At 40.5% G+C, this 72,089-nt stretch overlaps 2 long non-coding RNA genes across 2 annotated transcripts in view; both read right to left on the bottom strand.

The window, feature by feature from the left end:
* Window positions 1-28,996: 28,996 nt before the first annotated feature.
* LOC128655859 (uncharacterized) lies at window positions 28,997-58,601 on the bottom strand. Its single transcript, XR_008401927.1, has 3 exons — window positions 58,497-58,601; window positions 50,801-50,950; window positions 28,997-29,188 (listed from the first exon to the last, which is right to left on the bottom strand). It is a non-coding gene; the product is annotated as an uncharacterized LOC128655859 (long non-coding RNA).
* An 11,542-nt stretch (window positions 58,602-70,143) lies between these two features.
* Window positions 70,144-72,089, bottom strand: part of LOC128655860 (uncharacterized) — a 20,497-nt gene continuing 18,551 nt past the window's right edge. Inside the window, exon 2 of the long non-coding RNA XR_008401928.1 lies at window positions 70,144-70,351. This is a non-coding gene — a long non-coding RNA (uncharacterized LOC128655860). The remainder of the gene's footprint in view (window positions 70,352-72,089) is intronic.

The following is a 72,089-nucleotide window of genomic DNA, read 5'->3' as shown; positions in this document are numbered from 1 at the left end:
AGTTATTCCTGAAATGAATCTCCACAGCATCTGGTTTCTCTTCCACCACGTGACAGCTATGTCGGGTGTGAGATATACCAGATTTTTCATAATTGATAGGCCTTTTAACTTGTGACCAAATTACATTATTTATGCAATCAATTATGGTGCTTAATCGCTTCAGGAGATTACTACCAATAACTAACCGATCAGTTGGCAGATCCACTATAATGACAGGGTGTCTTATGACCCTGTTCCCCAATTTAAATTTTAACCAGGCCATACCGTGGACTTTTAGAGAATCACCCCCAACTCCTATTAGAGAACCGTCAAATTCTTTTATTTTAGGTTTGTGGGGTGTTAGCTCATTTAGCTGTGTGTAGTACCTGTGGGATAAAATAGTTGCCCAAGATCCAGTATCGACTAATCCCATGATAGAAACTGAATCTTGTAGTTCAGCCAATACATAATATCTTCCTGCAGTTTCTACCATTTCACACATAAAATTGGCATTCTCATACATCTGTGGGCTTTGCCACGTGTTACCTGAATTCGCCACGTTTTCCCGTGCAGAGGAAGTTTCATACCTACCGGCCTCCTCCATGACAGGGTCGGCAGGATTCTTGTGTTCTGCATCTGTGGAAATAAGGTTAAGAGAGTGCTGCAAAGGAAGAAATTTGTTAATTTTTCCCGGATGAGGTTTCTTGTCATCCCGGCTAAATCGTCCGTTTCCAGTCTGTGGGGAGAGAACATGATTAGTATCATTGATATTTATTATTACATTTTGTATATCTCTCCCCTCCCTTTCAGGTGATACCACAGTGTTTATAATTGTGCCTGTGGTCCACTGCTGACCACTGGCTGTACCCCTAAAAACGTATTGTTCGGTTGCTGAGCCGTAAGTTTTTGACTCATTAGCGACTTGTTCACTTAACCGAATTAGCTGGGTACTAAGCTGATCTACTTGATTGTACAAGTTACCCCTACTCCTGGGCCTATCTGTTGATGCCCCATAATAATGATTCTTCGACCATTGGTTCCCCTCAGAATTAGAGCTGCTATTTCTATCCTGGCGTGGTTGCCCCTGGGGTTCAATTTGTTCTGCATTATTATTTTGGGGAGCATTAATTACTTGGGGTGTCTGGTTATCCTGAGAATACCTTCGCCGTCTATTGTATCTACCTTTGTGGGGGTACCCATTATTCTGTGGGTATTCTCTTTGGGCGTAATTATTCGCCTGAGTATGTCCCCCACTTTGGCTATAGTCTCTCTGCGCCTCATCCCATGTTGGAGGAGGGGTAGAGTTAAACCTCTGTGGAGGTGGCCCGTTTTCTCTGGCCACTTCCGCGTAGGTTTTCTTTTTAGACTCCAAATTTAGGGGGTCAGGTGACACCCTAGTTTTGGCCACTATTTTAGGATTGGGCTTTTTCTCCCTTTTATCCCCCTGTTCACTGGACTGCTGAATAGAGTATAATTTTGTACTCTCTTTGATCAGCCATTCCAATGAATAGTTCTCCTCAAAATCTCTAGCTAAGTTGATTTTGATGGGTGTGGGTAGCGCTTCAAAAAATATATTCACAAACTCTGAACCTTCAAATATGGGATCATCTTCAGCCATGCTGTACTCATTCTTCAATATAGAAAGGAATTCGATTGGACTTCGATTTGCACTACATTTTAAACCATATACAGCTATTCTCGCTGCCGTTTTAGTGCGATGTTCTCCGAAATCTTTTCTGCATTGTAGTTTTGTTTCACTACAGGAACGAATATTCATATCCTTTAGTGAAGCAAAGAATTTGTGATGCTTACTTTCAAATACCCATGGTAGAAATTCAATTTTTAACTGCTCACTTGTAACACTCATTATATATAATGCGTTTTCAAAGGCCTCTAAGTGGTCAATTATGGAAGTGGCCCCCTCTTTAGAAAATGGACAAACTGTATTCTTTAGGAATTTAATTATTGTGGGGGTGTCATACACTTTATTTGGTACATCACTGGATCTTACTGGGGACTTATTGTTTGAGCTAGAGTGTCTTTCATCTGAAGCGTAATAATTTTCTGGTCCCCCAGAGTTATGTAGTTGCCTAGGGGAAAAAGTTACCTATGGGCCTGAATTAGGGCTATAGTTTGGGTATCTTTGTCTATCCTCCCGCCTGGGATCTTGAAACTCATTTCTGTCCCAGTCCTTATAGCTGCTAATTTGTCTCTGTAATTTATTTATTGCCTACTCGTATGCTTTTTCAGCCTCATGATATCTTGCTTTTAAAGTTTTATTTTCATCTTGGCACTTTTCATATTCTTCTTCGAAAGCTTTAAAATCAGCCACTAATTCCTGATTATATTTATCTAAGTCAGAAGCCTTTTGGCTAGCATGGAAAACCTCTGTCTTTGCCTGAATAAAGGCATCTTGAAATTCTCGTAATGAATCATTTTCATCCCTTAGCCGCCCTAATTGTCTGTTCTGTCCTGCCATTTGGTTAGACATCTCAGAGCTCAAATACATTAGGATTGGCCAAGTTTCGAAAATTAATTAATCACGCCCCCTATGTTCCGTGCATTTATTAAGTTGCAGTAACATTTGGTATAATTCCCCATCTTCAAACCACATATCTTTAACTAAATCTTTGACCTTATCTTTGCACTCATTAATATACCTGGAGACATCGTCCCCAATATCAAGTCTAGTCATGATGTGATTCATGGCGTTTAATTTGAGTGTTTTTTTCTGAATCACTTCATTGACGGAGGACACAATTTCATCTTGCACAGAAACGTAAGCATTACTTTTTGCTGAAGACATCATTATTTGAGTGTTGTACTTAATAAGATAAAACGCTAATATAATTTTGACCAATAAGAGAGAGGGAAAAAAATAATAATTATATCTTCAAAATATCAATATCAATTTTGAAATATGACAAAATTAATATTTTTATTAATCTTGAAATATGAAAAATTAATATTTTTTATTAATTTTGAAATATGAAAAATTAATATTTTTATGAATTTTGAAATATGAAAAATTTATATTTTTATGAATTTTGAAATATGAAAAATTAATATTTTTGATTAATTTTTTTAATATGAAAAATTAATATTTTTATTAATTTTTCAAAAAATTAATTTTTAATAATATTTCAAAATATTAATCTTGAACACGAAAATCAATATTTCAATTTTCAAAAAAAAAACTTCTATATTTTCAAAATATCAATTCGAAATATGAAATTTTTTTCTCTCTTCTATAACAATTTCTATTTACCACAAATATACTATATCAATATGATAATTATTTATAATATCTCGCGCAATGCCTCCATAAAATATGTCAGTATATTTATAAAAATCTTAGCAGTATTCTCCAAACAATGTGTGAGTATATGGCAGGGAATATATTTAACAATCTTTCTTTAGACTGAACCCACAATCAATATACTTCTACTAAGACAACAAAATTAATATAAATACCTGAATTCTTTATTATAAGTAAATATTTATGAACATATTGAAATGTGTATATTTGTGAGAATTAGAATATGGGTCGACACTATATGCATTTAAAACTATTCAAATAAAATATGCTATGCAAAGCTCATGCAAATTTACCTTTAAAACCAGCCTTTCATTCAGAACTGCATTTAAAATATTACAATGAGATCTAAAATAGCAGCTACAAACATTCAGCAATATGATTTACAGTTTAATTTTACCCTGTTAATACAATGAGGTTCCAAAATCTTTAACAGCTCAATACCCAAGCAACACAAATCTAACAGTGCTAATTTAAACAATAGGACAATCTATACTTCTATTAAAACATCAGAAATTGTATATATTATTTATGTAAAAACCCAATTCTGAGTTATAACTCTATAGTTGTATAGATAAAACAATTTAGCATCAAGGATATGTATTTAACAATATACAGACTGAATATAAACTACAATATAACTGCTCCCTTTAAGTCTCTCAACTATACTTTAAACTACAGCTATTATGCATATATCTGTGTTAAAATATTAATTGCAACCCTCTTTCTTTTTATATATATACGTTACCAAAATGACCAAAATTAATAGTTCAGTTACCAAGGATTCCTTGTTTCATCTCAGAAAATAGATAAGTAAATTTTGGAATCACTGAGAAAAGGGTAGACCAGCTTGCTCAGAATGAATGTATTTTGAACGCCCAGAAGTAGATCATTCAAGTCAGCAAAAATCTCTCCTCTTGTTCTCCCTCCTGCATTTACTTAAATAAGTTTTTTCACTCATTTATGAAACCATGGGAGTGGCCCTACGAGATCTGACCATCCCATTGGTTAGGTGGGATGTCTATTTGGATTGGCCCTCGGTCACCACGGAAACACATTCCCTTTTTTTTTTTTTTTGAACAGCTAAATCCTTTAACTGCTATACCGGTATTGGCCCTTAGGTGGCAGCAGACATACAAACATAGCAATACATTTAAACAAATCTCTGAACATTTAAAATTTTTCTTAAAAATGTGTAATAACTGCCATAATTCCCTCATTAATAAGTTCACAATATCAATCACAGATGGGTAGGATCACATTACCTCTCTGGTCATTTTGATATGAAACATGTGTCTAACATTATTTATATTAAATAATTTATATTGCTAACTATTCAATTTTTCCTATTAAACATGTTATAATTTACTGCATTAGTAAATTTCTCTTGTTAGCATTTATATTTCATTAAGCCTAACAGAAAATTTATATTTCAATATCAGATGTCAATATTTCATAATCATATCACATCAAAGTAACTTCCATATATCCATCTCACTATATTTCAAGAGATGTATTTAAAACTTTATAAACATTTATTGCACATTCATATGATATGACTTATTTCATCCCATGAATCATCCTGTATGTGTCATCTTTTAGTTCCACCTGGATTATTTGAATTATTTTAAACATACATGGAAAACTGTCATTTTTCCCTTTGCAAAATGTATTTAATTTACTTAAAATCTAAATACAGTTGCTTTGAAATCACAATGTAAGCCACGTGCTTTCTCTGTGTTATCCTAACCCAGACTCTTCGTCTTTTACTCACCACATGGGCTCTTTTTGCACCTGAGAGTAATGCTGAAATTCTCATAAAACATGTCACTTTGGAGATCCTATCACACCTTTCCAGTTTGAAAGACAAATGGTATCCTGAGATGGTTGTCAAAGTTTAACACGCCAAAAGTTTTAGAGTCATAAAACTCTGCATATATAGTCAAATGAACAGGGTTACTGAGTTATAGTTCCTTTAGGAAAAGTGCTTGTGTGCTTTACACAGCAGGAGGGTGTGCTTCAAAGCTATGCTAACTTGCAATCATAATAAATGTGCATCCAGCTAACACTATTTGGCAAAGGGGTTTTTATAGTAAATATAATTGTTGTTATCCAAAACTTATGAGACACAAAATACAGATGGTTTTAGGGTAGATATAGGGGTCAGGGATCATCTGATAGAGATTTTAAGTTCACACCTCAGTGGGACATCTCTAGGGAACAGTCTTTTGTTCTCAGATGTGGACTACATAGAGTGTAATGAATGAGCACGTTCAGATTCACTATTTGATAGATTTCATAATTATTATCTTATATTATATATATATATTTTCCACTGACATTTACAGATGCCCTGACAGTATCATGAGGGATGTTAGCTAGCTAGCTAGGATTGTGTTTGTTACTTATACCCAGTATTGTATCATGAGGGATGTTAGCTAGATAGCTAGGATGGTGTTTGTTACTTATACCCATTATTGTATCATGAGGGATGTTAGCTAGCTAGCTAGGATGGTGTTTGTTACTTATACCCAGTATTGTATCATGAGGGATGTTAGCTAGCTAGCTAGGATGGTGTTTGTTACTTATACCCAGTATTGTATCATGAGGGATGTTAGCTAGCTAGCTAGGGTGGTGTTTGTTACTTATACCCAGTATTGTATCATGAGGGATGTTAGCTAGCTAGCTAGGGTGGTGTTTGTTACTTATACCCAGTATTGTATCATGAGGGATGTTAGCTAGCTAGCTAGGATAGTGTTTGTTACTTAAACCTAGTATTGTATCATGAGGGATGTTAGCTAGCTAGCTAGGATGGTGTTTGTTACTTATACCCAGTATTATATCATGAGGGATGTTAGCTAGCTAACTAGGATGGTGTTTGTTACTTATACCCAGTATTGTATCATGAGGGATGTTAGATAGCTAGGATGGTGTTTGTTACTTAAACCCAGTATTGTATCATGAGGGATGTTAGCTAGCTAGGATGGTGTTTGTTACTTATACCCAGTATTGTATCATGAGGGATGTTTGCTAGCTAGCTAGGATGGTGTTTGTTACCTATACCCAGTATTGTATCATGAGGGATGATAGCTAGCTAGGATGGTGTTTGTTACTTATACCCAGTATTGTATCATGAGGGATGTTAGCTAGATAGCTAGGATGGTGTTTGTTACTTATACCCAGTATTGTATCATGAGGGATGTTAGCTAGCTAGCTAGGATGGTGTTTGTTACTTATACCCAGTGTTGTATCATGAGGGATGTTAGCTAGCTAGCTAGGATGGTATTTGTTACTTATACCCAGTATTGTATCATGAGGGATGTTAGCTAGCTAGCTAGGATGGTATTTGTTACTTATACCCAGTATTGTATCATGAGGGATGTTAGCTAGCTAGGATGGTGTTTGTTACTTATACCCAGTATTGTATCATGAGGGATGTTAGCTAGCTAGCTAGGATGGTGTTTGTTACTTATACCCAGTATTGTATCACGAGGGATGTTAGCTAGCTAGCTAGTATGGTGTTTGTTACTTATACCCAGTATTGTATCATGAGGGATGTTAGCTAGCTAGCTAGGATGGTGTTTGTTACTTATACCCAGTATTGTATCATGAGGGATGTTAGCTAGCTAGCTAGGATGGTGTTTGTTACTTATACCCAGTATTGTATTATAAAACTCTGCATATATAGTCAAATGAACAGGGTCACTGAGTTATAGTTCCTTTAGGAAAAGTGTTTGTGTGCTTTACACAGCAGGAGGGTGTGCTTCAAAGCTTTGCTAACTTGCAATCATAATAAATGTGCATCCAGCTAACACTCTATGGCAAAGGGGGTTTTATAGTAAATAGAATTGTTGTTATCCAAAACTTATGAGACACAAAATACAGATGGTTTTAGAGTAGAAATAGGGGTCAGAGAAAATCTGATAGAGATTTTAAGTTCACACCTCAGTGGGACATCTCTAGGGAACAGTCGTTTGTTCCCAGATGTGGAATACATAGAGTGTAATGAATGAGCACGTTCAGACTTACTATTTGAGAGATTTCATACTTATTATCTTTTATTTTATATATATGTATTTTCCACTGACATTTACAGATGCCCTGACAGTATCATGAGGGATGTTAGCTAGCTAGCTAGGATGGTGTTTGTTACTTATACCCAGTATTGTATCATGAGGGATGTTAGCTAGCTAGCTAGGATGGTGTTTGTTACTTATACCCAGTATTGTATCATGAGGGAAGTTAGCTAGCTAGCTAGGATGGTGTTTGTTACTTATTCCCAGTATTGTATCATGAGGGATGTTAGCTAGCTAGCTAGGATGGTGTTTGTTACTTATACCCAGTATTGTATCATGAGGAATGTTAGCTAGCTAGCTAGGATGGTGTTTGTTACTTGTACCCAGTATTGTATCATGAGGGATGCTAGCTAGCTAGCTAGGATGGTGTTTGTTACTTATACCCAGTATTGTATCATGAGGGATGTTAGCTAGCTAGCTAGGATGGTGTTTGTTACTTATACCCAGTATTGTATCATGAGAGATGTTAGCTAGCTAGCTAGGATGGTGTTTGTTACTTATACTCAGTGTTGTATCATGAGGGATGTTAGCTAGCTAGCTAGGATGGTGTTTGTTACTTATACCCAGTATTGTATCATGAGGGATGTTAGCTAGCTAGCTAGGATGGTGTTTGTTACTTATACCCAGTATTGTATCATGAGGGATGTTAGCTAGCTAGCTAGTTAGGATGGTGTTTGTTACTTATACCCAGTATTGTATCATGAGGGATGTTAGCTAGCTAGCTAGGATGGTGTTTGTTACTTATACCCAGTATTGTATCATGACGGATGTTAGCTAGCTAGGATGGTGTTTGTTACTTATACCCAGTATTGTATCATGAGGGATGTTAGCTAGCTAGGATGATGTTTGTTACTTATACCCAGTATTGTATCATGAGGGATGTTAGCTAGCTAGGATTGTGTTTGTTACTTATACCCAGTATTGTATCATGAAGGATGTTTGCTAGCTAGCTAGGATGGTGTTTGTTACTTATACCAAGTATTGTATCATGAGGGATGTTAGCTAGCTAGCTAGGATGGTGTTTGTTACTTATACCCAGTATTGTATCATGAGGGATGTTAGCTAGCTAGCTAGGATGGTGTTTGTTACTTATACCCAGTATTGTATCATGAGGGGTGTTAGCTAGCTAGCTAGGATGGTGTTTGTTACTTATACCCAATATTGTATCATGAGTTATGTTAGCTAGCTAGATAGGATGGTGTTTGTTACTTATACCCAGTATTGTATCATGAGGGATGTTAGCTAGCTAGCTAGGATGGTGTTTGTTACTTATACCCAGTATTGTATCATGAGGGATGTTAGCTAGCTAGCTAGGATGGTGTTTGTTACTTATACACTGTATTGTATCATGAGGGATGTTAGTTAGCTAGCTAGGATGGTGTTTGTTACTTATACCCAGTATTGTATCATGAGGGATGTTAGCTAGCTAGGATGGTGTTTGTTACTTATACCCAGTATTGTATCATGAGGGATGTTAGCTAGCTAGCTAGGATGGTGTTTGTTACTCATACCTAGTATTGTATCATGAGGGATGTTAGCTAGCTAGCTAGGATGGTGTTTGTTACTTATACCCAGTATTGTATCATGAGGGATGTTAGCTAGCTAGCTAGGATGGTGTTTGTTACTTATACCCAGTATTGTATCATGAGGGATGTTAGCTAGCTAGCTAGGATGGTGTTTGTTACTGATACCCAATATTGTATCATGAGGGATGTTAGCTAGCTAGCTAGGATGGTGTTTGTTACTTATACCCAATATTGTATCATGAGGGATGTTAGCTAGCTAGCTAGGATGGTGTTTGTTACTTATACCCAGTATTGTATCATGAGGGATGTTAGCTAGCTAGCTAGGATGGTGTTTGTTACTTATACCCAGTATTGTATCATGAGGGATGTTAGCTAGCTAGCTAGGATGGTGTTTGTTACTTATACCCAGTATTGTATCATGAGGGATGTTAGCTAGCTAGCTAGGATGATGTTTGTAACTTATACCCAGTATTGTATCATGAGGGATGTTAGCTAGCTAGCTAGGATGGTGTTTGTTACTTATACCCAGTATTGTATCATGAGGGATGTTAGCTAGCTAGGATGATGTTTGTTACTTATACCCAGTATTGTATCATGAGGGATGTTAGCTAGCTAGGATGGTGTTTGTTACTTACACCCAGTATTGTATCATAAGGGATGTTAGCTAGCTAGGATGGTGTTTGTTACTTATACCCAGTATTGTATCATGAGGGATGTTAGCTAGCTAGGATTGTGTGTGTTACTTATACCCAGTATTGTATCATGAGGGATGTTACCTAGCTAGGTAGGATGGTGTTTGTTACTTATACCCAGTATTGTATCATGAGGGATGGTAGCTAGCTAGCTAGGATGGTGTTTGTTACTTATACCCAGTATTGTATCATGAGGGATGTTAGCTAGCTAGCTAAGATGGTGTTTGTTACTTATACCCAGTATTGTATCATGAGGGATGTTAGTTAGCTAGCTAGGATGGTGTTTGTTACTTATACCCAGTATTGTTTCATGAGGGATGTTAGCTAGCTAGCTAGGATGGTGTTTGTTACTTATACCCATTATTGTATCATGAGTGATGTTAGCTAGCTAGCTAGGATGGTGTTTGTTACTTATACCCAGTATTGTATCATGAGGGATGTTAGCTAGCTAGGATGGTGTTTGTTACTTATACCAAGTATTGTATCATGAGGGATGTTAGCTAGCTAGGATGGTGTTTGTTACTTATACTCAGTGTTGTATCATGAGGGATGTTAGCTAGCTAGGATGGTGTTTGTTACTTATACCCAGTATTGTATCATGAGGGATGTTAGCTAGCTAGCTAGGATGGTGTTTGTTACTTATACCCAGTATTGTATCATGAGGGATGTTAGCTAGCCACTAGGGTGGTGTTTGTTACTTATACCCAGTATTAAATCATGAAGACTGTTGGCTAGCTAGCTAGCTAGCTAGGATGGTGTTTGTTACTTATACCCAGTATTGTACCATGAGGGATGTTAGCTAGCTAGCTAGGATGGTGTTTGTTACTTATACCCAGTATTGTATCATGAGGGATGTTAGCTAGCTAGGATGGTGTTTGTTACTTACACCCAGTAATGTATCATGAGGGATGTTAGCTAGCTAGGATGGTGTTTGTTACTTATACCCAGTATTGTATCATGAGGGATGTTAGCTAGCTAGGATTGTGTTTGTTACTTATACCCAGTATTGTATCATGAGGGATGTTAGCTAGCTAGGTAGGATTGTGTTTGTTACTTATACCCAGTATTGTATCATGAGGGATGTTAGCTAGCTAGCTAGGATGGTGTTTGTTACTTATACCCAGTATTGTATCATGAGGGATGTTAGGTAGCTAGCTAGGATGGTGTTTGTTACTTATACCCAGTATTGTATCATGAGGGATGTTAGCTAGCTAGCTAGGATGGTGTTTGTTACTTATACCCAGTATTGTATCATGAGGGATGTTAGCTAGCTAGCTAGGATGGTGTTTGTTACTTATACACTGTATTGTATCATGAGGGATGTTAGTTAGCTAGCTAGGATGGTGTTTGTTACTTATACCAGTATTGTTTCATGAGGGATGTTAGCTAGCTAGCTAGGATGGTGTTTGTTACTTATACCCAATATTGTATCATGAGGGATGTTAGCTAGCTAGCTAGGATGGTGTTTGTTACTTATACCCAGTATTGTATCATGAGGGATGTTAGCTAGCTAGGATGGTGTTTGTTACTTATACCCAGTGTTGTATCATGAGGGATGTTAGCTAGCTAGGATGGTTTTTGTTACTTATACCCAGTATTGTATCATGAGGGATGTTAGCTAGCTAGCTAGGATGGTGTTTGTTACTTATACCCAGTATTGTATCATGAGGGATGTTAGCTAGCCAGCTAGGGTGGTGTTTGTTACTTATACCCAGTATTGTATCATGAGGGATGTTAGCTAGCTAGCTAGGATGGTGTTTGTTACGTATACCCAGTATTGTATCATGAGGGATGTTAGCTAGCTAGGATTGTGTTTGTTACTTATACCGAGTATTGTATCATGAGGGATGTTGGCCTGCTAGGATGGTGTTTGTTACTTATACCCAGTATTGTATCATGAGGGATGTTAGCTAACTAGGATTGTGTTTGTTACTTATACCCAGTATTGTATCATGAGGGTTGTTAGCTAGCTAGCTAGGATGGTGTTTGTTACTTATACCCAGTATTGTATCATGAGGGATGTTAGCTAGCTAGCTAGGATGGTGTTATTACTTATACCCAGTATTGTATCATGAGGGATGTTAGCTAGCTAGCTAGGATGGTGTTTGTTACTTATACCCAGTATTGTATCATGAGGGATGTTAGCTAGCTAGCTAGGATGGTGTTTGTTACTTATACCCAGTATTGTTTCATGAGGGATGTTAGCTAGCTAGCTAGGATGGTGTTTGTTACTTATACCCAGTATTGTTTCATGAGGGATGTTAGCTAGCTATCTAGGATGGTGTTTGTTACTTATACCCAGTATTGTATCATGAGGGATGTTAGCTAGCTACCTAGGATGGTGTTTGTTACTTATACCCAGTATTGTATCATGAGGGATGTTAGCTAGCTAGGATGGTGTTTGTTACTTATACCCAGTATTGTATCATGAGGGATGTTAGCTAGCTAGGATGGTGTTTGTAACTTATACCCAGTGTTGTATCATGAGGGATGTTAGCTAGCTAGGATGGTGTTTGTTACTTATACCCAGTATTGTATTATGAGGGATGTTAGCTAGCTAGCTAGGATGGTGTTTATTACTTATACCCAGTATTGTATCATGAGGGATGTTAGGTAGCTAGCTAGGATGGTGTTTGTTACTTATACCCAGTATTGAATCATGAGGGATGTTAGCTAGCCAGCTAGGATGGTGTTTGTTACTTATACCCAGTATTGTATCATGAGGGATGTTAGCTAGCTAGCTAGGATGGTGTGTGTTACTTATACCCAGTATTGTATCATGAGGGATGTTAGCTAGCCAGCTAAGATGGTGTTTGTTACTTATACCCAGTATTGTATCATGAGGGATGTTAGCTAGCTAGCTAGGATGGTGTTTGCTACTTATACCCAGTATTGTATCATGAGGGATGTTCCATAGCTAGCTAGGATGGTGTTTGTTACTTATACCCAGTATTGTATCATGAGGGATGTTAGCTAGCCAGCTAGGATGGTGTTTGTTACTTATACCCAGTATTGTATCATGAGGGATGTTAGCTAGCTAGCTGGGATGGTGTTTGTTACTTATACCCAGTATTGTATCATGAGGGATGTTAGCTAGCTAGCTAGGATGGTGTTTGTTACTTATACCCAGTATTGTATCATGAGGGATGTTAGCTAGCTAGCTAGGATGGTGTTTGTTACTTATACCCAGTATTGTATCATGAGGGATGTTAGCTAGCTAGCTAGGATGGTGTTTGTTACTTATACCCAGTATTGTTTCATGAGGGATGTTAGCTAGCTATCTAGGATGGTGTTTGTTACTTATACCCAGTATTGTATCATGAGGGATGTTAGCTAGCTACCTAGGATGGTGTTTGTTACTTATACCCAGTATTGTATCATGAGGGATATTAGCTAGCTAGGATGGTGTTTGTTACTTATACCCAGTATTGTATCATGAGGGATGTTAGCTAGCTAGGATGGTGTTTGTTACTTATACCCAGTGTTGTATCATGAGGGATGTTAGCTAGCTAGGATGGTGTTTGTTACTTATACCCAGTATTGTATCATGAGGGATGTTAGCTAGCTAGCTAGGATGGTGTTTATTACTTATACCCAGTATTGTATCATGAGGGATGTTAGGTAGCTAGCTAGGATGGTGTTTGTTACTTATACCCAGTATTGAATCATGAGGGATGTTAGCTAGCCAGCTAGGATGGTGTTTGTTACTTATACCCAGTATTGTATCATGAGGGATGTTAGCTAGCTAGCTAGGATGGTGTGTGTTACTTATACCCAGTATTGTATCATGAGGGATGTTAGCTAGCCAGCTAAGATGGTGTTTGTTACTTATACCCAGTATTGTATCATGAGGGATGTTAGCTAGCTAGCTAGGATGGTGTTTGCTACTTATACCCAGTATTGTATCATGAGGGATGTTACATAGCTAGCTAGGATGGTGTTTGTTACTTATACCCAGTATTGTATCATGAGGGATGTTAGCTAGCCAGCTAGGATGGTGTTTGTTACTTATACCCAGTATTGTATCATGAGGGATGTTAGCTAGCTAGCTGGGATGGTGTTTGTTACTTATACCCAGTATTGTATCATGAGGGATGTTAGCTAGCTAGCTAGGATGGTGTTTGTTACTTATACCCAGTATTGTATCATGAGGGATGTTAGCTAGCTAGCTAGGATGGTGTTTGTTACTTATACCCAGTATTGTATCATGAGGGATGTTAGCTAGCTAGCTAGGATGGTGTTTGTTACTTATACCCAGTATTGTATCATGAGGGATGTTAGCTAGCTAGCTAGGATGGTTTTTGTTACTTATACCCAGTATTGTATCATGAGGGATGTTAGCTAGCTAGCTAGGATGGTGTTTGTTACTTATACCCAGTATTTTGTCATGAGGGATGTTGCTAGCCAGATAGGATGGTGTTTGTTACTTATACCCAGTATTGTGTAATGAGGGATGTTAGCTAGCTAGCTAGGATGGTGTTTGTTACTTATACCCAGTATTGTATCATGAGGGATGTTAGCTTGCTAGCTAGGATGGTGTTTGTTACTTATACCCAGTATTGTATCATGAGGGATGTTAGGTAGCTAGCTAGGATGGTGTTTGTTACTTATACCCAGTATTGAATCATGAGGGATGTTAGCTAGCCAGCTAGGATGGTGTTTGTTACTTATACCCAGTATTGTATCATGAGGGATGTTAGCTAGCTAGCTAGGATGGTGTTTGTTACTTATACCCAGTATTGTTTCATGAGGGATGTTAGCTAGCTAGCTAGGATGGTGTTTGTTACTTATACCCAGTATTGTATCATGAGGGATGTTAGCTAGCTAGCTAGGATGGTGTTTGTTACTTATACCCAGTATTGTTTCATGAGGGATGTTAGCTAGCTATCTAGGATGGTGTTTGTTACTTATACCCAGTATTGTATCATGAGGGATGTTAGCTAGCTACCTAGGATGGTGTTTGTTACTTATACCCAGTATTGTATCATGAGGGATATTAGCTAGCTAGGATGGTGTTTGTTACTTATACCCAGTATTGTATCATGAGGGATGTTAGCTAGCTAGGATGGTGTTTGTTACTTATACCCAGTGTTGTATCATGAGGGATGTTAGCTAGCTAGGATGGTGTTTGTTACTTATACCCAGTATTGTATCATGAGGGATGTTAGCTAGCTAGCTAGGATGGTGTTTATTACTTATACCCAGTATTGTATCATGAGGGATGTTAGGTAGCTAGCTAGGATGGTGTTTGTTACTTATACCCAGTATTGAATCATGAGGGATGTTAGCTAGCCAGCTAGGATGGTGTTTGTTACTTATACCCAGTATTGTATCATGAGGGATGTTAGCTAGCTAGCTAGGATGGTGTGTGTTACTTATACCCAGTATTGTATCATGAGGGATGTTAGCTAGCCAGCTAAGATGGTGTTTGTTACTTATACCCAGTATTGTATCATGAGGGATGTTAGCTAGCTAGCTAGGATGGTGTTTGCTACTTATACCCAGTATTGTATCATGAGGGATGTTACATAGCTAGCTAGGATGGTGTTTGTTACTTATACCCAGTATTGTATCATGAGGGATGTTAGCTAGCCAGCTAGGATGGTGTTTGTTACTTATACCCAGTATTGTATCATGAGGGATGTTAGCTAGCTAGCTGGGATGGTGTTTGTTACTTATACCCAGTATTGTATCATGAGGGATGTTAGCTAGCTAGCTAGGATGGTGTTTGTTACTTATACCCAGTATTGTATCATGAGGGATGTTAGCTAGCTAGCTAGGATGGTGTTTGTTACTTATACCCAGTATTGTATCATGAGGGATGTTAGCTAGCTAGCTAGGATGGTGTTTGTTACTTATACCCAGTATTGTATCATGAGGGATGTTAGCTAGCTAGCTAGGATGGTTTTTGTTACTTATACCCAGTATTGTATCATGAGGGATGTTAGCTAGCTAGCTAGGATGGTGTTTGTTACTTATACCCAGTATTTTGTCATGAGGGATGTTGCTAGCCAGATAGGATGGTGTTTGTTACTTATACCCAGTATTGTGTAATGAGGGATGTTAGCTAGCTAGCTAGGATGGTGTTTGTTACTTATACCCAGTATTGTATCATGAGGGATGTTAGCTTGCTAGCTAGGATGGTGTTTGTTACTTATACCCAGTATTGTATCATGAGGGATGTTAGCTAGCTAGCTAGGATGGTGTTTGTTACTTATACACCCAGTATTGTATCATGAGGGATGTTAGCTAGCTAGCTAGGATGGTGTTTGTTACTTATACCCAGTATTGTATAATGAGGGATGTTAGCTAGCTAGGATGGTGTTTGTTACTTATACCCAGTATTGTATAATGAGGGATGTTAGCTAGCTAGCTAGGATGGTGTTTGTTACTTATACCCAGTATTGTATCATGAGGGATGTTAGCTAGCTAGCTAGGATGGTGTTTGTTACTTATACCCAGTATTGTATAATGAGGGATGTTAGCTAGCTAGGATGGTGTTTGTTACTTATACCCAGTATTGTATAATGAGGGATGTTAGCTAGCTAGCTAGGGTGGTGTTTGTTACTTATACCCAGTATTGTATAATGAGGGATGTTAGCTGGCTAGGATGGTATGTGTTACTTATACCCAGTATTTTGTCATGAGGGATGTTACAAGCACATTTGATATGTGTGTTTCCATTATCTGCCATCCAATTGTCTCTTTTATCTGCACTAACAAGGACCCTCTGTGAATGTATAAATATATACCTATAAGGCATTGCGTATATATACCTGTAAGGCATTGCGTATATATACCTGTAAGGCATTGCGTATATATACCTATAAGGCATTGCGTATATATATATACCTGTAAGGCATTGCGTATATATACCTGTAAGGCATTGCGTATATATACCTATAAGGCATTGTCTGCTTATTTGCTTTTGTGAGTCAGAGGGAGTGCTTGGTTCTTACAAATGAGGAACGGCTTTGTGGAAATTCATTCATTTTGTTGTGGTCAGAGTGGGACTCGCATTAATAATATACATATAAGAATATATGCTATATGCCGGTGGGTGTTTTCCCAATAAGGATTCAATTAATGGACTTTAATGAAGGACATTAAATGTTTATTCTTTGTTGATTATGCAGTCCGTATAGCCCTATCTGATGCAATCTGTCAGATATATATGTTGCCATAGTTGTTTAGTTAAATATATTAATATTGTCTGTGTGTACTAATCTTTCTACCCCTCCCATTTTCCTGTGGTAATGTGATTTAATTCTTGAGTGATAGTCGGGTGCTGGATTATAGTGGTCTTTTTTCTTTTCAGTATAAATTTTAGTATTTTACCACTACCGTGCACTTCATTAAGTATATCCTGTTAGGGAACACTATTTTTGTAAATTACTCTCATATAGATTATACTGGTAGTGCTGATATAAGTATTTTTATATATATATATATATATATATATATATATATATATATCATGATTTGTTGGTACACTATACAGTATATTTATACCTACTTTATATATATATATATATATATATATATATATATATATAAAGTTAAAAAGTCACGCACTCAGCTCCTGGTCGGACTTGGAGGACCCACCCCCGAGACGCAGGAGCGTTGACGTCATCGTGATGAATCGGCAACCAGTGTAGAAGATGCCGGGGCGATACCTGACGGCTCCATACTGGTGAGGGATATACTTCAAACCCGGACTAGGCAGAGGGTGAGTGAGAGACTGCTCTACCTGAATAGAGAACCTTATCATATTATATTGTTCTACGAACTGATTTACACGGAGCGTATAAGTATCTTAACAATTTAACTTTGAACTTCCACATTTATCCGCCTATACAAAGACTAATAGAGCTATCTGGTCACCTGACCTCCCAGCCTGGATATTACTTTTTGGGAGTTACTTGTCTTTGTGGGACATACTTGTTTGGACTACTTTCACAGAAATTAATACATTTGGCTCTATCTTTGGGCTAGCATTGGACTATTACTCAATCACTAAGAACTTTTATATACACCCAGGACTTATTTTTGAGCTTTTCTCATTGCCACATCCTTTTTTCCTTTTGCATTTGAATCTAAGATTCTTACTCTGGGCATTTGATTTAGCTCTCTAACACCTAGATTTAGAGTTTTGCGGCCAAAGGGGTGCGTTAGCTACGCGTGCTTTTTTCTGGCTGCACCTTTTAAATACCGCTGGTATTTAGAGTTCTCAGAAGGGCTGCGTTAGGCTCCAAAAAAGGAGCGTATAGCATATTTACCGCAACTTCAACTCTCGATACCAGCGGTGCTTACGGACGCGGCCAGCTTCAAAAACGTGCTCGTGCATGATTCCCCCATAGGAAACAATGGGGCTGTTTGAGCTGAAAAAAAACCTAACACCTGCAAAAAAGCAGCGTTCAGCTCCTAACGCGGCCCCATTGTTTCCTATGGGGAAACACTTCCTAAGTCTGCACCTAACACCCTAACATGAACCCCGAGTCTAAACACCCCTAACCTTACACTTATTAACCCCTAATCTGCCGACCCCGCTATCGCTGACCCCTGCATATTATTTTAAACCCCTAATCTGCCGCTCCGTACAGCGCCGCCACCTACATTATCCCTATGTACCCCTAATCTGCTGCCCCTAACACCGCCGACCCCTATATTATATTTATTAACCCCTAATCTGCCGCCCCCAACGTCGCCGCTACCTACCTACACTTATTAACCCCTAATCTGCCGACCGCATCTCACCGCTACTATAATAAAGTTATTAACCCCTAATCCGCCTCACTCCCGCCTCAATAACCCTATAATAAATAGTATTAACCCATAATCTGCCCTCCGTAACATCGCCGACACCTAACTTCAATTATTAACTCCTAATCTGCTGACCGGAGCTCGCCGCTACTATAATAAATGTATTAACCCCTAAAGCTAAGTCTAACCCTAACACCCCCCTAAGTTAAATATAATTTAAATCTAACGATATAAATTAACTCTTATTAAATAAATTATTCCTATTTAAAGCTAAATACTTACCTGTAAAATAAACCCTCAACAACATGTAGAACAGCTGCCAGGCAAATGGTGTGCTCGTGACGACTGTGGAAATCTGCCCAATTCTACTGCAACAATATGAAACACGAAAATGTCCACAGCACAACTTGCTTAAAAAGTGTCTTTATTGACAAAAGAAAGAGCAACGTTTGGTGACATCAGTGACGAAACGTTGCTCTTTCTTTTGTCAATAAAGACACTTTTTAAGCAAGTTGTGCTGTGGACATTTTCGTGTTTCATGTAAAATAAACTCTAATATAGCTACAATATAATGAATAATTATATTGTAGCTATTTTAGGATTTATATTTATTTTACAGGCAACTTTGTAATTATTTTAACCAGGTACAATAGCTATTAAATAGTTAATAACTATTTAATAGCTAAAATAGTTAAAATAATAACAAAATTACCTGTAAAATAAATCCTAACCTAAGTTACAATTAAACCTAACACTACACTATCATTAAATTAATTAAATAAAATACCTACAATTACCTACAATTAAACCTAACACTACACTATCAATAAATTAATTAAATACAATACCTACAAATAACTACAATGAAATAAACTAACTAAAGTACAAAAAATAAAAAAAGAACTAAGTTACAAAAAATAAAAAAATATTTACAAACATTTGAAAAATATTACAACAATTTTAAACTAATTACACCTACTCTAAGCCCCCTAATAAAATAACAAAGCCCCCAAAATAAAAAAATGCCCTACCCTATTCTAAAATTAAAAAAGTTCAAATCTCTTTTACCTTACCAGCCCTGAACAGGGCCCTTTGCGGGGCATGCCCCAAAGAATTCAGCTCTTTTGCCTGTAAAAAAAAACCATACAATACCCCCCCCCAACATTACAACCCACCACCCACATACCCCTAATCTAACCAAAACCCACCTTAAATAAACCTAACACTAAGCCCCTGAAGATCTTCCTACCTTATCTTCACCACGCCGGGTTCACCGATCGATCCAGAAGAGCTCCTCCGATGTCTTGATAAAAGCCCAAGCGGGGGGTTGAAGATGTCCATGTCAATCTGATAGGCTGATCGGATCAGCCAAGCGGATTGAACTTGATTCTGATTGGCTGATTCCATCAGCCAATCAGAATTTTCCTACCTTAATTCCGATTGGCTGATAGAATCCTATCAGCCAATCGGAATTCGAGGGACGCCATCTTGGATGACGTCCCTTAAAGGAACCGTCATTCGTCGGGAAGTCGACAGTGAAGATGGATGGATCCGCGCTGGAGGTCTTGAAGATCAGCCGGTCGTCATCGGATTGAAGAACATAGAAGATGCGGCTTGGATGAAGATGTTTGCCGGTCCGGATGTCCTCTTCTGCCCGCTTGGATCAAGATGGTTGCCGGTCCGGATCTACTCTTCTTCCCGGATAGGATGAAGTCTTTGGAGCCTCTTCTGGACCTCTTCAGCTGCCGCTTGATAGAAGACTTCAACCGGATTATGGATCGCCAGCCCCCGCTTGGGCTTGGATGAAGACTTCAGAGGACGGATCGGTGAACCTGGTATGGTGAAGATAAGGTAGGAAGATCTTCAGGGGCTTAGTGTTAGGTTTATTTAAGGGGGGTTTGGGTTAGATTAGGGGTATGTGGGTGGTGGGTTGTAATGTTGGGGAGGGGGTATTGTATGTTTTTTTTACAGGCAAAAGAGCTGAATTATTTGGGGCATACCCCGCAAATGGCCCTTTTCAGGGCTGGTAAGGTAAAAGAGCTTTGAACTTTTTTAATTTAGAATAGGGTAGGGCATTTTTTTATTTTGGGGTCTTTGTTATTTTATTAGGGGGCTTAGAGTAGGTGTGATTAGTTTAAAATTGTTGTAATATTTTTCAAATGTTTGTAAATATTTTTTTATTTTTTGTAACTTAGTTCTTTTTTATTTTTTGTACTTTAGTTAGTTTATTTAATTGTAGTTATTTGTAGGTATTGTATTTAATTTATTTATTGATAGTGTAGTGTTAGGTTTAATTGTAGATAATTGTAGGTATTTTATTTAATTAATTTATTGATAGTGTAGTGTTAGGTTTAATTGTAACTTAGGTTAGGATTTATTTTACAGGTAATTTGTAATTATTTTAACTAGGTAACTATTAAATAGTTCTTAACTATTTAATAGCTATTGTACCTGGTTAAAATAAATACAAAGTTGCCTTAAAATAAATATTAATCCTAAAATAGCTACAATGTAATTATTCGTTATATTGTAGCTATATTAGGGTTTATTTTACAGGTAAGTATTTAGATTTAAATAGGATTAATTTATTTAATAAGAGTTAATTTATTTTGTTAGAATAAAATTATATTTAATTTAGGGGGGGTGTTAGGGTTAGGGTTAGAATTAGCTTTATTGGTTAAAAAATTTATTATAGTAGCGGTGAGCTCCGGTCGGCAGATTAGAGGTTAATAATTGAAGTTAGGTGTCGGCGATGTTAGGGAGGGCAGATTAGGGGTTAATACTATTTCTTATAGGGTTATTGAGGCGGGAGTGAGGCGGATTAGGGGTTAATACATTTATTATAGTAGCGGTGAGATGCGGTCGGAAGATTAGGGGTTAATTATTGTAGGTAGCTGGCGGCGACGTTGTGGGCGGCAGATTAGGGGTTAATAAATATAATATAGGGGTCGGCGGTGTTAGGGGCAGCAGATTAGGGGTACATAGGGATAACGTAGCTGGCGGCGATGTGCGGTCGGCAGATTAGGGGTTAATAAATATAATATAGGGGTCGGCGGTGTTAGGGGCAGCAGATTAAGGGTTCATAGGGATAACGTAGATGGCGGCCGTATACGGAGCGGCAGATTAGGGGTTAAAAAATGTAATCGAGTGGCGGCGATGTGGGGGGGCCTCAGTTTAGGGGAACATAGGTAGTTTATGGGTGTTAGTGTACTTTAGAGCACAGTAGTTAAGAGCTTTATAAACCGGCGTTAGCCCAGAAAGCTCTTAACTACTGACTTTTTTTTGCGGCTGGAGTTTTGTCGTTAGATTTCTAACGCTCACTTCAGCCATGACTCTAAATACCGGCGTTAGAAAGATCCCATTGAAAAGATAGGATACGCAAATGGCATAGGGGGATCTGCGGTATGGAAAAGTGGCGGCTGGAAAGTGAGCGTTAGACCCTTTCCTGACTGACTCCAAATACCAGAGGGCGGTAAAAACCAGCGTTAGGAGCCTCTAACGCTGGTTTTCACGGCTACCGCCCAACTCTAAATCTAGGCCTTAGTTATTTACCACAGTGCTGTACTTATACATTCGAGTTTTAACTATTTATACTTTTTGTTTTATTCCCAGTTTGAATGCTGTATATTCTATACAAACCAAGTAACTAGTATTGTGACTGTTAAATGCTGATTGAATATACATCATCCTAGTAAGGATATATTTTTACTAATATTTATTCTATTATACATACATTTATCTTTTTCCTTACTAGCACATTAGTTCAACATAATAATGGCTACTGAACATATACCCACAGGGGTTATAGATGTTACCAAACGTAAAATTATAATGCTGAATGCTTTAAAGGGTCAGATTTCAGATTCCATATGTGAGGAAGATTTATCCATGGTGTTCTCTTCGTTGGAGAACCTGAGATTTAGAGAGACTAATTTATGGTGGGATATAGAATTTCTTGAATTGTATATTGCTGAAAATAGGGTACCTAGGGGACTCAGAATGAAAAAAATTCCCTACCTTTGCACTGACTATACCTGAATTTATGGAAGAATGGAACACCAATTTAACCAATTGCTCTATTATTTGTATGAAACAATTGGTTAAATACAAAAAGAATGAGAGAGACACTATTCTATTAGAAATAGACATTGTTTCGTTTGCTCAAACCTTTTGACAAAACCAAACAATACAGTGACTATCATCTGCAATTAGATGAAACTATTAACAAACTAGATTCAGATTTATCTGAAAGAAAAGTGAAAAAATATCAAAGGGATGTCAAAGATTATGAGTTAGATATTGTGTACTCATGGCAAAAAAACATTAGAAAGAATTAACAAACCACCAAGGATAACACTTACTCTGACATTAAGACGGATAACACACATAAAAATACAAATAAAAATAAGAATAAAAATAAGAAACATAAAAGACATCAAAGACAACAATCCAAGAAAGTCACATTCTCTAGTATAGACACTGACCATCAAGATATTGATCCTACAACATCAGTAGAAAGTGACCAAACTGAAGAGACACCTGGACCGAGTAATAGCAATTTACCTATAAGACAAGACCTTAAGACACTTGTTCAATTGCCCCAACAGACTAGCACACCAAAAAAGGGAGAGGACAACTTCAGATACCCCAGCAGAATACGGAAAAATGACAAAAAATAGGGGCTGTAGTTAACCTCTCTAAATATGAATTGAATCATGCACAGATGACACTATTGAATAATGGTTTAAGTTTTTCACCAGTCACTAATTTTGATTTATTTCACACAATTCTAGATGTGAACAATGTCATACGCAAAATTGTATTAAAGAAACATTTTTCTAATGTAGACACTGTAATTCCTGTGTCTCTAACTACCCCACCCTCACTTTCTCCTTCAGTAGGTTTACAATACACAGAATTAAAAGATCTTACACATTTGATCACTCTATCTGCACAATCCACTACACATCAACAAATTACTCCGGATCACAAATTTAATTTTAAAGACAAATCATATTTTTATCCCTTGCATAATCGTGATAGTCATATAGATATGTATCAAAGGGCTTATATCCCTTAATCAACAAATACAGACCGAGACATATAGAATAAGAGAGAATCTCTCCAGAGTTGAGAGGAGAGCATTATTTTCTCTTAAAAATAACAAAGACATCATCATCACTCAGGCGGACAAAGGAGGAGCAGTTGTTATCCTCGATAAGGAACAATATCATAATGAAGTTATGTCACAACTTAATAATGTAAATTTATATACTAAGTTGTCTTATAATCCTACTCTGTCCTACAGACAGATCATGATGTCTTTGTTAGATACTGCATTGGAATATAACTTTATGGATAAGGAATTGGTGGATTATCTATTAGTTGAAGACCCTAGAATACCATACTTTAGGATTACACCTAAGATACATAAAACCACTGTTGACCCTCCAGGGAGGCCAATAGTGGCTAGTAATGGTTCTCTTTGTGAGAGACTAGGAGAATGGCTTGACCATATATTACAACCAGTTGTCTTAGCACTCCCAGGCTATATTAGAGACAGTTCTCATCTAATACAACAACTTACAGAGATAACATGGAAAGAACAATATCTTTGGTTAACAATAGATGTAACAGCCATATACTCTAACATACCCCATGACTTGGGCCTTGAATCTTTATCTAATATGCTATATAGACATACTGACTATGACAGCAATTTCATAACATTCATTATAACAATTACAGAATTTTTGCTATCACATAACTATTTTGTCTACAGAGGAGATTACTATCTACAAAAGAGTGGCACGGCCATGGGGGCTAAATTTGCCCCTGCCTTTGCTAATATTTATATGGGCTGGCTTGAATATTGTCTAATTTTTTCTGACCACTGTCCCTTTGCAGACAATCTAGTTATGTATGGTAGATTCATAGACAATCTGATAATAATATGGAAAGATGAAGATACCTATACCGTGGATAACTTTCTTGAATATATGAATGCCAACAAATTTAACCTCAAGTTTACTAGCCTTAGTAATAGGACTGAAATAGACTATCTAGATATTCATCTTAACATTGATACTGAAAATCAAATAATGACCTCAATATATAGGAAACCCTTAGCAAAAAATACAATACTACATGCAAACTCTTGTCATATACCACATGTAAAGAAAGGTATACCAAAGGGTCAATATTTGAGAATACGCAGAAATTGTTCTAACATGGCTATGTATCTTAAACAGGCAGATGAATTGACTGAAAGATTAATACTAAGAGGTTACAATAGACACAGTCTTTTAGATATACAACTACAAGTATTTAAAATTGATAGAACTACGCTCTTTCGTAACACAAAGAGCGTAAGAACTAAAATAGAGGATGACAATATATTATTTATTACCAAATATAGCTCTCAAAATTCAAAGAGATATGTGATATTATCTCCAGAAATGTACCTATATTACATGTGGATGATAATCTTAAATCCATTACCAATCAGAAAAAATTGAAATTTATAGCAAGAAGAGCCCAAACTCTGGGTGATTTGACCAAAAGGGATATGTCAGATAGAGAATCAATTGAACCAAAATCAAAGTGGCTCAACAGTACAAACGGCTTCTACAAATGTGGCCATATATTGTGTAAAAGTTGTACATTTACTCGAAAAGAGACTACTTTCAGTTCTACACATACAGGAAAAATATGACATTAGAAGTACGATAGACTGTACCTCACAATATGTTATATATTTGATTACTTGCCAATGTTGCCTTTTTCAATATGTAGGAATCGCTACTAGAAATTTGAAAGAAAGGATTAGACAGCATCTCCTATCCTTGGAAGAAAAAGAAGCTAAGACCCCTGTAGCTAAACATTTTAGAATACATGGTAAAGGAACCAAATATTTCTAATTCATTGGTATAGATAGTATACAAAAAACAGCTAGAGGGGGTAATAGGACAGATCTTCTACTAAAAAGAGAAGTTTTTTGGATAATAGAACTAAATACGAGAGTCCCCTATGGGATAAATAAGAGGCTAGATGTGGATGCATTTATTCAATAAATATACCCCTATTTTTTCATGATCATGGATTGGTATTTACCGTATTTTCAAAAAGATTTTTTAGATCTTATGAATTGTCATGACATCTATTGAAGAATAGGATCCTAGTTCCCAGAATCTATTAAGAAGGATTGGTATTTACTATATATAGAGTTCTAGATAGCACGATATTATGCTAAAATATCTGGCCCATACATATCAAAGTAATACTATGCTAATTTCCAGATATTTCCCTCTTTTGTCGGTTTTGGCTGACGTATACAGACAGATAGAGAGTCTTAATAACGAAGAGGTTGTTTCTCTAGGGCTTATACTCCAAATATACACCAATTTTACTTTGGATATTCAATATTAAATGATTAAATACACAATAAAACAAAAAGTATTAGAATACTTCAAAAGATCCCATGTATATAACAATAGTCTCCTTTTCTCATTAATACTCTGATATATTATGTGAGCATACACGCATATCTAATGGTGTGTATTATATATGGATATATCTTCCTATCCCATTAACCTAGCTTGAATAGCTAGTTAGAGTTGAATTTAGTTAGTGGCATATACATACATTAGAATTAAGATATAACTTTATACACATCTTTTTTCACAATATTAATGTAGATTCATGTTCCGAGTATTTTTATTTTGAATAGCTGATTACCAATATAACTTGTTAGCAATATTTAGAATGAATACACTCTATATACATTATTTGCCAACTATTGGTTTAGCCTTTATATGCCTTCTAATTATTGTAATATATTTTTATTTGATGTTTCTTTTTCTCTTAAACTTGAGAATAAATGTATGTATTTTGTGATATTTATTTACTTATACACTGTTTATTGATTTTTATTTTTTATCTTTATTTTATGTTAGCTACTTTGAAATACTTAAACTGCTTTTACTAATTGCTATTTTTATTTTTTATTTTCTATCTATATGTATAAATTGCTTCTTAAACTGTATGCACTTAGTTAATTTTTCATTGTTAGCGCGTTTAACATCATGTATGAATATACAGCTGCACTCTTAGGTAGATGTATATATGTATCTGTCACTCCTTGATTCCAAGGGGGTATGTTAGATATTCTGTTATCCTATTGGTGCAGCTCAGCTTTATTAAGGGTTCACCTGTGGTGTCTTATCACCTCTGATGAAGCGCAGGTACGCCTGCGCGAAACATGTCGGGTGTTCTTTCTGTCTGACTATGTCCTTTCTGGATGAATAAACGCTATTGTTAATACCAGCACCTTGGTCGCCTGAGCAGTGTTTGCTTTTGTTCCTAATCTATATAAAAAGTAGGTATAAATATACTGTATAGTGTACCAACAAAATCATTATCAAAGGGTTTTTTTGCCTCAGGATAAAAGACCTAAGGGTAAATCTAAAGCTTCTAACAATTTTCATTCTTTTCGACAAAATAAGGAACAGAAATCTAATCCTTCTCCCAAAGAATCTGGTTCCAATTGGCAACCTTCTTCAAGTTGGAGTAAATCCAAACCATTTAAGAAATCAAAGCCAGCCCCCAAGTCTGCATGAAGGTGCGGCCCTCATTCCAGCTCAGCTGATAGGGGGCAGATTAAGATTCTTCCAAAAAGTTTGGGCAGATTCTGTCCAAAATAAATGGATTCAGAGTATTGTCTCTCAAGGGTACTGAAAAGGATTCAGAGTAAGACCTCCTGTGAGAAGATTTTTCCTCTCACGCATCCCAGCAAATCCAGTAAAGGCTCAGGCTTTCCTGAAGTGTGTTTCAGACCTGGAGCTTTCAGTGGTAATCATACCAGTTCCGTTTCAGGAACAGGGTCTGGGGTTTTATTCAATTCTTTTCATTGTCCCAAAGAAAGAAAATTCATTCAGGCCAGTTCTGGATCTGAAAACTTTGAATCATTATGTAAGAGTGTCAGCTTTCAAAATGGTGACTATAAGGACTATTCTGCCTTTTGTTCAGCAAGGGCATTATATGTCCACAATAGACTTACAGGATGCATATCTTCATATTCCAATAAATCCAGATCTTTATCAGTTTCTGAGATTCTCTTTTCTAGAGAAGCATTACCAATTTGTCGCTCTTCCATTTGGCCTAGCGACAGCTCCAAGAATCTTTTCAAAAGTTCTCGGGGCCCTACTCTCTGTAATCAGAGAGTGGGGTATTGCGAGTTTGGAAGACTTATATTTCATGGTGTTCTTCTCATAAATTCTCTTGACATTCTTTTAGAATTCCTAGAATTTTACAGTTTCTTCAGGATGGTTTGGATAAGGGTTTGTCTGCAAGTTCCTTGAATGGACAAATATCTGCTGTTTCTGTTTTATTTCACAGAAAGATTGCTAAACTTCCTGATATTCACTGTTTTGTACAGGCTTTGGTCCGTATCAAGCCTGTCATTAAATAAATCTCTCCTCCCTGGGGTCTTAATTTAGTTTTGAAGGCTTTACAGGCAAAACTTCTTAGAGCGTAGAAAGGATTGTTGCGTAAAAGGCGAATGTGCGCACGCAATTGTGATTTTTCAAGACTTGTAATACCTGTGCAATGAAAACTGATAGCGAAAAGACCACATCGTGCTTGGAAAACTTATAACTCGTTACTTGTAATCTTGCCCATTATGGGGGGATGGCAGTTTATGGGTTAGTAGTATAGTTTAGATATTGTGAGGTGGGGGGCTAGTGGTTAAGGGGTTAATATTGTAGTTTAGTCTTTGAGATGTGGGGGGATGGCAGTTCAGGGGTCAATAGTGTAGTGGGGACTTTGCGGTGGGCTATGTGGCAATTTAGCGGTTATTAGAGTATGGGGCTTTTGTTGATTTGGGTTAGCAAGCAAAGTAGGGTGTTAGTTTTAGTTTTACTTTTTTGTTCCATTGACTTCTAAGGGCAAGTAGGTTATTGTGCTAGCGATAATTACTTTCCACGAGTCGGGTTAGCACTAAAACGATAAATATTTTACTTTCAACTTGTAAAACCAGCGCAACCCTACTTGCGCAATAGACTTAGTGCTAGCACAATTAGCGCTCTAGTGCAAGCGGTAGTAAGCACTCCATTCATAATCTAGCCCTATATCTATCCGTCTGTCTAGATATACATGGATATATATATATATAGCTATTGGTATGCATATTTAAAAAAAATATATATATTTAGCAATGTCAGACCTCCTTATGTTAGCGTATCTGAGGCTTTCGGAGGAGTGAAAACTTTTTACTTTCAATCTGTAATATGAGAGCAAGAATAAGAGTTCTATTTATTTAACTTGAACGGTGTTAATGCTCAAAAGCTCTAATATTTTGCGCTCCCTTTCTAATCTAGGTATAAATATTTAAATTAATTTAGCATGAACATCTACAGTCAGTATATGTTTCCAATGATTGCACTGAAAGATTAGCTTGTCCCAAATGCTAATACAGTACGCCCGGGGAAACAAAAATAAAGGAGGGCGTAAATTCATGGTAATTCATACAATGTTGTTGTAATATTTAGTAATATGAGAATCACTGAAAAGCAAATGTCAGCTAAACTTTATTAATGTCAGCTAACTAATATGTCAGAGGTCTGATTTTACACATAAGAATACAAGTCAATTAGAAAGACTTTATTATGATATCATAAAGAGGGAGTAGCCGGAGAAGTACATCAAATTATACTGCTCAGCATCGCTGTCTAAGGATGTGCGTTATCCCGGTGTTACCATGGATACCTTGATGACTGTGAGCTCAGCTGAGACCGGATGCTGCTTCCACATAAGGTACTATGAACCCCAGGGGCAAACCTAAGGAACAAGACATAAATACATTAATTAACAATTTGCACAAGGGAAGTACTTAGTAACAGTTGTATGACAGCAGTATGGCTGATGTAAAGCAGCCTGTGGCAAATGTGAAATACTCACTATTGGTGAGCACTGGGGCTATTGATATGAAGAGCCATAACCAGAGTGGATTTACAGGATTATAAAAATGAATTCTACTCTTCTCTCTGTCTCCTCCTTCTCTCTCCCCTCAGCATCCTTCTCATTCTCTCTTCTCTCTGTCTCCTCCTTCTCTCTCCCCTCAGCATCCTTCTCATTCTCTCTTCTTTCTGTCTCCTCCTTCTCTCTCCCCTCAGCATCCTTCTTCTTCTCTCTTCTCTCTGTCTCCTCCTTCTCTCTCTCATCTCTATCTCCTACTTCTCTCTCCCCTCAGCATCCTTCTCATTCTCTCTTCTCTCTGTCTCCTCCTTCTCTCTCCCCTCAGCATCCTTCTCATTCTCTCTTCTCTCTGTCTCCTCCTTCTCTCTCCCCTCAGCATCCTTCTCATTCTCTCTTCTCTCTGTCTCCTCCTTCTCTCTCCCCTCAGCATCCTTCTTCTTCTCTCTTCTCTCTGTCTCCTCCTTCTCTCTCTCATCTCTATCTCCTACTTCTCTCTCCCCTCAGCATCCTTCTTCTTCTCTCTTCTCTCTGTCTCCTCCTTCTCTCTCCCCTCAGCATCCTTCTCATTCTCTCTTCTCTCTGTCTCCTCCTTCTCTCTCCCCTCAGCATCCTTCTCATTCTCTCTTCTCTCTGTCTCCTCCTTCTCTCTCCCCTCAGCATCCTTCTCCTTCTCTCTTCTCTCTGTCTCCTCCTTCTCTCTCCCCTCAGCATCCTTCTCATTCTCTCTTCTCTCTGTCTCCTCCTTCTCTCTCCCCTCAGCATCCTTCTCATTCTCTCTTCTCTCTGTCTCCTCCTTCTCTCTCCCCTCAGCATCCTTCTCATTCTCTCTTCTCTCTGTCTCCTCCTTCTCTCTCCCCTCAGCATCCTTCTTCTTCTCTCTTCTCTCTGTCTCCTCCTTCTCTCTCTCATCTCTATCTCCTACTTCTCTCTCCCCTCAGCATCCTTCTTCTTCTCTCTTCTCTCTGTCTCCTCCTTCTCTCTCCCCTCAGCATCCTTCTCATTCTCTCTTCTCTCTGTCTCCTCCTTCTCTCTCCCCTCAGCATCCTTCTCATTCTCTCTTCTCTCTGTCTCCTCCTTCTCTCTCCCCTCAGCATCCTTCTCATTCTCTCTTCTCTCTGTCTCCTCCTTCTCTCTCCCCTCAGCATCCTTCTTCTTCTCTCTTCTCTCTGTCTCCTCCTTCTCTCTCCCCTCAGCATCCTTCTCATTCTCTCTTCTCTCTGTCTCCTCCTTCTCTCTCCCCTCAGCATCCTTCTCCTTCTCTCTCATCTGTCTCCTCCTTCTCTCTCCCCTCAGCATCCTTCTCATTCTCTCTTCTTTCTGTCTCCTCCTTCTCTCTCCCCTCAGCATCCTTCTTCTTCTCTCTTCTCTCTGTCTCCTCCTTCTCTCTCTCATCTCTATCTCCTACTTCTCTCTCCCCTCAGCATCCTTCTTCTTCTCTCTTCTCTCTGTCTCCTCCTTCTCTCTCCCCTCAGCATCCTTCTCAGTCTCTCTTCTCTCTGTCTCCTCCTTCTCTCTCCCCTCAGCATCCTTCTCATTCTCTCTTCTCTCTGTCTCCTCCTTCTCTCTCCCCTCAGCATCCTTCTCATTCTCTCTTCTCTCTGTCTCCTCCTTCTCTCTCCCCTCAGCATCCTTCTCATTCTCTCTTCTCTCTGTCTCCTCCTTCTCTCTCCCCTCAGCATCCTTCTCATTCTCTCTTCTCTCTGTCTCCTCCTTCTCTCTCCCCTCAGCATCCTTCTCATTCTCTCTTCTCTCTGTCTCCTCCTTCTCTCTCCCCTCAGCATCCTTCTCATTCTCTCTTCTCTCTGTCTCCTCCTTCTCTCTCCCCTCAGCATCCTTCTCATTCTCTCTTCTCTCTGTCTCCTCCTTCTCTCTCCCCTCAGCATCCTTCTCATTCTCTCTTCTCTCTGTCTCCTCCTTCTCTCTCCCCTCAGCATCCTTCTCATTCTCTCTTCTCTCTGTCTCCTCCTTCTCTCTCCCCTCAGCATCCTTCTCATTCTCTCTTCTTTCTGTCTCCTCCTTCTCTCTCCCCTCAGCATCCTTCTCATTCTCTCTTCTCTCTGTCTCCTCCTTCTCTCTCCCCTCAGCATCCTTCTCATTCTCTCTTCTCTCTGTCTCCTCCTTCTCTCTCCCCTCAGCATCCTTCTCATTCTCTCTTCTTTCTGTCTCCTCCTTCTCTCTCCCCTCAGCATCCTTCTCATTCTCTCTTCTTTCTGTCTCCTCCTTCTCTCTCTCATCTCTATCTCCTACTTCTCTCTCCCCTCAGCATCCTTTTCCTTCTCTCTCATCTCTGTCTCCTCCTTCTCTCTCCCCTCAGCATCCTTCTCATTCTCGTTTCTTTCTGTCTCCTCCTTCTCTCTCCCCTCAGCATCCTTCTTCTTCTCTCTTCTCTCTGTCTCCTCCTTCTCTCTCTCATCTCTATCTCCTACTTCTCTCTCCCCTCAGCATCCTTCTCATTCTCTCTCATATCTGTCTCCTCCTTCTCTCTCCCCTCAGCATCCTTCTCCTTCTCTCTTCCCTGCACATCCTTCTCCTTTCTCTATCATCTCTTTCTCCTCACTCTTTCTGCCTTCTGCATCCTCCTATGTCTCTCTCCTCTTTGCATCCTCTTTCTCCTCCTTCTCTATCCAATCTGCATCCTCCTCCTTCTCACTCATCTGTCTCCTCCATCTCTCCCCTCTGTATCATCTTTCCTTCTCTCTCATCTCTGTCTGCTCCCTCTCTCTCCCCTCAACATCCTTCTCTCTCCTTTCTGTCTCCTCCTTCTCTCTCCCCTCTGCATCCTTCTTCTTCTCTCTCCTGCCTGACGACTCCTTCTCTCTCTCATATATTTCTCCTATTTCTCTCTCCTCTCTGCATCTTCTTTCTTCTCCTTCTCTCTCCACACTGCACCCTCCTCCTTCTCTCTCATCTCTGTCTCCTCCTCTTCTCCTTCTCTCTCATCTCTATCTCCGCTTTCTCTCTCCCCTCTTCATCCCCCTCCTTCGTTCTCGTCTCTATCTGCACCTACGCTCTCCTCTGCATCCTTCTCTCTCATCTGTCTCCTCCTTCTCTCTCCCCTCTGCATCATCCTCCTCCTCTCTCATTTCTGTATCCTCCTTCTGTCTCCCCTCTGCATCCTTCTCCTTCTCTCTCATCTGTCTCCTCCTTTTCTCTCATCTCTGTCTCCTCCTTCTCTCTCCCCTCTGCATCCTCCTCCTTCTCTCTCATCTTTGTCTCCTTCTTCTCTCTAATCTCTGTCTCCTACTTCTCTCTCCCCTCTGCATCCTCCTCCTTCTCTCTAATCTCTGTCTCCTCTTTCTCTCTCTCCCCTCTGCATCCTCCTCCTTTTCTCTCATATGTCTCCTCCTTCTCTCTCATCTCTGTCTCCTCTTTCTCTCTTACCTCTGCATCCTCCTCCTTCTCTCTCATCTTTGTCTTCTACTTCTCTCTCCCCTCTGCATCCTCCTTCTTTTCTCTCATCTCTTTCTCATCCTCCTCCTTCTCTCTCATCTCTTTCTCATCCTCCTCCTTCTCTCTCATCTCTTTCTCATCCACCTCCTTCTCTCTCATCTCTTTCTCATCCTCCTCCTCCTTTTTCTCTCTCATATCTGTCTCCTCCTTCTCTTTCCCCTCTGCATCCTCCTCCTTCTCTCTCATCTTTGTCTCCTCCTCTCTCCCCTCAGCATCCTTCTCCTTCTCTCTCATCTCTGCATCCTCCTCCTCTCTCATCTGTCTCCTCCTTCTCTCTCATCTCTTTCTCATCCTCCTTCTTCTCTCTCATCTCTGTCTCCTCCTTCTCTTTCCCCTCTGCATCCTCCTCCTTCTCTCTCATCTTTGTCTCCTCTCTCCCCTCAGCATCCTTCTCATTCTTTCTCATCTCTCTCTCTCCTCCTTCTATCTCATCTGTCACCTCCTTCTCTCTCATCTGTCACTTCCTTCTCTCTCATCTCTTTCTTCTCCTCCTTTTCTCTCATCTCTGTCTTCTCCTTCTCTCTCATCTGTCACCTCCTTCTCTCTCATCTCTTTCTCCTTCTCCTTCTCCTTCTCATCTTTGTCTCCTCCTCCTCCTCTCTCCCCTCTGCATCCTCCTCCTTCTCTCTCATCTCTGTCTCCTCTTTCTCTCTTTCTCCCCTCTGCATCCTCCTCCTCCTCTCTCTAATCTGTCTCCTCTTAAATCTTTCTCCTCCTTCTCTCTCATCTTTCTCCTCCTTCTCTCTCATCTGTCACCTCCTTCTCTCTCATCTCTTTCTTCTCCTCCTTTTCTCTCATCTCTGTCTTCTCCCTCTCTCTCATCTGTCTCCTCCTTCTCTCTCATCTCTTTCTCCTTCTCATCTTTGTCTCCTCCTCCTCTCTCCCCTCTGCATCCTTCTCCTCTCTCATCTCTCTCCTCTCTTCATCCTCCTCCTTCGTTCTCATCTCTTTCTCATCCACCTCCTTCTCTCTCATCTCTTTCTCATCCTCCTCCTCCTTTTTCTCTCTCATATCTGTCTCCTCCTTCTCTTTCCCCTCTGCATCCTCCTCCTTCTCTCTCATCTTTGTCTCCTCCTCTCTCCCCTCAGCATCCTTCTCCTTCTCTCTCATCTCTGCATCCTCCTCCTCTCTCATCTGTCTCCTCCTTCTCTCTCATCTCTTTCTCATCCTCCTTCTTCTCTCTCATCTCTGTCTCCTCCTTCTCTTTCCCCTCTGCATCCTCCTCCTTCTCTCTCATCTTTGTCTCCTCTCTCCCCTCAGCATCCTTCTCCTTCTTTCTCATCTCTCTCTCCTCCTTCTCTCTAATCTGTCTCCTCCTTCTCTCTCATCTCTGTCTCCTCTTTCTCCCCTCTGCATCCTCCTCCTCCTCTCTCTAATCTGTCTCCTCTTTCATCTTTCTCCTCCTTCTCTCTCATCTGTCACCTCCTTCTCTCTCATCTGTCACTTCCTTCTCTCTCATCTCTTTCTTCTCCTCCTTTTCTCTCATCTCTGTCTTCTCCTTCTCTCTCATCTGTCACCTCCTTCTCTCTCATCTCTTTCTTCTCCTCCTTTTCTCTCATCTCTGTCTTCTCCCTCTCTCTCATCTGTCTCCTCCTTCTCTCTCATCTCTTTCTCCTTCTCCTTCTCATCTTTGTCTCCTCCTCCTCTCTCCCCTCTGCATCCTTCTCCTCTCTCATCTCTCTCCTCTCTTCATCCTCCTCCTTCGTTCTCATCTCTTTCTCATCCTTCTCCTTCTCTCTCATCTCTGTCTCCTCCTTATCTCTCATCTCTGTCTCCTCCTTCTCTCTCATCTCTGTCTCCTCCTCCTCTCTCCCTTCTGCATCCTCCTCCTTCCCTCTCATCTATGTCTCCTGTTTCTCTCTCATCTCTGTCTCCTCCTCCTCTCTCCCTTCTGCATCCTCCTCCTTCTCTCTCATCTATGTCTCCTGTTTCTCTCATCTCTTTCTCCTCCTTCTCTCTCCCCTCTGAATCCTTCTACTTTTCTCTCATCTCTTTCCTTTTCTTTTAGAATATCCTGTCTTTGATCATATAAAGGATAATACAAAATGAACATGCCATACTAAATTAGACAATATCATTTTCATGTCACAGTGTCTCTTTAACATTGAAAAAAATGCCATATAAAAACCAAAATATGCTGAGCAGAAAGTACCAAAACTGGTTGTGAAGACGAGAAGACTGTTAGACAAATGGACACAAATGAAGTGTAAAGTGTCTTCTGATGATTGGACTTTCCTTTACTGCAAAGACAGCTGGAAAACCTAACTTTTGTAACAAACTTAAAGGGACAGTTTAGTTAAAAATTAAACCATGCTTCAGATAGGACATGCAATTTTATACAACTTTTCATTTAACTTTTACTATCAAATTTGCTTTGTTCTCTTGGTATTCTTTGTTGAAAGCTAAACCTAGGTATGCTCATATGCTAGTTTCTAAGCCCTTGAAGGCCGTTTCTTATCTCAGATCATTTTGACAGTGCTTACAGCTAGACAGTGCCATTTCATGTGTGTCATATAGGTAACATTGAGCCCACTCCCATGTAGTTACTTATGAAAGGGCAATTATTGGCTAAAAGAAAAGTCTGTCAAAAGCTGTGAGATAAGGGGGCAGTTTCCAGAGGCTTAGATACATTGTAATCACAAAGGTAAAAAGTATATTAATAGAACTGTGTTGGTTATGCACAACTGGGGAATGGGTAATAAAGGGATTATCTCTCTTTCAAGTAAAATACAAGTTTTGCGTTTGTGTTTTAACGCTGAAAAAATTGTCATTTCAGCGTTAAAACAGCACCGCAGCCATTACAAGTCGTGTCGGTATAGCTGCCTGTAACGCAACGTCAGTCCCGCACTAAAAAAAAGACATTTTTTTCATGGGATTCCCATAGCGCTGCCATTACGAGTTTTGCGGTGAGGCTAAAAAGCTACCCTATAACGACACGATCCGTACCTCCATCTGAGAGCAGTAGTTATGAGTTTTACGCAACAAAACTGTAACATAAAACTCATAACTAAAGTGTTACAAAGTACACTAACACCCATAAACTACCTATTAACCCCTAAACCGAGGCCCTCCCCCATCGCAAATACTATATTAAACCTATTAACCCCTAATCTGCCGCTCCTGACATCACCACCACTAATAACATTTATTAACCCCAGTGATGTCAATAGGCTTGGTATCACCCGGTGCGGTAACTCATGGTGTCAACCCCCCCCCAAGTAATAAAAAATAAATAAATATATATATATATATATACATACATACATACACATACACATACATATATATATATACACATACACATACATATATATACACACACACACATATATATATATATATATATACACAATATATACACACACACATATATATAAATACACACACGCATATATAACAATATAACAGTACACATATATATATATATACACACACGCATATATAACAATATAACAGTACACATATATATATATATATACACACACGCATATATAACAATATAACAGTACACATATATATATATATACACACACGCATATATAACAATATAACAGTACATATATATATATATTTTATTATCAGTCCATTATCAGTTTTCAAAGCTTTACAGCACAATCTTTATGTGTTCCACCCTAGATAGTAACTATCTTTATATATAAATCTCTAATATGTATATTGGACCTATAGGATGTTATCACCATCACAGGCCCAATAGCTTCTTGATGTATAACTTAGGTAGCTCCCCAAGTGTCTTACAAATAGGTTCACCTAGGATTGGGGTACAACAGGCAGTCTACAAGTATTTGCTATATATACGCCAAATTAGAATTGTCCTCAATAATGCTCACCTTCTTCTTACATCTTTTTACATCATTTCTCTACCATCTAGGAACCCAACAACTAGTTAGATCTTTTTTATAGGATAGCTAGTGTTCACAATATTAATTTCTTTGCTACCTAGGTTGGCAGGAACACTATATGTCACACTTCCCCAAGTACCATATTAATTATGACTATCAATGCTGTCACTCTGTTAAATTTAAAAGTAAATTGAAATAAACAACTAATATACTCAGGCAGCATCCAAATAAATATTTATTAAAAATAAAAAATAAATAAAAAAAAATTTTTTGGTCTTGGATAGCGCCCAGTAGTAGTCATTGGTGAAAAAGTTCAATTTTTTCTTTTTTTTCCCTAAACAACATGTTGTTACTTTTTTCATTTCATTTTTGTGCTTAGATATATGTTTTTTATGTCATAATTGTAATTTAGAAAAATTCCCTTTTTCGCTATTTTCATCATTACTATTCAGCTTATCACTGCGGTGACTTTGAACATTGTTGTGCCCTTATTCCTATGTATAATATAACAATCAAATTTTGCATTTAGCTCTTAGAAATACTTTATACTTTTAAACCTTATCATGAAGCGCATGTGAGCATGCGGGAAACGCGTCAGATCCAACCCTGCACACTGTGACTGTGTCTTTCACTTGTCTGCTTATTAAATTATCCACTTTGGAAAAGAGTCTGCAGCTCCTCGTCTTTCTTTCTTCTAACTATATATATATATATATATATATATATATATATATATATATATATATATATATATATATATAGTATATACACACATATATACACATACAGTGGATATAAAAAGTCTACACACCCCTGCTAAAATGTCAGGTTTCTGTGATGTAAAAAAAATGAGACAAAGATAAATCATTTCAGAACGTTTTAATGTGACCTATAAACTGTACAACTCAATTGAAAAACAAACTGAAATCTTTAAGGTGGAGGGAAGTAAACAAAAACTATATATAACTGGGGATGTAGCTGTTTTCAGAATTAAGCAATCACATTCAAAACCATGTTAAATAAGAGTCATCATACACCTGCCATAATTTAAAGTGCCTCTGATTAACCCCGAATAAAGTTCAGCTGTTCTAGTAGGTCTTTCCTGACATTTTCTTAGTCATGTCCTACACAAAAGCTACTAATAGTTACATTGTATCTATCTTAGGATTTATTTTTATTTTACAGGCAAGTTTGTATTTATTTTAACTAGGTAGAATAGTTATCAAATAGTTATTAAATATTTAATAACTACCTACCTAAAATAAATACAAAAGTACCTGTAAAATAAAACCTAACCTAAGTTACACTAACACCTAACACTACACTATAATTAAATTAATTCCCTAAATTAAATACAATTAAATAAAATTATCTAAAGTACAAAAAACAAACACTAAATTACAGAAAATAATAAACAAATTACAAGATTTTTAAACTAATTACACCTAATCTAATCCCCCTAACAAAATAAAATAAAAAAAAAAAAGCCCTACCCTACACTAAATTACAAATAGCCCTTAAAAGGACCTTTTGTGGGGCATTGCCCCAAAGTAATCAGCTCTTTTACCTGTAAAAAAAAATTACAAACAACCCCCCCAACATTAAAACCCACCACCCACACAACCAACCCTACACTAAAACCCACCCAATACCCCCTTAAAAAAACACTAATCCCTTGAAGATCACTTTACCGGGAGAAGTCTTCACCCAACCGGGCCGAAGTCCTCAACGAATCTGGCAGAAGTTGTCCTCCAGACGGGCAGAAGTGGTCCTCCAGACGGGCAGAAGTCTTCATCCAGATGGCATCTTCTATCTTCATCCAGACGGCATCTTCTATCTTCATCCATCCGGCGCAGAGCAGCTCCATCTTCAAGACATCTGACGTGGAGCATCCTCTTCGGCCAATGTCTTCTTGCTGAATGAAGGTACCTTTAAGCTATCAGCCAATCAGAATCTAAGGGACGCCATCTTGGATGACGTCACTTAAAGGTACCTTCATTCAGCAAGAAGACGTCGGCCGAAGAGGATGCTCCGCGACGGATGTCTGCTCCGCGCCGGATGGATGAAGATAGAAGATGCCGTCTGGATGAAGACTTCTGCCCATCTGGAAGACCACTTCTGCCGGATTCGTTGAGGACTTCGGCCCGGTTGGGTGAAGACTTCTCCCGGTAAGGTAATCTTCAAGGGGTTAGTGTTAGTTTTTTTTTTTTTAGGGGGTATTGGGTGGGTTTTAGAGTAGGGTTGGTTATGTGGGTGGTGGGTTTTAATGTTGGGGGGTTGTTTGTAAAAAAATTTACAGGTAAAAGAGATGATTACTTTGGGGCAATGCCCCGCAAAACGCCCTTTTAAGGGCTATTTGTAATTTAGTGTAGGGTAGGGACTTTTTTATTTTGTTAGGTGGATTAGATTAGGTGTAATTAGTTTAAAAATCTTGTAATTTGTTTATTTTCTGTAATTTAGTGTTTGTTTTTTTGTACTTTAGATAATTTAATTGTATTTAATGTAGGGAATTAATTTAATTATAGTGTAGTGTTAGGTGTAATTGTAACTTAGGTTAGGTTTTATTTTACAGGTAGTTTTGTATTTATTTTAGCTAGGTAGTCTATTTGATAACTATTCTACCTAGTTAAAATAAATACAAACTTGCCTGTAAAATAAAAAAAAATCCTAAACTAGCTACAATGTAACTATCCTATACTATAAAAGGCCAAGTGTGTTTGTCCGAAGCTGTCATGCGCAGTAGAGACAGCACGAGGACAAACCCACCTAGCCTTACAGTCCCTAAGTCTCTGCAGTGCGAGCAGAAGTGGGCGTGACCGAGAATGGCCGGGGGCATGGCCGAGTGTGAAGGGGGCGTGGGCGAGCACGAGGGCCGTGAATGGGGCGTGGCCGAGCGTGAAAGGCTGTGCAGTCTGAGAGCTCAAAACAGCTCAAAAGAGGGGAGAGAGGGGGTAGGGAAAAGATAGAGAGAGGGGAGGGAGAGAGAGGGGAGGGAGAGAGAGAGAGAGGGGAGAGAGAGGGGGGGAGGGAGAGAGAGAGGGGGGAGGGAGAGAGAGAGAGGGGGGGGAGGGAGAGAGAGAGAGGGGGGGAGGGAGAGAGAGAGGGGGGGGAGGGAGAGAGAGAGAGGGGAGGGAGAGAGAGAGAGGGGAGGGAGGGAGAGAGAGGGGAGGGAGAGGGAGAGAGAGGGGAGGGGAGAGAGAGAGGGGAGGGAGAGAGAGAGAGGGGAGGGGGAGGGAGAGAGAGAGAGGGGAGGGGGAGGGAGAGAGAGAGAGGGGGGAGAGAGAGAGAGGGGAGAGAGAGAGAGGGGAGGGGGAGGGAGAGAGAGAGAGAGAGGGGGAGAGAGAGAGAGGGGAGAGAGAGAGAGGGGAGAGAGAGAGGGGGGAGAGAGAGAGAATGAGGGGGAGATAGAGAGAGAGGGGAGGGAGAGAGAGGGGAGGGAGAGAGAGGGGAGGGAGAGAGAGAGAGAGGGGAGAGAGAGAGAGGGGAGAGAGAGAGAGGGGAGAGAGAGGGGGGAGGGAGAGAGAGAGGGGGGAGGGAGAGAGAGAGAGGGGGGGAGGGAGAGAGAGGGGGGAGGGAGAGAGAGAGAGGGGACGGAGAGAGAGAGAGGGGAGGGAGGGAGAGAGAGAGAGGGGAGGGAGAGGGAGAGAGTGGAGGGGAGAGAGAGAGTGGAGGGGGAGAGAGAGAGAGAGAGAGGGGAGGGAGAGAGAGAGAGGGGAGGGAGAGAGAGAGAGAGGGGAGGGGGAGGGAGAGAGAGAGAGGGGGAGAGAGAGGGGAGAGAGAGAGAGGGGAGGGGGAGGGAGAGAGAGAGAGGGGGAGAGAGAGAGAGGGGAGAGAGAGAGGGGAGAGAGAGAGAGAATGAGGGGGAGATAGAGAGAGAGAGGGGAGAGAGATGGGAGAGAGAGAGAGGGGAGGGGGAGAGAAAGATTGAGAGGGGAGAGAGAGAGAGAGAGAGAGAGAGAGAGGGGAGGGAGAGAGAGAGAGATAGAGGGGAGAGAGAGAGGGAGAGATAGAGGGGAGAGAGAGAGGGAGAGAGACAGGGAAGAGAGAGAGCGCAAAAGAGAGGGAGAGAGTGCGCAAAAGAGAGGGGTGAGAGAGAGCGCAAAAGAGGGGGGAGAGAGAGAGCGCAAAAGACGGGGGGAGACAGAGAGCACAAAAGACGGGGGGAGAGAGAGAGCGCTAAAGAGAGGGGGGGGAGAGAGCGCAAAAGAGAGGGGGAAGAGCTCAAAAGAGAGGGGGAGAGAGAGAGCTCAAAAGAGAGGTGGAGAGAGAGAGAGCTCAAAAGAGAGGGGGAGAGAGAGCGCAAAAGAGAGGGGGGAGAGAGAGCAAAAGAGAGGGGGAGTGAGAGAGCGCAAGTGGTGGGACCGCTGTACTCTGCAAAAAATGGCCCGTGTGAACGGGCTTTAGGACTAGTTAGTTATATTGTAGCTAGCTTAGGGTTTATTTTATAGGTAAGTATTTAGTTTTAAATAGGAATAATGTATTTAATCATGGAATATTTATTTATATTTATTTAAATTATATTTAAGTTAGGGGATGTTAGGGTTAGGGTTAGACTTAGGTTTAGGGGTTAATATAGTGGCGGCGGTGTAGGGGGGGCAGATTAGGGGTTAATAAGTATAATGTAGGTGGCGGCGGTGTAGGGGGTGGCAGATTAGGGGTTAATAAGTATAATGTAGGTGGCGGTATAATGTAGGTGGCGGTGGTGTAGGGGGCGGCAGATTAGGGGTGTTTAGACTCGGGGCTTATGTTAGGGTGTTAGGTGTAAACATTATCATAGGAATCAATGGAATATTGGGCAGCAGCGAACATGAGCTTTTGCTGCTTTCAGACTCCCATTGATTCCTATGGTATCCGCTGCCTCCAGGGCGGCGGATTGAAAACCAGGTGCGCTGGGCCGGAATAGTGGCGAGCGTACCTGGTAGATATTTGTTAACTAGCAAAAGTGGTCAGATAGTGCCGAATTTGCATTAGGAACATCTGTAATGACGTAAGCATCGATCTGTGTCAGACTTTGCCTGGCGGATCGTATGTTACGTCACAAAATTCTACTTTTGCCGGTCTGTAGGCTTTGATAACTAAGGGGAATCGGGCTCGCCACAAATACGCTGCGGAATTCCAGCATATTTGCGGTTGACGGCTTGATAAGTAGATGCCATTGTCCGCAGAGAGCTTCCAAAGCATCAGAGGGATCTCATTGTTAAAAGGTATTAATCAGGAGAAGGGTACAAAACAATTTCCAAGGCATTAGATATACCATGGAACACAGTGAAGACAGTCATCATCAAGTGGAGAACATATGGCACAACAATGACATTACTAAGAACTGGATGTTCCTCCAAAATTGATGAAAAGACGATAATAAAACTGGTCTGGGAGGCTACTACAGCAACATTAAAGGAGCTGCAGGAATATCTGGCAAGTACTGGCTGTGTGGTACATGTGACAACAATCTCCTGTATTCTTCATATGTTTGGGCTTTGGGGTAGATGGCAATACAGAAGCCTTTTCTTACGAAGAAAAACATCCAAGCCCAGCAAAAAACACATCTGAAGTGTTCCAAAATCATGTGAGAAAGGGTGTTATGGTCTGATGAAACCAAGGTTGAACTTTTTGGCAATAATTCCAAAAGATATGTTTGGCGCGAAAACAACACTGCATATCACCAAATGAACACCATACCCACAGTGAAACATGGTGGTGGCAGCATTATGCTTTGGGGCTGTTTTTCTTCAGCTGGAACTGGGGCCTTAGTCAAGGTAGAGGGAATAATGAACAGTTCCAAATACCAGACAATATTGGCACAGAACTTTCAGGCTTCTGCTAGAAAGATGAACATGAAGAGGAACTTCATCTTTCAGCATGACAACGACCAAAAGCATACATCCTAATCAACAAAGGAATGGAGAAGAAGATTAAAGTTTTGGAATGGCCCAGCCAGAGCCCAGACCTGAATCCAATTGAAAATATGTGGGGTGATCTGAAGTGGACTTGTGCACAGGAGATGCCGTAGCAATCTCAGATTTGTTGTTTTTGCAAAGAAGAGTGGGCAAATCATGCCAAGTCAAGATGTGCCATACTGAAAAACTCATACCCAAAAAGACTGAGTGCTGTAATAAATTCAAAATTTGCTTCAACAAAGTATTAGTTTAAGGGTGTGCACACTTATGCAACCATATTTTATTTTTTATTTTTACTTCTCTTCACCTAAAAGATTTCAGTTTGTTTTTCAATTGAGTTGTACTATTTATAGGTCACATTAAAGGTGGAAAAAGTTCTGAAATGATTTATCTTTGTCTCATTTTTTTACATCATAGAAACCTGCCATTTTAACAGGGGTGTGTAGACTTTTTATATCCACTGTGTGTGTGTATGTATATATATATATTTATATATACACTTTTTTAAACTGTTTGTGATTTCCTTTTGTTTTTCCATTTTGTATTTATTTACACCTTATCTGCCATAACGCTGCATAATTTCCTTTTAATCATTATTCCTTACTTAGCTTAAGCAATTACATATGTTTTTCTCTGGTTTCTCACGCGACCCAGTTTGTTCCACTATATACTTATTAATTTACCCTTGGTGGTTGCTCAATCCTAGATATCTCCTATTTGGCCAGGTTTAAATTGTTATTTCTTACTATTGTTTAAATTGTTATTTCTTACTATTGTTTAAATTGTTATTTCCCCGGCACTATAATAGCCGGTGTTTCCCATAGTGGCCTCTTTTTTATTTTTTATTCGTTCTTATTATCTTTATTTATTATATCGCTTTTTGTCCCACACAGTAACAATACCTACTGAGCGCCCTTTTCATTATTTAAATGCATTACCCTCAAGCGCATTTTCCATGTTAGAGGCAATACTTAGGAATTTTTCTGTTACTTTTTTGGCTAGTTAATCAACATGTATTTGAATTCAATTTGTTAATGTATCAGTCACGTTTTTCACTTTATGCACACGTTTGTTACACATTGAGTCATTTTACTCACTCTTTCTAATATCTTTATTGGTCAATGAATGGTATATAAGTGCTCACTTACAACTAGATTACGAGTTTTGAGCGCTATAGGGATTTTAACGAGCGCCACAAAAGTGTCATTATTTCACCTCCCTATAGCGCTGCTATTACAGGTTTTGAATAACCCGGCTTGTGCGGGCAATATGGTGGCGTTGAGCTCCATACCTCACCCAAATACAAGCACTGTTTTGACGTGCTCATGCACAATTTACCCATAGACATCAATGGGGAGAGTCAGCTAAAAAAAAGCCTTACACCTGCGATCGTGGAATGAAGAGCTCCGTAACGCAGCCCCAATGATGTCTATGGGGAAAGAAAAAGTTACACCCTAACCTAAAAACCACATCTAAACACCCCTAATCTGCCACCCCGACATCGCCGCAACCTACAAAATTTTATTAACCCCTAATCTGCTGCCCCTAACATCGCCTCCACCTAAATAAAATTATTAACCAATAAATCTGCAGCCCCTAACATCGCTGCCACCTACATTACAGTTATTAACCCCTAATCTGCTGCCCCTAACATCGCCGCCACCTAAATAAAATTATTAACCTCTAATCTGCTGCCCCTAACATCGCCGCCACCTAAATAAAATTATTAACCCCTAATCTGCTGCCCCTAACATCGTCGCCACCTAAATAAAATTATTGACCCCTAATCTGCTGCCCCTAACATCGCCACCACCTAAATAAAGCTATTAACCCCTAATCTGCTGTCCCTAACATTGCCGCCACCTACATTACAGTTATTAACCCCTAATCTGCTGAACCTAACCCTAAACCTAACACCCCCTAACTTAAATATAATTAAAATGTTGTTTTTTATTTTGTGTAATTTAGTGTTTTTTTGTTGTAATTTAGATAATTGTATTTTATTAATTTAATTTATTTTATTGTAATGTTAGGTTTTAGTGTATGGCAGGTTAGGTTTTATTTTACAGGTAAGTATGTCATCAGTTTTAAATAGAAATTATTTAGGTAATAATTTAAGGTTTATTTAGATTTATTTTAATTATATTTAAGTTAGGGGGTGTTAAGGTTAGGGTTAGACTTAGGCTTAGGGTTACATTAGGGTTAGGTTTAGGGAATAATATATATATAAATGTAGCGATGTGGTAGGCCAGAGGTTTAGGGGTTAATAGTTTAATTTAGTATATGGGGGTTTGCAGTTTATTGGTTAATAAGTTTTTTTTATAGCGGCGGTGTGGGCGGACGGCAGATTAGGGGTTAATAATCTTTAAATAGTGTTTGCGATGCGGGAGGGTGGCAGTTTAGGGGTTAATAGATTTATTATAGTTGCGGCAATGTCAGGAAGTGGCAGAGTAGGGGTTCATAAATTTTTTAAATGGTGGCGATGTCCGGAGCGGCAGATTAGGGGTTAATAATTTTATTATAGTGTTTGGTATGCGGGACGGCCTTGGTTTAGGAGTTAATAGGCAGTTTATGGGTGTTAGTGTACTTTGTGACAATTTAGTTATGAGTTTTATGGTGGTATGGATCTTTTCATTTTAGGGTATACCGCTCACTTTTTGGCCTCACTGCAAAACTCGTAATACCGGCGCTATGGAAGTCCCATTGAAAAAGGACTAAAAAGGACTAAAAATTAAAAGTGCTGTACTTACGTTGCATGACGGCCAGTGGCGTATTTAGGTTTTGTGCTGCCCTAGGCACTCAAATATCTGCTGCCCCCCCCAGGTTTATGGCCTTTTTTTAGACATAATATTTTTTGGGCAGGGTGTAAAAAAATAAATAAATATATAATATAAATCAATGTAAATTTTGCATAGGAAATTAGCACATCTAGGCAAGTATCCCCGCTTGCTTTCCCCCAGAAATAACTCATATGCAATGTTACCAATGCACGCAAGAATTCTGGGTAAGACATGCAAATTAGATATGCAAATTCTCAGTTTTTTTGCTTCAAAATACTGTTTTGACACAGCGATCCTTTTAACAGGATTATTACAGCAAACCAGAAATCACTCACTAGACAGCCTGTTTCGTTCTTTTTGGAACTCATCAGTAGGAGATAGATTTCTGGTTGCTGAGGTTTAGTTAAGGAAGCCCTGCTGTGACGTGGCCAAACTGTTGCATTTGCAGGAAATAGTCTTCAGCATAATAAATGATAAGAAGAGGAAAGTGTGTGCACCCACTAGTTAGTTTTATATCAGGGACACCGACTCCAAGTTACAAATTAGTAAAATTACTGTCATTCTCGTCTCACAAGGCACAGAATATCTTGGCCATTGGCCAGGAGCTGTTCACAACTTCACATGACCCTCTGTAACGAGCAGCTATGTTTTCATCTGAGCACTGCTGTTTTTGGCAATGTCCCAATGTGGCGTAATAAACAGGGTTAGCCGGCAGTAGCTGCCAGAACACCCTGAAGCCCTCTATGGCTACTTCCCAGCAGTCTGTGTGTGCCCTGGGCAGCCTGTACTCACCTCATGCATGTTCTGCAGGATAGATTAGCCATCAGATATACAGGACATTGGGCTGTTGCGGTGAGGAGACAAGAACTTTAGCAGCATTTCTCTGTCTGCTCTCCCAGCCAAACCACGCACTCTCCTGCACACAGCGCTCCCAATGACAGCCTAGACTCAGCCACTGCTACAGTGCACTGCTGTCGATACTGCCTCTCCCCCCTCTGCTTTAGCATGGACCCCTTGGCCCTTCTTACAAGGCACCAGCACTGTAGCACATTAGGAAAAAATTAAAAAATAAACAGTGTCATGATTGTTAGGTTGTGTCACCCCTTAGAGGGTGTCACCCGGGTGCGGTCCGCATTCCCTGCATCCCCCTAGTGATGCCACTGATTAACCCCTATTCTGCCGCTCCCCGACATTGTCGCTTCTATACTAAAGTTATAAACCCCTATTCCCCCTCACCCCAACATCGCCCACACTATAATAAAGATATTAACCCCTATTCCGCGCTCCCCAACATCGCTTCCACTAAATAAAGTTATTAACCCTTAAAGCTCTGGCCTCCCACATCACTACCACTAAATAAACCTATTAACCCCTAAACCGCCAGCCCCCCACATAGCAACAACCTAAATTAAACTATTAACCCCTAACCCTAAAACTAACCCTAACCCTAAACTTAACCCTAACCCTAACACCCCCTAACTTTAACATAATTAAAATAGAGCTAAAATAAAGCTACAATTATTAACTAAATAATACCTATTTAAAACTAAATACTTACCTGTGAAATAAAACCTAAGCTAGCTACAATATAACTAATAGTAGCATTGTAGCTATCTTAGGTTTCATTTTTATTTCACAGGTAAGTTAGTATTTATTTTAACTAGGTAGACTAGTTAGTAAATAGTTATTAACTAATTACTAACTACCTATTTAAAATAAATACAAACTTACCTGTGAAATAAAACCTAAGCTGCCTTACACTAAAACCTAAAGTTACAAAAAATAAAAAAAAAACTAACATTACAAAAAATAATAAACAAAATTATCCAAAATAATAAAAATGTTGTTTAAAAAAAAAAACACCCCAAAATAAAAAACCCTTATTTATAATAAACTACCTAGAGCCCTTAAAAGGGCCTTTTGTAGGTCATTGCCCTAAAGAAATCAGCTCTTTTTCTACAAAATAAAAACATACACCCCCTAACAGTACACAAACCCCCAACCCCAAACCCACAACATAAAAATAAGGTAAAACCTAATCTACCCATTGCCCTGAAAAGGGCATTTGTATGGGCATTGCCCTTAAAAGGGAATTCAGCTCTTTTGCTGCCCATTAAAAATAAAAAAATGTCTAAACTAAAAAAAAAAAACACCCCAAAACGAATTTTTTTTTTTACACAAAATAACAAACAAATTATCCAAAATAATAACAATTATTCCTATTCTAATACCCATTTTTAAAAAAAAAAAAAAATCACCTGAAAATAAAAGAAACCTTATCTATAATAAACTACCAATAGCCCTTAAAAGGCTTAAATCATCTTTTTTTCTAAAAAATAATACAAAGACCCACTAACATTACAAACCCCACCTCCCAAACCCACAAAATAAAAAAAACTATCTAAAAAAACTAATCTACCCATTACCCAGAAAAGGGCATTTGTATGGGCATTGCCCTTAAAAGGGCATTCAGCTCTTTCTCTTTTCCTTAAGGTGAATATAAATTTTGATGCTAAAGTGCCCGGTTTTATAAAATTCGATTAAAAACAGGGGCACTTTAAATCATCAAAATTTACATTTCACTTGTGTTGTGAAAAAATACTTACCTTTTAATCCTGACAGCAGCTCCAGCTTCCTCCGCCCATCGCAAAGCCTCTTCCTGGGTCTAAAATGATGAATCCGGCTTCCTCCAATCACGGAGTTGAATCAGACACTGATTCCCCTGGGGGGAACAGTGATTGAAGGATGACCTATCCATCATTTCTGACGTCAGAAATGGCTTGCGACGACCGGGAGAAGCTGGAGCAGCTGTCAAGTTAAAAAGGTAAGTATTTTTTCACGAGTGAAATGTAAATTTTGATGAATTAAAGTGCCTCTGTTTTTAATCAAATTTTTTTTAAAAAAGGGCACTTTTGCATCAAAACTTATATTCACTTTAAAAGGGCATTCAGCTCTTTTAAAAATGGCCAAAACCCTAATCTTAAAAAAAAACCCACCCCAAAAAACCTTAAAAGGTACTCACAGTTGTTGAAGTCCCACTTGAAAGATCTTCATCCCGGCGGCTCCATCTTCATCCAGACGGCTCCATCTTCATCCATCATGGGAACGGCATCTTCTTGATCCCTGCGGAGGCGGAGCGGTCGATGCGCAGAGGCGGAGTTCCAGGCGAAGGTCCAAGGCGGAGGTCCAATAGAATGAGAGCTGCTTAAATTCTATTGGCTAATTTGAACAGCCAATAGGATTTTAGCAGCCCTAATTCCAATTGGCTGATTCAAAATTTTCAGCCAATAGGAATGCAATGGCACTAGTATAAAAGGGGTACCTCCATGTCGGATCGATGGACTTCCACCTTGGACCTAAGCCTTGGACCTCCGCCTTGGACCTTCGCCTGGACCTCTGCCTCCGCACATTGACCTCTCCGCCTCCGCAGGGATGAAGAAGATGCCGGTCCCAAGATGGATGAAGGCGGAGCCGCCTGGATGAAGATGGAGCTGCCGGGATGAAGATCCTTCAAGCCGGACTTCAGCAACTGTGAATACCTAAAGAGGGGTTAGTGTTAGGTTTTTTTTTTAGTTTAGGGTTTGGGCTTGTCTTAAAAGAGCTGAATGCCCTTTTAAGGGCAGGAAAAAGAGACAAATGTCCTTTTAAGGGCAATGCCCATACAAATGCTCTTTTCAGGGCAATGGGTAGATTATTATATTTTTTTTAGATAGTTTTTTTTTATTTTGTGGGTTTGGGGGGGTGGGGGTTTGTAATGTTAGTGGGTCTTTGTATTTTTGTTTAGAAAAAGAGCTGATTTCTTTAGGGCAATGCCCTACAAAAGGCCCTTTTAAGGACTATTGGTAGATTATTATAGATTAGGTTTCTTTTATTTTAGTTTTTTTTTTTTTTTTTAAATGGTTATTAGAATAGGAATAATTATTATTTTTGATAAATCGTTTGTTATTTTGTGTAATTTTTTTTTTGTTTTTTTATTTTTTAGAATAAACATTTTTTATTTTTAATGGGCAGCAAAAGAGCTGGATGCCCTTTTAAGGGCAATGCCCATACAAATGCCCTTTTCAGGGCAATGGGTAGATTAGGTTTTACTTTTTTTTATTTTGTGGGTTTGGGGGATGGGGTTTGTTTACTGTTGGGGGGGGGGTTGTTTTTGTTTTGTAGAAAAATAGCTGATTTCTTTAGGGCAATGCTCTACAAAAGGCCCTTTTAAGGGTCCTTGGTAGTTTATTTTGGATTAGGGGTTTTTATTTTGGGGTGTTTTTTTTAAAAAGAAAAATGGTATTAGGATAGGAATAATTTTTATTGTTTTGGATAATTTCGTTTGTTTTCTATTTTTTGTAATGGTAGCTTTTAGTGTAAGGCAGCTTTTATTTCACAGGTAAGTTTGTATTTATTTTAACTAGGTAGTTAGTAAATAGTTAATAACTAACTAGTCTACCAAGTTAAAATAAATACAAACTTACCTGTGAAATAAAAATAAAACCTAAGCTAGATACAATATAACTATTAGTTATATTGTAGCTAGCTTAGGTTTTATTTTACAGGTAAGTATTTAGTTTTAAATAGGTATTATTTAGTTAATAATTGTAACTTTAAACTAGTTATATTTTAATTATGTAAAAGTTAGGGGGTGTTATGTTTAGGGTTAGGGTTACAGTTAGGTTTAGGGTTAAGTTTAGGGGTTAATAGTTTAATTTAGGTTATTGCGATGTGGGGGGCTGACAGTTTAGGGGTTAATATGTTTATTTAGTGGTAGTGATGTGGGAGGCCAGAGGTTTAGGAGTTAATAGCTTTATTTAGTGGCGGCGATGTCGGGGAGCGGCAGAATAGGGGTTAATATCTTTATTATAGTGTGGGTGATGTTGGGGTTCGGGGGAATAGGGGATAATAACTTTAGTATAGTGGCGGTGATATCGGGAGTGGCAAATTAGGGGCTAATAGATTTATTTAGGTGGCAGCGATGTCTGGAGCAGCAGATTAGGGGTTAATAACTTTTTTTTAGATGTCGGGGCGGCAGATTATGGTGTTTAGACATCAATGGGGCTGCGTTATGGAGCTTTTCAATCCGCGATCGCAGGTGTTAGGTTTTTTTCTGACACTCTCTCCCCATTGATGTCTATGGGGAAAACGTGCACGAGCACGTCAAAGCAGCGCTTGTATTTTGTGTGGTATGGAGCTCAATGCAACCATATCACACGCAAAAGCCGGCTTTTCTAAAACTTGTAATTTCAGAGCTCTGGGGGGTGAAATAACTCAACTTTTGTTGCCTTCGTTAAATACCCTCTATAGCGCAAAACTTGCAATCTAGGTGTTTTTGGATTCACACATTTCTTATAATGAAATTGAATGGACTCAGTTGTCTCAGTAAATTCCTATATACAGTACATGTTACAGTCATAAAAACAGAACTATGCAACCCTTGGGATACTAAGCCGTTTTGTGCACAATGTAGAGATACAAGGAAGCTAAAAGGGATACGTTACTTACAGTTAGCAGCTGATAACAAAGTCAGGTAGAGAATTACAAGAACCCATAATGTCAGAGTCCTCATCTCTTGTCAGTGATAATGGCTCTTCAGTAGCAATATTACTGTATTTCTGTGCTTGGTTTTACCTCAGTGTGATCTGCAGTATTGATCTAAAGTGGATTACAGAAGGCCATTAGTGCTGTTGTACCTAACACACACACACACACAGACACATATACACACACAAAAACACACATATACACACATAGACACATATACACACACAAAAACACACATAAACACACAAACATATACATACATACATACATACATACATACACACACACACACATAGACACATATACACACACAAAAACACACATAAACACACAAACATATACATACATACATACATACATACATACATACACACACACACATAGACACATATACACACACAAAAACACACAAACATATACATACATACACACACACACATAGACACATATACACACACAAATACACACATATACACACAAATATATACATACATACATACACACACATAGGCACATATACACACATATACACGCAAACATACACATACATACATACATACACACACATACACTCATACACACACATAGACACATATACACACACAAAGACACACATATATACACAAATGTAGCGGAGGGCAATATTAGCGCTGAAAAGTAAGGCAATATTCCAATACTCCCAATAACCGGACGAAACACAGTTTGGGAGTCAACAACTCACAACCCAGCCAGTTTTCAGGTTTAAAACAGAATGAATGTTTATTAAATGCTATATGTCTAGTATTTATGTAGATCTGACCCCATCTGGGGGGTTGAAAGAATATTGTACATTAGATAGAGAGCAAACGCCCTTTGACATGCCACAATAGAAATTACATTACTTAAGCAGATAACAATTTAAACACAAGAAAAAAATGCAGTCCATCTTATCAACTAGCAGTCTGACTCTGGAGATGATTAGACAATGGGAATGTTTATCACTAAACTTAATTATAGCACACAATAGCTGATGCTAGCCACCTTGTATTTAGAAAATAGCTTCTGAAAGCTGAACAAAGTTAACTCTTTAGTTCTGACCGAAGGGTCTGTCCCATATACATAGCACACAATACAGCCTATAGACAACCTTTCTTACATTATAATCCAGAAGTGGCTAGGTTTGCCACAATGCTCCCCCAGAACCAAGCCGGCATACACAGTCTGATCCCAACGGATCGGCTTGGGGATGTCCGGGGAAGTACTCACAGATCACTTTTCAAGTTCAGTTTGTCTGGATAACCCGTCGGCGTTACCGTTTTGTTTCCCTGGGCGGTAATGGATTGTAAAGTCGAAGGGCTACAGCGCCAAACTCCAGCGCAGCAGCCTGGCATTGTCCCCGGCCACACGGTTCAGCCACACCAACGGGTTGTGATCTGTGAGTAAGGAAAAAGGTTGTCCATACAGGTATGGCTGCAACTTTTTGAGGGCCCACACCATGGCCAGGCATTCTTTTTCGATGGCGGCGTAGCTTACTTCACGGGGCAACAACTTTCGGCTCAAGTAAGCTACGGGGTGTTCTCCGCCATCTGCTCCAACTTGGCTCAGCACTGCCTCCACTCCAAACATTGAAGCGTCTGTGTGAACAAGCAATCTTTTAGTTGGATCGGGTGCAGCAAGTACAGGCGCATTAGTTAGAGCAGTCTTTAGTTGTTGGAATGCCTACTCACACTCTGGGGCCCAAGTAACCTGTCGGGGAAGGTTCTTACGTGTCAAGTCAGTCAGGGGTTTGGCTAGGGCACTATAATTGGGCACAAACTTTCTGTAGTACCCCGCCGTACCTAGAAATGCTAGTACTTGGGTCTTGGTCCTAGGGGTGGGCCACTTGGCAACAGCTTCAATTTTGGCCGGTTCGGGTTTCTGGTGCCCGCTCCCCACCCGGTGACCTAAATACTGCACCTCTGCCATCCCGATATGGCACTTACTAGGTTTCAGGGTCAGCCCTGCCTCCCCTATACGGTCAATAACCGCTCCTATATGCTGTAGGTGTTCTGCCCAGTTCTGGCTATATATGGCAATATCGTCCAGGTATGCACAGGCATACTCCTGGAACCCGTCCAGTAGCCGATCTACCATCCTTTGAAAGGTCGCCAGAGTGTTCTTCATCCCGAAAGGCATGACACGAAATTGGTACAGGCCAAACGGGGTGACAAACGCCGACTTGGGGATGGCGTCATCAGCTAGCGGAATTTGCCAGTATCCCTTGCATAAGTCTATGGTCGTAAGATACTGCCCCCTAGCCATTGTATCTAGCAACTCATCTATCCTGGGCATCGGATAGGCATCAGACACCGTTTTGTCATTTAGCCTCCAGTAGTTGACGCAGAAGCGCGTGGTGCCGTCTTTCTTGGGTACCAACACTACCGGCGATGCCCAGGGGCTGTTCGATAACCCCTAGTTGCAACATCTCATCAATTTCTGCCTTCATATGTGCCTTGACTGCTTCAGGGACATGATACGGGGTCTGCCGCATAGGTAGCTGTCCTGGGGTTTCAACTCAGTGAGTGGCCAGCGGAGTGTACCCAGGTAAATGGGAGAAGATAGCCCCTTTAGCTATGATCAACTCCTGTACCTGGGCACGCTCCGAAGGGCTTAGCCGCTCCCCCAGCTGAACGCCCTTGGAGGGCTCTATCTGGTCCTCTGATTCTAATAGGTCAGGTAGAGGCAGATTCTCCTGATCCTCAGAGGCCGAGGCGCATATTGCCGCCACGTCCTCTATCCTCTCATGGTAGGGTTTGAGCATGTTCACATGAAGCATGCATCGCTTCCCTACCCTTGAGCAGGGGCCAATCACATAGGTAGTTTCACATCGCAGCTCTACTACCTGGTATGGGCCTTGCCAGACGGCCTGCAGCTTGTCTGTGCGTACAGGTTTTAAAATTAAAACTTTCTGCCCCACTTGAAAGCTGCGGTCCCTGGCTCCCCTATCGTACCAGCGGCGCTGGCGTTGTTGAGCCGCCTGGAGGTTGGTGCGTACAGCCTGGGTCAATGCCTCCAGTCGGTCCCTGAACTCCAGCATGTAAGATACAATGGGGTTACCATCGGGGCTACTCTCTCCCTCCTAATGCTCCCTAATGAGGTTTAATGGCCCCGCACCCTTCTCCCAAATAGCAATTCGAAGGGGGAAAAACCTGTCGACTCTTGGGGTACCTCCCTATATGCGAAAAGCAGATGGGGTAGGTAGCGCTCCCAGTCCTTATGAGTCTCGCCAAATGTACGGAGCATCTGTTTTAGCGTCCCATTGAATCTCTCACATAACCCATTGGACTGGGGATGGTAGGCTGAGTTAATTATGGGTTTAATACCACATACCCTCCAAAGTTGTTGGGTCACCTCTGCGGTAAACTGGGTGCCCCTATCCGATATTATCTCCTGGGGGAACCCTACCCGGGCAAATATTTTTATTAAGGCTTCAGCTACCGTCTCTGCATGGATGTTGGAGAGAGCAATGGCCTCGGGGTACCTAGTTGAGTAGTCCACTACGGTTAAAATGTACCTCTTCCCGGAGGGACTGGGCTTGGGTAGAGGCCCTACGATATCTACTGCTACCCTGCTAAAGGGTTCCTCAATAATGGGTAACGAGCATAATTTAGCCTTATGGCGATCACCTCGTTTGCCTACTCGTTGACACACGTCACATGAGGTGCAATATTGCCGTACATCTTTAGAGATCCCAGGCCAGAAAAAGGCTTGGGTCAATCTGTAGCGGGTGCGTGTCATTCCCAGGTGGCCTGACAGGGGAATGTCATGAGCTATCCTGAGCAGCTCCTGCCTATACTTCTGGGTACTACCAGTTGCTTAGTGGTCACAGTGACTGCTCTGCCTACCCCCCGTTCAGCTATGCTGTACAATAACCCTTTCTCCCAGATGTACCGCTCCCCCTCTAACCCAGCCTGATCGGTGTTCACTTTATCCCTGTATACCTGCAGCGTGGGGTCAGCTTTCACCTCTGCCTCAAATAGGGTGGGGGTATCCCAGGTCATACGTGTCAAGGGGGTGTCATGGTCTCTTACCTGAGCCTCGTTGTGAGCTGGTGGGGCCGTGGTGCGTGCCTGTTGCCGGGTGGTTACTGGGTGGACCTCCTGATGTGGAGCCTGAGGTACAAAAGCAGAGGTCATCTGACCCAGGTCATTCCTCAGTACAACATCAGCTGGTAGGTTTTGCATCAAGCCCACCTCTAACATGCCCTCCCCTGCACCCCAATCCAAATGAATCTTAGCAGTGGGCAATCGGTATACTGCTCCCCCTGCCACTCGTACTGCCACGGATCCGCCAGTGTGTGCTGTATCCAGCACCAAATGGGGAGCTATCAGGGTTAAAGTAGCTCCTGAAGTCCCTGGACCTCCCTCCCCTCCACGGTCACCAGCTGGCGGTGATGTTGCCGGTTATCGGTGGCCCGGACCGACATCACCTCATGCAGAATCCCCAGGGGTTCCCCGGCTTGGGTGCTCAACACCTCATGAGCGGCTGGCTCCGTTTGGTAATGGTGAACAGCCGCCCTTGGGGCCAGGTTCTGTCTGACCTGGTTCCAAGCTTGTCTGCTCCGATTTTGGGTGCACTCACGTGCCATATGTCCCCACTGCTTGCAGGTGTGGCATTGTATATTCGCCCGTCCGTTGTATCGTGAGGGGGGTGGTGGATTCCCTGGGTCCCTGGGGCTGGGCGAAAAGGTGCCGCTGTGGGGTTGTTAGGCTGTAGAGGACTGGGTTGTCCCGTGGGTCGAGCGTATGTCTTAGACAGTAGTCCATGGTGCATGGTCCAACAGCATCAGTTGTCGCAATTCTTCCATGGTGGTAGCTTGGCTGGCCTGTATCCACCCCTGAGATGCTTGATCCAGCTTGTGGGCCCACTCTGCATGTGAATCTCTTTCTGGCTTGCGCAGGCCTCTAAACTTGCGCCGGTATGCCTCTGGGGTAATGGCATATCTTTCCAAGATCGCTCTCTTCACTTTAGCGTAATCCTTGCTGTCCTCCCTGGGTACAGCGTGATACGCTTCCGCTGCCCTACCGGCTAGCTTGCCTGCTAGCACCGGCACCCATACGGACTGCTCCAAATCATGTAACTCGCACAGTCTCTCAAAATCCTGTAAATACCCATCGATCTCATCCTTCTCCTCACAAAACATTTTAAAGGCATGGTATGGGATTTTGGTTCTTACTGGGTTTCTGAGTGCTTCCGAAATGGATTCTGCTCGGGAGGATGCATTCCGCGGATTGTGTGTAGCATGTCCCGTGGTACAGGTTGGGGTAAAAATTCCAGCCTGGTCCTCATTTCCCTCTAGTATAGGGTCTCCTCCATGGCTGCTGGAGGCGTAGCGCTGCGAGCTCTGTCTCCCTCCATCAGCTCGGCAATTAATATAGCCTTGGGTTTGCTGCTGGCTATCTTTCCCCTGGCTTCTAGCAGTTCCTTTAAAGTTTGTCTCTTTAGCTTAGAATAATCTGTCTCCATTCACTTCAGTAGTCAGTTCTTTCGCTGTATTCTGCTTGCCATTCCCTTTTCTTATTCGGCAGTTACAATTGCACGAATTGCGCTTTTCGGCTGTAAGGTCGGATCCCAACGCTTGCCACCAATTGTAGCGGAGGGCAATATTAGCGCTGAAAAGTAAGGCAATATTCCAATACTCCCAATAACCAGACGAAACACAGTTTGGGAGTCAACAATTCACAACCCAGCCAGTTTTCAGGTTTAAAACAGAATGAATGTTTATTAAAGGCTATATGCCTAGTATTTATGTAGATCTGACCCCATCTGGGGGGTTGAAAGAATATTGTACATTAGATAGAGAGCAAACGCCCTTTGACATGCCACAATAGAATTACCTTACTTAGCAGATAACAACTTAAACACAAGAAAACAATGCAGTCCATCTTATCAACTAGCAGTCTGACTCTGGAGATGATTAGACAATGGGAATGTTTATCACTAAACTTAATTAGAGCACACAATAGCTGATGCTAGCCACCTTGTATTTAGAAAATAGCTTCTGAAAGCTGAACAAAGTTAACTCTTTAGTTCTGACCGAAGGGTCTGTCACATATACATAGCACACAATACAGCCTATAGACAACCTTTCTTACATTATAGTCCAGAAGTGGCTAGGTTTGCCACAACAAACATATACATACACACACGCATACACACACATACACAAACACACACACATACACACTTATACAAGCACATATACACACACAAATACACACATACACACATATACACACACATACACCTATATACACACATATACACACACACATACACACATACACATATATATACACACATACACACACATACACACATATACACACATACACACATATACACACATACACATTTACCCACACACATACACACATACACACACATAAACACACATACATACATAGTGTACATACATACAAACACATACACAAACATATACACACATGCATACACACACATACACACACACATATACTCTTATACACACACACACACATATACACACACATACACACATATATACACACATATACACATATACACATATACACAAACATACACATATATACAAACATATACACACACATATATATACACACACACATATATATACACACACACACACATATACACACATATACACACACATATACACATATACACACACACGCACACATACACACATATACACACAAACATACACACATATACACATATACACACGCACACATACACACATATACACATACACACACGCACACATACACACATACACCCATATACACACACACATACACACACACATATACACACACATATACACACACATACACACACATATACACACACATACACACATATACACACATACACACATATACACACACACATACACACATATACACATATACACACGCACACATACACACATATACACATACACACACGCACACATACACACATACACACATATACACACACATACACACATATACACACACATATACACACGCACACATACACACATATACACACATATACACACGCACACACACAAACATATACACACGCACACATACACACATATACACATACACACACGCACACATACACACATATACACACACTTATACACATATACACACAAACATACACACATATACACATATACACACGCACACATACACACATATACGCATACACACACGCACACATACACACATATACACACACATACACACATATACACACACATACACACATACACGCATATACACACACACATACACACATATACACTCACACACATATACACACACACATACAGACATATATACACACACATACATACACACATATACACACACACATATACACACACATACACACATACGTGCACACATATACACACACATACACACATATATACACACATATACACACACATATACACACACACGCACATATACACATATGCACAGACACAGACACATACATACACACATACACACATATATACACACTCACACACACACACATATATATATATATATATGTATATAAACATCACAGTATCAGCAACAACATATACATCGCTACAATCAATAACAGATACATAAAACAGTTTACACATTACCTTTTGAAATTGCTAGATATGTTTTCTGATGATTGCTGTTAATCTCTTTAAGTTTGTCACACAGAAAGTGTCTCCCAGTATGCACTGACTTTTTTTGTGTTAGAAATGTACTTTTTAATGCAAAATTGCTTGTACTTCTGGGTTTACCGGTTTGTTCCCTTGAGGGCTTTTCTGGAGAGCCTTTCCCACATATAGTTGTGTAAAAAAACCTTTAAAGCATTTGTTAAAAACAAATATATAAGTTATAAGAACATACCATGAGTTTAGCATCACTAGTAGACAAATGGATAAAAGCTATGAAATACTTGTTTGCTATTGTCTTGGCTTTAAGATAGCAGCACCCTCATATTATACTTGTTGATGTAAGTAATATAACTAGTAAGTCAATATGGCACTGAATATTTATGTTTTATTCCATTGATGACTTTATAGATAGATATAATTACTGTATAGGCAATTAGCACATCTAGACAAGTAGATATTGTATATCTAATTTTCAAATCTTACCCAGAAACCTCTAGTACATTGATCAGGGCCGTCTTTAATACTAACTGGACCCTGGGCAAACATTTTCTTGGGCCCCCCCCCATGCAATTTCGCTCTCCACCCCAACATCCCAAAAAAACAACTAAATCAATTTATTTTATATATTTTTTTAAATTATTAGCCCAGCAGTGGATCATCCACTGCTGGGCTAATCATTAAAAAAATTGCAATATGTGAAACTGGACCTAAGCAGTACTAATAAGTAAATAAATATATAAATTCCTCCACTCTGGATTAATTTAATATGCTTTTGAATGTAATTCTGGTGTGAGCTTAGCTGGTTAAAGAGATTTAGGGCAGCCAACAGGAGCAAAGCAAGGTAAAGACTGAGGCGGAAGCATAGAGGTGCAGACAGATATAAGTTTACTGACTGGAACAGTAGAACTACTATGGGAAGCTGTAAAATCTGATACAGAGAGAAATAAAAACTATAAAAATAAGCCTTACCTTATAATAAACCTTAATGTGTGAAGTATCAGCATGACAGTATACATCAGCCACAGCAGCACATGTCACTACTTTGCTAGGAACAAGTTCCCTCTCATCCTGCACTAGATAATGCTGCATGGGGGAGGGGCATGTGTACACTCATTCTTCCCACTGACACCTTTCTACAAAGCACTGTTTTCCTAACAAACTTCAGTTAGTTGATCTTAGAGCCACAGCAGAAAGAGCAGGGCTAAGGGGACCAGCAGACTGGATGCTGTCTGCCCAAGGCTGCATGGATACAGACGAGTCACACAGCCTCAAGACTGAAGAGAGCAGTGTGTGCAGCTGCACAGATGCTCAAATCCTCACGTGCCTGCCACTCCAGCTTTCTGCTGCATGCACCTATAGTGAGCCCTACCCAGAAACAATCCCCACCACCAGAGCAGTTACCTGGTAACAGTGGTAACCCCAGCAGGACCTTTTCTGATGTAGTGGGATTGACTGGATGCCTAGTTAGGGCTTAGCATCCAGTGCTGCACAGTGCACACCTAAAACAGCACATGGCACTAGCTTGGAATGTCACATGACATTGGCACGGTCTGGCACAGTTTCTCACAAATAAATATAAACAGAGAACTTTTGACTGTGACAATATTAGGACTGACTGTGTGTGTCCCCCATATCACATGACATCAGCAGTCTGTCATGAACTAAAAAAAAAAATATATTTTTTTTTAGGACTCTTGGGCCCCTCAACAAAGACTGGGCCCAGGGCAGCTTCCCCTTTTGCCCTGTGTTATAGACGGTCCTGACATTGATAACAATATATACAGAGTATGTCTAGGGAAAAGCAAATGGGATAAATGCCTAGATGTGCTAATTGCTTATGCATTTATTATATGGGGCATATTTATCAAGGTCTGGCGGACCTGATCCGACACTGCAGATCAGGTCTGCCAGACCTCGCTGAATACGGCGAGCAATACGCTCGCCATATTCAGCATTGCACCAGCAGCTCTCAAGAGCTGCTGGTGCAACGCCGCCCCCAGCAGACTTGCGGCCAATGAGCCGCCAGCAGGGGGGTGTCAATCAACCCGATCGTACTCGATCGGTTTGTATTGTGGCGATGTGTGTCCGCCTGCTCAGATGTGGCGATGTGTGACCGCTGCTTCATATCTGCTGTTTCTGGCGAGTCTGTTAAATAGAGCCCTATGAATCTAACTTTTATGAAATGGAAGATTTTCATCTCACACTATTATTTCCACCATAACTTAAATATATAAATATTATTATTATTATTATTATTATTATTATATGTACACGCATACACACACTATGCACTATATGGCCACAAGTATGTAGACAGTCTTACCAAATTGGTGTTCCGTTGTTTAATCTACACCCATTGCTATCAGATACATCAAACCCAGCACAAAACCACAAAATCACCATAGGCAAATATTGTCATTACAATGGGTCTTGCTGACGAGCTCAGTGAATTTAAACACATCACTGTCATAGGATACCAACTTTGCCACAAGCCAGCTCATTAAACTTCTGCCCTACTAGATCTGCCCCTATAAAAAGTAAGTGCTATTATTGTGATGTAGGAGCAACATCTCACACAAATGAAATTACTTAGCTCTACCCACAAACGCTTTATATTTGCTTAAACACATAAAAATGCCTGTAAACTGCATGTCAATTTGTATTTTGTCATTTCCTCAGATTCTTTATAAAGTATTTTATGCTTCAGTTGTATGTAACTGTTGTTGCAGGGTGCTGAGGAATCAGCGCTATAAAACACGTAGATGCATTCTCTGTGTGTGGTGCTGCCACTCTCTTTCCCCTGCTGTTTATGGAATTTACCAGCCAGCAGAATGAGAACTTGGGGACGATATATTAAGGGCCGCCGGAAACAGGAGTTAAGAAGCAGCTGTCTCTGAGGTGGCAGACAGCAATCAACCCGATCGTTGTGACAGACCCTTCGGTCAGGACTGAAAGCGTTAACTTTATTTTCTAAATACAAGTTTGCTGGCATCAGCTATAATTAAGTTAGTGATAAGCATTCCATTGTTTAATCACTCTCAGAGAGCAGACGCCTAAGTGATAAGAAAAGCCAAGAGTGTCTTGTGTTTAAAGTGTTAAGTAATGTAATTCTATTGTATCATGTCAAAGGGCATCTTCCCCTTTTATCTAATGTACAACAGTCTTTCAACCCCCCATCTGGGGTCAAACCTGTATAAATACTAGGCATCTAGCCTTTAATAAATTACATTCTGTTTTAAACCTGATGTGGAGCCTGGTCTCATGTTGAGGGGGAAACTGATTGGGGTTGTGAATTGCTGATTGTCTATGCAGGACATTGTTCATCTGGTGTTAACCCTTGGTACACTGTTGGTACTGTAACAATTGGTGGCAAGCGACGGAATGAACCTTATCGCCCAGAAGAGCAACTACACAAGCCAGTAACCTCAGGAAGAGGGGGATTATTACAATACTGACTAAGATGGAAAGAGTACCAGGGACAGAAGGAACCAATGGGCCCAGCATATCAGACAGAACCCCTGAAGAAGCAAGCTTTCATCGGGCGGTTAAAATAAGACTGGCATATTATGGCCCCAACCCATCTGCCGAAATTATCGACCGGGTCATAGCAGCTGTGGAGGCCAACCTACTTCGCCAAAGCAGCGCTGCAGCAGCCCAAGTCACAGCAACCCCAGTGGAAAAGAGAAAAGTACATTTTGCAGCTTTTAAAAACTTCCTGGAAACAGAAGGGTACCTTGCGGATTTTGAGAGGCAATGTGCACTACACAAGGTACCTGCAGAGGACTGGGTCACGATATTATCCGGAAAATTATCCAGCAGGGCCAGTGAGGCTTTTCGGGCCATTCCAGATGAGGAAGTCGGGGATTATAATACTGTAAAAGAGGCTCTACTCTCCAGGTATGCGGTTACACCGGAGGCATACCGGAGGCGGTTCAGAGACACTGTTAAATTAGCTGGAGATTCCTACCTTGAGTGGGCATGTAAGGGGCACCGCACAGCAGCTCACTGGATAGCGGGGTGCCAAGCCGTATCTGGGGAAGAGGTGCTGCAGCTATTCCTGTTGGAACATTGTTTCGACAAGTTACCCGCAGGAGTTCGAGAGTGGGTTCGGGACCGTAAACCCTCCACCCTGCATGAAGCGGCTCGCTTGGCAGATGAGTATACGGATGCCCGCAAACTGGACACTGCTACCACTAAGCCCCCTGCTAGAGTGGAGTACAGACCCCCAGTCACCCCAGCAGCTGCCAGTTACCAAACCCCGGCGCACAGCTATACCACACGGCCTCCGGCCACAAACTACCCTCAGAGAGCCCAGTTCAATTCGCGGGGCTACTCACAACCTATTCGGTGCTTTGGATGTAAGCAACTAGGGCACAAAAGACCAGAGTGTCCCCTAAACGCAGCGAACCAAGCACAGTCCTGGAGAAGACCCGCCGGCGGAATTCCACGTAATCCTCAGCCTGCGGCCCGCTACGTAGTGGCGCCAGAATGCTGGGGCAGCCTACATGAAGCAGACCCCGTACAAGCTGCCCACCGGAATAACTGGCAACTGGTTAAAGTGAATGGGAAGGAGGTCAGTGGTCTACGGGATACTGGTGCTACCATGACCTTGCTTCGAAAGAACTTGGTGTCTGAGAAACAGCACACTGGAGACACTGTGGCTGTGAGGGTAGCAGGGGGCACTGTGTTCCGCCTACCTGTTGCCAGGGTACATTTGGATTGGGGAGTGGGCGCTAGACCTGTGAATGTGGGGGTCAAGAAGGACTTACCTGCTGATGTTCTCCTTGGAAATAACTTGGCCCCCCTTGCTTCTGCCAATGCTCCCATGGGTCCCGCTGATGTTAACCCTGTGACTACCTGTGCCCAGATCCGTGCAGCAGAGACTGACCCACCTGCTGCTAAGCCCCAGGACGCTGAGCTCAGTAAATCTCTATCCGCTATTGATACGTGGAAGTCCCGTTACAATGCGCTGATGAAGGAGAAGAGTCAAGTAGAGGATGAAATGGTCACGTTAAATAATCATGTAACAGTGCTAGCGGGAGAGAAGAGGAGCGCAGAGGAAAAAGCGCGTTTAGAACGTGAATCTCTGCTAGACAAGCTGCACCGACAGACTGCAGAAAACACCAGCTTGAGAGTGGAACATGAAACATTAAAGACAAACTTAACGACACTTGAGGAGAAGCTGACACTGGCTCATAGTGAGGTGCAGCAACTCAAGGGCACCCTACGTCAGTATGAAGGGATTGTGGATACCTATAAAGAGCAGGTACAGAAAACTTGTAAAGAAGCTGATGGGATTTTGAAGGACTGTTTGGCCCTAGTCTGGGCACTGAGGAATTTGAACCCTTGTTTGTATGTACAGGAATTCTCTCTCATAACGGGAATACAGATGGATTGTCCTGGCAAACTGACATGCCTACCACCTCCTAGTCCGGTCATCCCCAGGTTGACCCGCCAAAGGGTCAAGCCGGGTCTGCCGGAGTGTTCCACAAGGGGGGAGCTATGTGACAGACCCTTCGGTCAGGACTGAAAGCGTTAACTTTATTTTCTAAATACAAGTTTGCTGGCATCAGCTATAATTAAGTTAGTGATAAGCATTCCATTGTTTAATCACTCTCAGAGAGCAGACGCCTAAGTGATAAGGAAAGCCAAGAGTGTCTTGTGTTTAAAGTGTTAAGTAATGTAATTCTATTGTATCATGTCAAAGGGCGTCTTCCCCTTTTATCTAATGTACAACAGTCTTTCAACCCCCCATCTGGGGTCAAACCTGTATAAATACTAGGCATCTAGCCTTTAATAAATGACATTCTGTTTTAAACCTGATGTGGAGCCTGGTCTCATGTTGAGGGGGAAACTGATTGGGGTTGTGAATTGCTGATTCCCTATGCAGGACATTGTTCATCTGGTATTAACCCTTGGTATCTGGTTGGTACCGTAACAATCGTATACGATTGGGTTGATTGACCCCCCCTGCTAGAGGCGGATTGCCCGCAAATCTGAAGGGGGTGGCATTGCACAAGCAGTTCACAAGAACTGCTTGTGCATTGTTAAATGTCAACAGCGTATGCTGTCAGTATTTAGTGATGCAGGGCAGACATGATTTGCTATAGCGGATCATGTCAGTCCGACTGTTAGTAAATCGCCCCCTTTGTGTAGTGCGATTTGGCACAAAGTAGCCTGGGAAATCCAAGAAATCTGTCTGGTTTTTATTTGCAAATTCACACAATACACCTGGCAGAAGTTTTAAAAATAACGCAATGGGCAGATTAGGGGTTAATAAATATAATGTAGGTGGCGGCGGTGTAGGGGGGGCAGATTAGGGGTTAATAAATATAATGTAGGTGGCGGCAGTGTAGGGGGGGGCAGATTAGGGGTTAATAAATATAATGTAGGTGGTGGCGGGGTCCGTGAGCGGTGGTTTAGGGGTTAATACATTTATTAGAGTTGCGGTGGGCTCCGGGAGCGGCGGCTAAGGGGTTAATAACTATTTAGTTGCGGCGGGGTCCGGGAGCGGCAGTATAGGGGGTAAACAGTATAGTATAGTGTGGGTGTTTAGTGACAGGGTACCAATAAAGCTGGGAAAAAGCCGAAGAGCAGCGAGATAGATGACTGTTAGTTAACAACAGTCCGCTGCTCATGGCACCGTACTTGGTGCGCGGCTTTTTGACAGCTTTTTTGGTAATTTTGGAGAACGTATTCAGGTCCGCGGCAGCGATGTTAGGCGATCTTAGGCGAGCGTATTGGTGCGGCGAATGCAGGTAAGTTGACGGCTTGATAAGTAGATACCTTTACCCAATGTTGCAAACAAAACAAAGTACCTTCAATTATAAGCCATGCATCCAAGGATCACCAAGCCAGATGCTTTTTTATTGACCGCGGTATTCACCGCTTTCTAGGTCTTGCAGCACACAAATCTGTACACAATATTAACATCCCACAGGCTCTCTCCCAGATCCTTGGCAATGGTAGTACCTGACCTCAGAAGCTTACAGCTTGTGTAGGAGCCATCTCTCACCCGGATCCTGCTCGACATCTGTGTGTAACAACCTATCCACACCGTGACTATCTAGACGATTGTTGGGTTTTGTACAGCCATACTCCTTTTTTATGGAAACTGGTTTGGTACATAGCACCTTCTTTATAACAAATAGCTCACCAATTGTTAGTTAGTAGTGACTGAGTCGCCTGACTGAAGCTGCTGAGTGCCCTGACTGATGCTGCTGTATCTCCTGACTAAATCTTCTGAATCCCTGACTGATGCTGCTGAATCTCCTGACTTAAGCTTCTGAATCCCTGACTGATACTGCTGAATCTCCTGACTGATGCTGCTGAATCTCCTGACTTAAGCTTCTGAATCCCTGACTGATACTGCTGAATCTCCTGACTGATGCTGCTGAATCTCCTGACTTAAGCTTCTGAATCCCTGACTGATACTGCTGAATCCCCTGACTGATGCTGCTGAATCTCCTGACTAAAGCTTCTGAATCCCTGACTGATACTGCTGAATCTCCTGACTGATGCTGCTGTATCTCCTGACTAAATCTTCTGAATCCCTGACTGATACTGCTAAATCTCCTGACTGATGCTGCTGAATCTCCTGACTAAAGCTTCTGAATCCCTGACTGATACTGCTGAATCTCCTGACTGATGCTGCTGAATCTTCTGACTTAAGCTTCTGAATCCCTGACTGATACTGCTGAATCTCCTGACTGATGCTGCTGAATCTCCTGACTTAAGCTTCTGAATCCTTGACTGATACTGCTGAATCTCCTGACTGATGCTGCTGAATCTCTTGACTAAAGCTTCTGAACCCCCCGACTAAAGTTTCTGAATCCCCTGAGTGATACTGCTGAATCTCCTGACTTATGCTGCTGAATCTCCTGACTAAAGCTTCTGAATCCCTGACTGATACTGCTAAATCTCCTGACTGATGCTGCTAAATCTCCTGACTGATGCTGCTGAATCTCCTGACTGCTGCTGCATCTCCTGACTAAAGCTTCTGAATCCCCTGACTTATGCTGCTGAATCTCCTGACTAAAGCTTCTGAATCCCTGACTGATACTGCTAAATCTCCTGACTGATGCTGCTGAATCTCCTGACTAAAGCTTCTGAATCCCTGACTGATACTGCTGAATCTCCTGACTGATGCTGCTGAATCTTCTGACTTAAGCTTCTGAATCCCTGACTGATACTGCTGAATCTCCTGACTGATGCTGCTGAATCTCCTGACTTAAGCTTCTGAATCCCTGACTGATACTGCTGAATCTCCTGACTGATGCTGCTGAATCTCTTGACTAAAGCTTCTGAACCCCCTGACTAAAGTTTCTGAATCCCCTGAGTGATACTGCTGAATCTCCTGACTTATGCTGCTGAATCTCCTGACTAAAGCTTCTGAATCTCCTGACTTATGCTGCTGAATCTCCTGACTTATGCTGCTGAATCTCCTGACTGCTGCTGCATCTCCTGATTAAAGCTTCTGAATCCCCTGACTTATGCTGCTGAATCTCCTGACTTATGCTGCTGAATCTCCTGACTAAAGCTGCTGAATCTCCTGACTAAAGCTTCTGAATCCCCTGACTGATACTGCTGCATCCCCTGACTGATACTGCTGAATCTCCTGACTTACGCTGCTGAATCTCCAGACTAAAGCTTCTGTATCCCCTGACAGATACTGCTGAATCTCCTGACTAAAGCTGCTGAATCTCCTGATTTATGCTGCTGAATCTCCTGATTAAAGCTTCTGAATCCCCTGATTGATACTGCTGTATCCCCTGACAGATAGTGCTGAATCTCCTGACTAAAGCTTCTGAATCTCCTGATTTATGCTGCTGAATCTCCTGACTAAAGCTGCTGAATCCCCTGACTGATACTGCTGCATCCCCTGACAGATACTGCTGAACCTCCTGACTAAAGCTGCTCAATCTCCTGATTTATGCTGCTTAATCTCCTGACTGCTGCTGCTGAATCTCCTGATTAAAGCTTCTGAATCCCCTGATTGATACTGCTGCATCCCCTGCAGGGCCGCCACTAGAAATTTTGGGGCCCCTGACTTAACCATTGATCAGGGCCCCCCCCCTCCTTTGACATGTGCAATTTTTGACCAAGTGACTAAAACATATATGCACTTTATTCTTAAGTGTCTATTTAAACTTGAAAATGTTGTAAAGGTAGTAACATACACTGAAACACACACTCACACATAAGGATTCACATATAGACACTCTAGCAAACACGCAAAGAAACTGAGACACAGACACCCAAACAGACACTCAGCACTTGTTTACATTGACCTGACAAGTAATGAGGTAAACTACAGTTTTGCAAAAAAAGGAGATTTAGAAAACAAAATATGGAGTTCTGATTATCTTTTTGTAAAGGAAGATGCCAACTAAATGATGACAACAGCATGCAGTGGCTGAAAGGAAGGGCCCTGAACTGCCTAAACAATAATTTAAAGGTTAAATGGTAGATTGGTGACTTCCGGAAAGGTCTCATTAGTCTCAAAGTCTGTAGAAAGATGTGAATAATCAGTAGTAAGGTCAAAATGTCCTAAAAAGGAAAAGACAAAGGACACACACACACAAACTCAAACTTGCACATACACCCAAGGAAACACCAACAGAGACAGCCTCAGAAAAAACACAGAGACACCCACAGAAAACACATAAAGACATGCATACACACCCTCACTGAGACATCCACAGAAAACACACAAAGACATACACACACCCTGACAGAGACACCCACAGAAAATACACACCCTCACAGAGACATCTACAGAAAACACAGACATACATACACACACACACACACACACACACACACCCTCACAGAGACATCCACAGAAAACACAGACATACACACCCACCCTCACAGAGGCATCCAGAGAAAATACACAAAGACAAACACACGCCCACCCTCACAGAGACACCCATAGAAAAAGCTCAAAGACATATGCACACACCCTCACAGACATCCACAGATAAATGCACAAAGACATACACACCCACCCTCACAGAGATACCAACAGAAAAAAAATACATACACACTCATAGAGACACAAACCAAAGCACAAAGACTAACACAGACACCCACAGAAACACTCACAGGAGGAAACATTTATGCACCTTGCATCCCCTAAATCAACGGTGTGTGACATGCATGATAAAAAAAATGCTTTTTAAAAAATCATATTTGGAAAAGTGCAAACAAAAATAATTCTGTGAATTCAAAATTGTACATTAATGATCTGGGTAGATGGCTAGATGAAGAAAAGTACTTTTAAAAGGTTGACATATGTTTTTTTTATATTTTCCCCATTTTACCCAACCAAGAGCACCACTTCAAATATAGTGTACAAATGTTCCCATCTGTCAGCTGTACTTGTGGATTTTGAAAATGCTGTACTCTATATGGTCTTGGTGGAACCATAAGCTGTGGTACTCATACCATTAGATCTGGTTAAATGCAGGATTTAAGCTTGTTGGTATGCATTTCAAAATTAAGTCAGCTGTAGAGTAAACTGAACAGTTTTAAGTTAACCTGTCTCATTTCCAACACTGAGCAATCTTAGTCTGTGAGTATAACATGTTATGCAGATGTAAAAATCTTAGATACAATGCCTCCTTGTATCTGGAAAGTCCTTGCATAAAGGGGCAGTAAACTTGAATGTAATATATATCATTTGTGTATTGAGGAGGAAACATTTCTGCATGTTTTTAAATATAGAATTTCTACAGCATTGTCAAATAATCATAAATACACTGCTGCTAAAAAAATGTGTTTTTATGGACCCCTGGCCCCACCATACAACTACTACCACACTGAAGTTACAATCTTAAATTGCACAAAGAAATAAAAAAAATTTGCTAAGTAATTCCTACCTCCTCTGCAAATGAAAGTGATCAGCCGTCTGACCCAGGCACACACTCTACAAACAAAGTGCCAAGTTTGTCTCACACTGTGCATAGTGATTTAGTGCACACTCAGAAATCCTCTCAAATGCTAGTACTTTACTCCTTGTAATAACATTTCCCATGCTCAATTAGCACTCTGCTGTAGTACCCACTGGTGGCTGCAAAAATGTAGTTCTTGCCTCATGGGGCCCCCCTAGCCCATTGGGCCCCTGACAGGAGTCATCCCTGTCACCCCCTGATGGCGGCCCTGATCCCCTGACAGATAGTGCTGAATCTCCTGACTAAAGCTGCTGAATCTCCTGATTTATGCTGCTGAATCTCCTGACTAAAGCTGCTGAATCCCCTGACTGATACTGCTGCATCTTCTGACAGATACTGCTGAACCTCCTGACTAAAGCTGCTGAATCTCCTGATTTATGCTGCTTAATCTCCTGACTGAAGCTGCTGAATCTCCTGACTGAAGCTGCTGAACCTCCTGACTGAAAAACTAGCAAGTTGAAACTTCTGTTCTTTAGGGAGAAGAAATTTGGGGACATCTTTGACTAATGGATGATTGAACTAACAACACCTATAAAATCTGAGTTAAGTGTAAGTCATTCTACTGTCCAGTAATGTCGGTGCCTTATAAAAAAAAAACACATTTATAGGGATCAAGATTTTGTCCCCATAATAATTGTTATGAAAGAAATAAAGACTCTAAAAACACAGTTCTAGATGAATTCAGTAAAATATTTAATCAGACAAATGCTGGACCATCTTTTTGGGATGCAACATGTTGTAGGAAACAGAACACCGCTCTTGCTTGAGGTCCTTCATCTCTTTATTGTAAAGCATCACTATCCACAAATGTTTCTTCTAACTGAAGCTCACGTCGCATATCTTGAGGAAAAATGGGAGGAGGGTAAAACGGCTTGCCTAAAGGATAAATAAATATAGTGATATTATTCTCTCAATCCAAATAAAATTATTAAATACAAATTTTAGAGATCCACAAATACAGCTTATAATGATGTTGCCTGTTTGTTTATTATTTACCTTCTAAATGTATTTGCTTTTTGTTAAAAAATTAACACCTAGATTACGAGTTTTGCGTTAGAGGCTGTGCGGTGCTAACGAGCAGTTTTCTCTCACCGCTCACTTACCTACAGCGCTGGTATTACAAGTTTTACAAACCCATTGTTAAAAGACAAGAAGTGAGCGTAGAGCAAAATTTTGCTCATTACCGCACTCCAATACCAGTGCTGCTTAAGTCAGCGGTGAGCTGGTGTAACGTGCTTGTGCACGATTTCCCCATAGGAATCAACGGGGAGAGCCGGCTGAAAAAAAGTCTAACACCTGCAAAAAAGCAGCGTTTAGCTCCTAAAGCAGCCCCATTGATTCCTATGGGGAAATACTTTTTATGTCTACACCTAACACCCTAAAATGAACCCCGAGTCTAAACATCCCTAATCTTACACTTATTAACCCCTAATATGCCGTCCCGGACATCGCCGACACCTACTATTAACTCCTAATCTGCTGCTCCGGACACCGCCGCCACCTACATTATATGTATGAACCCCTAATCTGCTGACCCCAACATCGCTGACACCTACATTATATTTATTAACACCTAATCTGCCGCCCCCAATGTTGCCGCCACCTACCTACACTTATTAACCCCTAATCTACCGCCCCCAACATCGCTGCCACTATATTAAAGTTATTAGCCCCTAAATCAAAACCTAAACCTAACACCCCTTAACTTAAATATAATTTAAATAAATCTAAATAAATATTCCTATCATTAACTAAATTATTCCTATTTAAATATTTACCTGTAAAATAAACCCTAAAACAGCTACAATATAACTAATCGTTACATTGTAGCTAGCTTAGGGTTTATTTTTACTTTACAGGCAAGTTTGTATTTATTTTAACTAAGTAGAATAGTTATTAAATAGTTTTTAACTATTTAATAACTACCTAGCTAAAATAAATACAAATTTACCTGTAAAATAAAACCTAACCTAAGTTACACTGAATCATAACACTACAATATAATTAAATAAATTAACTAAATTAAATACAATTACCTAAATTAAATTAAATTAACTAAAGTACAAAAACAAACAAACACTAAATTACAGAAAATAATAAACAAATTACAGAAATTTAAACTAATTACACCTAATCTAATAGCCCTATTAAAATAAAAAAGCCCCCCCAAATTAAAAAAAAAAAACCCTAGCCTAAACTAAACTACCAATAGCCCTTAAAAGGGCCTTTTGCGGGGCATTGCCCCAAAGTAATCAGCTCTTTTACCTGTAAAAACAAATACAAACAACCCCCCAACAGTAAAACCCACCACCCACACAACCCAAAAAACCTAAGCTCCCCATTGCCCTGAAAAGGGCATTTGGATGGTCATTGCCCTTAAAAGGGCAGTTAGCTCTTTTTCCGCCCAAACCCTAATCTAAAAAATAAAACCCACCCAAAACACCCTTAAAAAACCTAACACTAACCCCCGAAGATCGACTTACCAGGAGACGTGTTCATCCAAGCCGGGTGAAGTGGTCCTCCAGACGGACAGAAGTCTTCATCCAAGCCGGGCAGAAGTGGTCCTCCAGACGGGCAGAAGTCTTCATCCAGACGGCATCTTCTATCTTCATCC

The sequence above is a fragment of the Bombina bombina genome, chromosome 4 (genome assembly GCF_027579735.1).
Source record: "Bombina bombina isolate aBomBom1 chromosome 4, aBomBom1.pri, whole genome shotgun sequence".
Lineage (NCBI taxonomy): Eukaryota > Metazoa > Chordata > Amphibia > Anura > Bombinatoridae > Bombina > Bombina bombina.
The sequence above is the reverse complement of the archived record's forward strand: the minus strand, read 5'-3'. Positions and strand labels throughout refer to the sequence as shown.